Here is a 72089-nt window from a genome sequence, read left to right as displayed (position 1 = left end):
CCTTCTTAAGATGCAGAAGATTCTCTGGTTCATAGTCCAATAATGCTTTAGGTAGATTTTGGGATTTTGACCCAGCCACAAAGGAGAAGTGTCCAAGGTAAGTGTTCTGCAGTTGACAGCATGTAGTTGCTGTCCTTGCAAGTAGCAGTGGATGTGTGTTTGAGTGGTGATATGTCCTAGATGATATCTAGCTTGATCAATTCTACCAGCGCTGCATCGGCTAAGGTTACAAGAACTCATGTGGTTGACTGCAGAGGGTTAGATAGTATTAAATTCAATTATGTTGGAAAGATCAGATACGAACAAGATTTGAGTTGCATCTTACAAAATACAGAGCCTTGGAAGTATTCTGGCAGATATGGTGATTATATGTTTTACCAGGTAAGTGTCCGATCAGTGGTGAATACAGAATATTGATAAGAACAATTAGGTTGTTGCTTGTCAAAGTGGGAGATGCTTCCCTGTCTTCTTCTTCATTGTCTATCAAATGTTACTTATGCCATTAAACAACCTGAGCCTCGATGTTGCCCAGTCCTTGCAGCATGTCAATGTAGGCCTCCTTATTTTAGAATTTTATTGATGCTACTCAGGCAGCAATAAGAATGATTATCTGAGCAGCTGATAGCATATACAGAAGGGGCATCCCCATTATCTTCTACTTTCATCCTTCTCCTTTGCTGTGCAGCCATTATCTTCACATGCTTTATCTTTTGGTCCCTACCCCATAATTATTCCACAGAAATTGTTCCTAGACCCAATTTCAAATGAAGAGTCACTGATTGGAAGCATTGACTTTTTTTCTCCCTCCACAGATGTAATTTGAACTAGTGAGGATTTACGATATTTTCTGTATATGCTTCTGGCAAAGTCATTGACAGAGTTGATGACATCAACCACTCCTAGCATTTCAGAAACACTCTGCCAGAGCCCAGATTTGCAGTCTGATATTTCATGAGATCATTGTCAATGATTTATAGCACTTTAATCACCAGGCCTGGATGTACAGATGCATAAAATCAGTATTTTACGGTATTCTAGAGTATGGTTGCTCTCTCTCTCAAATGCAAGGGAGCATTATTGCTCACCAGTAAACCAACAGGCATTGTAGACAATAAGTAATGCAGATAACATCACCTTGTAGTAGAACAAACGGGTGAAAAAACTTAACAGGTAAGACATCATCTGCAGAGGTAAAGGGATAGTTGACATCTTAGGTCGAGACCCTACATCAGGACTGAGACTTTAATGGGAAGATAGCCTGTATAAAGAGGGGGTGGTTTAATGGTGGGGCAGGAGCTGGCAGGCAATAGGTGGAACCGGATGAGGAAGGATTGATTGGGCAATGAATATACAGTATGTGGGAGAGGCGGGGTGGAAATAGCAACAGACTGGGAGGTGATTAGTGGAGACAACAAAGGACTTCAGATTATGGAATCTGATATGTCTTCTCTTATTCACAACAATTCAACAAAAACAAATTCTTATTTTGACATAAAATATGAGTTCTATCATAAATGGAAGATTATATTTAATTCTAGATGACATACAGAAGAAATTTATTAAGGTTCTATGAGAAGGTACATAAATTGGTCAAATGGAGCAGCTGGTATTTTTTTTAACAGGGGAAATTGCAAGGGGAAAGAGGACTGTTATATCATTAAGGGTACAGATGAATGGATGAAGAGAAGCTGTTCCTCTTGATAGAAGGGACATGAAATGAAGTTGTGTGACAAAATAACCAAAAGTGACAGGAAGGATTCACTAAATGGTTGGAGCTTACAACGCAGGGCTGGCAGTGGAGGTATTCCTGGTTCAAAAGGATCTAGATGAATATCTGAAAGAAAAGAATATGTACTGCTTAGGGAGAGTATGGGGTGAATTGGACCGATTGGATTGTTTCCACGTGCAGCCAGTATCAGTTCAACAGGCCAAATGAATCTACAACTGCACCATAACCATACTGTGACTCTGTGCTTCTATAATATCTAACAAAAAAAATTTAATGTAACAGAATATACCTGGATCTGAATTGGGACACTTAAATCTGAAATGTGTGTGTGAAAATTCAAAGGAGTTAGCCAAGAAACTAGCATCATGGTTAACCTGTAGTGGAAGTTACCAGCTTCATTACCACTCACTTGAAAGATTTCTGTGACTTACAGGCAATCCACAAACCTTCTTATGCCCAAGTGATGTTGAAAATCTTCTCCATAAACTGGATAACAATGGGTGAATTTTATAATCATTTTTCATCCCTTACTTTGATTCTTTTCACTTTTTCTCTGTTGATGGTGAGAGAACAGTGTTATTTCTGCAACCTTACACATACTATACAGGATTGTCTGTGAATAGCAAATGATTTTCATATGAAAATTTTGAAAAGACCTGCACTACATTTATTTGTGCACTGTCATTGGATAGGTGTTTGCCCATTGGAATAAGGTCTCGGCAAATGTAGGGTACAGAAGAACATTATGGAAGCAAGTGAATTTTGCCAGTGGAAAATATCTCTCTGAAGCTTGAATGACTTTATACCCAGCAATGCAAATAGCCAAGACATTATCTCCAATATTAGGCTACAAGATTATGATAGATATCAGAACAAGTCAGGCCAAGCACCTGATTCTTTGCCTTGTTTTGCCCCTGACTCTTGCCTGTGTAAAATCGATATCTAGCATTGCAGGAGACATTTAAAAATTAAAAGGGCCAACCAGTGTGAATGCACAGTCCATTACTGGCTTGACCAAGTGCTTTTCCTTTCCAAGCAGAAGGAAGGCTCAGTAAACAGCTGCAGCCTGTAGAGTCCTATAACTCTGCTGTCCCTTCCATTCCAACAGCATGCCTGGCACATGTGGAAATCTATCAGCATCCCGTCACAAGTATTCTAGCAAATCTGATAACTCTTCTGCCAATCAACTTCATTCCACATCCCCGGTCCTTGACTCAGACAGTTGGTCGGGGTTATTGAATCAACTGTCAGGATAAAACTTTGAGCAGGGCAGGGCGGTAACTTGCAGAGATTATATCTAAAAGCCTAGAAGTTTGGGAAGTAACTCCAAAGAGTTCCGACTCTGTAATAAACTTTTAATGCTGTTTGTCAAACTCGCCACCCCAAAGACATAATGATTGATAAGCTTTGCTGGAGGTTGAGCTGCAGCTTCTGTCAACCAGCGTCATTCGTAAGCATGGGTTCAGTCCTAACTGTTGTTCTCAGGAGCAGTGTGACCCTCCAACAGACGGCCAATGCTGCAAAGCGCTGTGAGACCCAGCTAGGAAGAAGGCACATTTGGAACCAGGATCTGAAGCAAGGAACTTCAGGAATGGGAGGCATTTCTTTCTCCACAAGGTGTCCATATTTTTCGACCACCTACTGATTTGCTTAGAGCTGGGAAACCCATGATTAAACAGAGATTGCTAACCTCATTGAAGTAGTTCATTTAGCCAACCCACTGGGGCCAGGCAATAAAATGACTCCTAATCTTCATGCCCCACTTCCACTATACAGAGAAAAGGACGTATTGAAGGTGCTATATGGTTGGGTTTGAGATTTGTTTTTAAGCATTAACATTGGACATATTTGCCTCAAGGGTAAATTTCAGCCCTCGTTTGTCTGTTTGCCTTGATTGTTTTCAGTTCAGTGAGACATGACTTGGTGTTCTCTTTTTGGAAGGATAACTTGTATTTGTGAACCTTCCTTAGCAATTTTCTGTCTAAGTAACTTTCTACAGTGCTCTTCTGTTACACGCAATGCAAGAGAGAGGATATTTCATGGAAAGACAGACCCTGCCCAAATCTACACAATTAAAGAGACTCATTTTCTTATTCCAAAAGAAAATGGTGCTGCTGCTGAATGTCATATTTCTATGAAGAAGCACATCTGTATAGACAAAGGAACTTCCCTAAATTTGTAAACCTGTATCAGTAACCAATATTCCTTAATCATGTATAAAAGGATTGGGTACAGAGTCAAGTTCGCTTATTTCTGTCCAGTAAATCTGCCTGCACTCCAATCTCAGAAGAACGTGCTCAGCTGGATTTGTTTCCCACACCAGCGGTCCTGTGGTCTCCCTTGAGTGAAACTGCCAAATGGTGCCAAATTAGAACCTGTGTCACCAGGAGCTAGACTGAGGTTGTCTGAAATCATTTCACCTAAAGTTCCTCACAGGGAGCAGCTGGGGGATATTTTCATTCCATCGGGATTTATATGCAGATCCCACAGGTCAAAGGCTGGCATCTACCTCTCTATAACACCCAGAGCCTCCCACCTACCCTATGATTTATTGGTTGTTGCTTTAAATCCAAGGTTTCAGGAGCTGAGACCCACTAATACACATGCGGCCTGTTAATAATTTAAGTAGACGTAGACACCACAATTTGTTGGAGCTCTTATGCGCTTGTACTTACTTTAACATTTTATACCAAGGAAACATGTGGACCTCATTTTCTCTGCCATCCTATCAAATGCAACACGTAGCTCTAAACTCTGAATTGTTGGCTGGATTTCACAAAATCCCATTATAATGACGTTACTTTGTACTTTAACATCTAAGGAAATCTAACTTTCTGTTTGATTTGGAATGGAAACTTCGAGCTATTTATACAAGCTCTTGACTAAATATATCCGAGAATTATTCCAGCAAAGATGGCACCGAGTTTTTGCGCTTTATTGTCAAGGATTAGCCTGTGCCTGCAGGTCTCCTTTCATGGTTCTCTGACCTCTGTCAGGTTTGCTGCGTCACTTTGTTGTAATACAGGGGTCTTTTTGCACTCAGGTCTTCACTTGGCCAATACCCGATCTCAGCCAGACTGCCCAAGGGAAACATTTTATTGAAATAAATTCAGAGGGAAACCAATCTGATTACATGTTACCTACTTTGCTTATACACGAGGAAGGGGAAAGCTGCACAGCTAGAATCTTTGATGTGTCCATATCTTTAATCTCTGTCAATAATCAGTGGAGTGTTGAAGAGAACATAATGAATGGTAAAGCTACATACTAGCTTTATTAGCACAATAAGCACACACTTATTAGTATCCGTGCTAATAATTCTTACTTATAGTAAAGCAGGCATATAGAGCTTTCTTTTATCCTTAATTGATTACTCATAGTATGTTAAGGAGTTGTCCAGCAGAGAGGTTGGTCCTTTCACACACAATGGCTTTTAAGTATAGTGACTGTGTCTGACAGAGTCAGTGACAAATTTGGGAATGTGCTGATGTGCTTCCCTTCTGTCTGTGTTTTCCAGATATCAAGCACTTTTGTTTAAAAAGAATTTTCCTCTTACTCCCCCTGCAACACTCTTTCCTCTCACCTTAAACCTATGACCTCTTATTTCCAACATGCCTTCCACAGAATTCTGACCCTCGCTTCACATGTCCTTATATGTCTCTACAAGGTCACCTCTCAGCTTTCTTTGCTCTGTGGAAAATAAGCTCAGCAAATCCAGTCTCTGGCCATCACTAGGTCCCTCCAACCCTTGCAAGTCCTCCACCCAGCTGAATCTCTTCTGCAGTCACTGCAGCTCAACTATATCCTTCCAATAGGATAGTGACCAAAACTGCACACAATGCTCTGGGCAAACTAAGCAGTGATTTGTAAAGTTGCAGCATAATGTTCCACTTTTTATATTATATGCCCTGACCTATGAAAGCAAGCATGCCACACGCCTTCTTCATCCCCACCCCCTGTCTACCTCGGTGTCATTTTCCAGGAGCTGTGACTTGAACCCCGATGTTCCCGTGTTCACCAAACTCCTTAGCATTCTCTCCTTTACTGTAAATGTCCTACTTCTGTTTGGCTTCCTAATGTGCATTATCTTACATTTGTTGGGGTTAACTTTCATCTGCTAATGTTCTGCCGAGCTTTCAATCTGGTCTATGTCCTGCTGTAGTGTTAGTTAACCTTCCTTGCGTTCTATAATGACACCAAATTTTGGTTCATCCTCAAACTTAGTAACCTCACCTCCTGCATTCATGTCCAAGTTGTTAATAAAGATTGCAAATAACAGTGATCCCACCACCAATCCCTTTCAATCAAATGAGTGAGAAAGGGTATCCCTCACACAAAGCCACACTGACTCTCCCTAATCAGTTTCCAAATATACTTAATCCCACCCTTTAAAATTTTCACTGACCTTCAATTACTGGTTTATCCCTCTGTCCTTTCTGAATAAAGGAACAAGTATTAGCTATTCTCCATTCTTTTGTTTCTCACCTGTGGATAACAAAGATACAAAAAACTCCACCGGGCCCCAGTTATCCTGTCTTTTGTTCACATCCTGAGATAGATTTCATCCAGCCCTTGGAATTGATACATCCTTAGAAATTCCAAGATGTCTAGTAGCTGCATCTCCCCAATACTAACCTGCTTCAGGCTATCAGTATAGCCTCCCCACCCTCTGAACGCAATATATTTCATGTCCTTTTCCTTGTATTCATTTAGGTGCTCGCCTGCTTCCCCTATTTCCATACATAGATTACCCCTTACACTACTAAGGGATCCGCTCTTTCCATTTTGGCTGACCTCTTGCTCCTGATGTAGTTATAGAATTTTTGAGTTTTCCCTGCCAGTATACTGGGTAGTTTTATCATAATGTAGCTTCTCGCAAGATACAGATTTCCTTCAGCACTTAACTCTTCCAAAGTCAAAATAAATACAACTGTAACATTAAAATCGAGGCAGCTGATAATTCTTTTGCCCCATTCTAGGTCTCTCACCAGATGACTAATTCTAGCTGATAGTCTCTGCAGAGCTTAACACTCTATCCCAAAGTTCTTTTGTGATCATTATTGAGAGACACATAGACTCTTCTCAGTGTCACTTCAAAAGTTCAAAGTAAATTTATTTTCAAAGTATGTATATGTCATCTACCACCTCAAGATTAATTTTCTTGCAAGATTTACAATAGAACAAAGAAATACAATACAATCAATGAACACACAAAAACTGACAAAGAACCAATGTGCAAAAGAAGACAAACTGCAAATATAATAAAAATAATAACTAAATAAGTAAATAAGAAATGTTGAGAACCGAGTTGATCCACATGATGACACAATACTATCTATGAGTATTGCCAGGAAATTGGACTATTGTCGTTAAACTTATTCCTGGTGCGGCATCCTCTCTGGACAAATGTTACATTAGTCCTATATTCTGCCCAGATCCTAGTCTGCCACCTCTAAAAATGGCACTTGGATCAGAATGAGTCAGAGAGTTCTCACTAAGATGAAGGAGAAGAAAGTTTATGTTGAAGAAGGCCTGAAACTGAGATGAGCAACTCTGATACTCCTGAACCAAGCAGGAACATAAAGGTCATAAAAAATAACAATATTTCTTGCAAACATTCAAAACTATTTTTAGTAATGTACAACACACACAAAATGCTGGTGGAACACAGCAGGCCAGTCAGCATCTATAAGGAAAAGCACTGTCGACGTTTCGGGCCGAGACCCTTCGTCAGTAATGTATTTTATAAGTGCTGTAGTCTTCAGGGTATGTAAGTTCTCAAAGTAGTTATCTTATTTTAAAACACTGAGGCTAGTGTGCCAGCAAATGGAAGTGAGGAATCTAACATAAAACTAGTTAAAGTACCTTTTAATGCCTTTAACTACAGTAGGCAGAGGCTGGAGGAATGTGGTTTATAATCAGCTTCATTTGAAAACCTAGCTTGCTGTGCTTGTCACGACAGTTGTCTTCCCGGTTGAGTCTGTATTGCTAACAGATGGGAATCTGGCAGCATTTGTTTTAATTTATGCAGAAGTACTATAAAATGAACAACTGCATAAAGTGATTACAATGTTTGTCTGACATGACCTTCACACAACCGTGACAATAAATGTAACATGGTTACAACTGGCCATTTTCGTCAGAAGTGCATTCAAAGACAGTATTCAAAAATCTAACAAAATAGTTTGCTTCCTCTTCCTTTTATCTTCACACTTCAAATTAAAGTTGAAATTTTTTGCCTGACAAGGAATGGTCTAAGTCAGTGCTCAGCCTAAACCTGCAGAGACTGCAATGTCAGGTAAAAGTGGAGTATGACCTGCTCATGCTGAGTCTTCAGACCATGTGAGGAATGCTGGGAATTATTGGAGAGCTTGAGTTAGGTAGTACTTCATTCTTCACTAGGATCCATCAGATCCTTGATTTGCTGCCATCGGCTCCCTGCAGCTGGACAATGTCACAGTTTCTGTGCCTATTCCAGCCCATGGGCACCCCATTTGGGCATGGATATAGCCACTGTATAGTCACAAAATGATATACACTGCAAAATGTTACATATCATCGTGCATGCACAATATTTCTGGCATCAATAAGCCCAGGTAGAGAAATGAAAAATGGGGTCACCTTCTTCACATCCTTGAGTTCTTGCTCAAGGCAATGGAGGAAATTTTATCCCAGTGAGCCAACTGTATGGGTGATGTAATCAGGAGTAGCACTGAAGCCAATAAGAGCAGAGGAAGCCAGTCAGAGTTTAATGCTGACTCTGGAAATGTCCAAAGCTACCTTTTGATCCAGTTGCCAAAATTCTAGGGTAATATGGGAAAGGAATAGATCTGACCATGAGGAGTAAGTGTACTTCAAAAATTTATGGCACTGCAAGGTAAGCACAAAGAAGTAGAACTGTTTGAATATACTTGTCCACCGAAACATGCTTTCAGTGGGTAGGTCTTCTTCTATAATGTAAAGAGAACCAAGTCGAGAGGAAGAGGTCAGCAAGTGGAGGGGCTGAGGGGGAAATAAAGACCACATCAATTAAGGTTGAAAGGAAGAGCAGACCAGGTTGAGTTAATGAACATGGTGAGGCTGATGGAAGGAAGTGGATTTAATTCAATGCAAGCAGTATTAGAGGTAAGGCAGATAAACTTAGGACCTGGGCTGTTTCATGGAATCATGTTTCCTGGAATTATGATGTTGTAGCTATTAGTGAAACATGGTTGCAGGAAGGGTGTGATTGGCAACTAAATATTCCTGGATTTAGTTGCTTCAGGTGTGATAGAGTAGGAGGGGCCAGAGGAGGAGGTGTTGCATTGCTTGTCCGAGAAAATCTTATGGCGGTGCTTTGGAAGGATAGATTACAGAGCTCCTCTAGGGAGGCTATTTGGGTGGAATTGAGGAATGGGAAAGGTGTAGTAACACTGATAGGAGTGTATTATAGGCCACTTAATGGGGAGCGTGAGTTGGAAGAGCAAATGTGTAAGGAGATAGCAGATATTTGTAGTAAACACAAGGTGGTGATTGTGGGAGATTTTAATTTTCCACACATAGATTGGGAAGCTCATTCTGTAAAAGGGCTGGATGGTTTAGAGTTTGTGAAATGTGTGCAGGATAGTTTTTTGCAACAATACATAGAAGTACTGACTAGAGATGGGGCAGTGTTGGATCTCCTGTTAGGGAATGCGATAGGTCAGCTGACAGATGTATGTGTTGGGGAGCACTTCGGGTCCAGTGATCACAATAGCATTAGCTTCAATATAATTATGGAGAAGGACAGGACTGGACCTAGAGTTGAGATTTTTGATTGGAGAAAGGCTAACTTTGAGGAGATGCGCAGGGATTTAGAGAGAGTGGATTGGGTCAAGTTGTTTTATGGGAAGGATGTAATAGAGAAATGGAGGTCATTTAAGGGTGAAATTATGAGGGTACAGAATCTTTATGTTCCTGTTCGGTTGAAAGGAAAGGTTAAAGGTTTGAAAGCGCCATGGTTTTCAAGGGATATTAGAAACATTGGTTCGAAAAAAGAGGGATGTCAACAATAGATATAGGCAGCATGGAGTAAAGGAATTGCTCGAGGAATATAAAGAATGTAAAAGGAAACTTAAGAAAGAGATTAGAAAAGCTAAAAGAAGTTACGAGTTTGGTTTGGCAAATAAGGTGGAAGTAAATCCGAAAGGCTTCTACAGTTATATTAAAAGCAAGAGGATAGAGAGGGATAAAATTGGTCCCTTAGAGAATCAGGGTGGTCAGCTATGTGTGGAGCCGAGGGAGATGGGAGAGATTTTGAACAATTTCTTCTCTTCGGTATTCACTAAGGAGAAGGATATTGAATGGTGTAAGGTATGGGAAACAAGTAAGGAAGTTATGGAACCTATGACAATTAAAGAGGTGGAAGTACTGGCGCTTTTAAGAAATTTAAAAGTGGATAAATCTCCGGGTCCTGACAGGATATTCCCCAGGACCTTGAGGGAAGTTTGTGTAGAGATAGCAGGAGCTCTGACGGAGATCTTTCAGATGTCATTAGAAATGGGGATTGTGCTGGAGGATTGGCGTATTGCTCATGTGGTTCCATTGTTTAAATAGGGTTCTAGAAGTAAGCCTGGCAATTATAGACCTGTCAGTTTGACATCAGTGGTGGGTAAATTAATGGAAAGTATTCTTAGAGATAGTATTTATAATTATCTGGATAGACAGGATCTGATTAGGAGTAGCCAGCATGGATTTGTGCGTGGAAGTTCATGTTTGACAAACCTTATTGAATTTTTTGAAGTAGTTACGAGGAATGTTGACGAGGGTAAGGCAGTGGATGTAGTCTATATGGACTTCAGCAAGGCCTTTGACAAAGTTCCACATGGAAGGTTAGTTAAGAAGGTTCAGTCGTTAGGTATTAATGCTGGAGTAATAAAATGGATTCAACAGTGGCTAGATGGGAGATGCCAGAGAGTAGTGGTGGATAATTGTTTATCGGGATGGAGGCCGGTGACTAGCGGGGTGCCTCAGGGATCTGTTTTGGGCCCAATGTTGTTTGTAATATACATAAATGATCTGGATGATGGGGTGGTAAATTGAATTAGTAAGTATGCTGATGATACTAAGGTAGGAGGTGTTGTGGATAATGAGGTGGGTTTTCAAAGCTTGCAGGGAGATTTATGCCAGTTAGAAGAATGGGCTGAATGTTGGCAGATGGAGTTTAATGCTAAGAAGTGTGAGGTTCTACATTTTGGCAGGAATAATCCAAATAGAACATACAGGGTAAATGGTAGGGCATTGAGGAATGCAGTGGAACAGAGAGATCTAGGAATAACAGTGCATAGTTCCCTGAAGGTGGAGTCTCATGTAGATAGGGTGGTGAAGAAGGCTTTTGGAACGCTGGCCTTTATAAATCAGAGCATTGAGTACAGAAGTTGGGATGTAATGTTAAAATTGTACAAGGCATTGGTAAGGCCAAATTTGGAATATTGTGTACAGTTCTGGTCACCGAATTATAGGAAAGATATCAATAAATTAGAGAGAGTGCAGAGACGATTTACTAGGATGTTACCTGGGTTTCAGCACTTAAGTTACAGAGAAAGGTTGAACAAGTTAGGTCTCTATTCATTGGAGCGTAGAAGGTTGAGGGGGGATTTGATCGAGGTATTTAAAATGTTGAGAGGGTTAGATAGAGTTGACGTGAATAGGCTGTTTCCATTGAGAGTAGGGGAGATTCAAACAAGAGGACATGATTTGAGAGTTAGGGGGCAAAAGTTTAAGGGAAACACGAGGGGGTATTTCTTTACTCAGAGAGTGATAGCTGTGTGGAATGAGCTTCCTGTAGAAGTAGTAGAGGCCAGTTCAGTTGTGTCATTTAAGGTAAAATTGGATAGGTATATGGACAGGAAAGGAGTGGAGGGTTATGGGCTGAGTGCGGGTAGGTGGGACTAGGTGAGATTAAGAGTTCAGCACGGACTAGGAGGGCCGGAATGGCCTGTTTCCGTGCTGTGATTGTTATATGGTTATATGATTTTACAGCCTTTACAGAGACTCTGTTGAGAGAAGGGCAGCACTAGCAGCTCAAAGTTCCAGCGTGTTTCAATGGGTACTTCACATCAGTGAAGAACGTGGAGGATAGCCAGATCAGGGGGAGCTATGCTGATCCACTAGGCATGCTGATATCAAGAAGGAGGAGCTGTTCACTCTCTTGAAGAGCTTTAAGTTCTCTGGGATGTATCCCAGTTTATTGAGAAAGGCAAACATGGACCTTGGACAGGTGTGTAGAGAAGGCAAGTAGCATATTCACCTTCATGTTTAGCGGTGGTGAGCATGAAAGCCAGGAAATCATGTGCCTCTGTGTAAAACTTTGGTTAGGCCTCATTTGGGGGGGGGGGGGGGGAGGCATAACGTGCTGCTCTGGTCCCGTATTTCAGGAAGAATATGGAGATTTCTGAGAATCTGCAGAATAAGTTAACCAGCATATCGGCTGTCAAGAGAGGTTGGTCAAACTCAGGTTGTTTTTCTCTGGAGCGTCAGAGGTTATGCGTCTCTGTAATAAAAGTATATAAAATTATGAAAACACAGGGTAGGTTATCAGAGTATTTTCCCCACAATAAGAGAGTCAAATACTAGATGGCATAGCGCTCAGATGAGAGGGTGAAAGTTTAATTGAGATTTACAAGTTAAGATTTTTAGACAGAGAGTGGTAGATACCTATGATGCACTGTCAGGAGAAATGACAGGACCAGGTACAACAGTTATATTTTAGAGACATTTAGACAGGCACATCAACAGGCAGAAAATGGATGCATAGAGGGAGAAACGATTAGTCTCGATTGGCATCATGGTCAGCAAACGAGCCTGTTCATGTTCCATACCGTTTGATTTTGAGGTTCTAATCCCGTCAGGTGTATAAAAGTGAGCCCAGTTGCCAAGTAGAATTCTCTCTTTTCTTTGGCAGTAACCTTTGGACCTTTAGCACCCACCTACTAACCCCGAGTCAGAGAGACTGGATAAGCATCTTATCCAAAAGATGGTGCCTCTGGCAGTCCAGTGCCCCCTGGGTACACTGCTGAAAAGTCACTGTACTGTAGATTACGCATTCAAGTCCTGAACTTAGCTTCTATTTCAGGCAAAAGAAAATTGCTCAGAGCTGAATTGGCACACAGAACAAAATAGAAATCATGTAACAAGAGCTTATTATTGTACAATGACTTTAATCTCAAAGAACATCTCAAGGCACTTCCAAAAGATAATCCTGAGCCAACCTATTAGAGATTAGAGTCTTGACAAGAGTTCTGTTCAAATAGGTCCTTTTTAAAGAGCATCTGATAGGAAGGGAAATGAAGAGAAGTTTAGAAAAATGGAACCAGGAAGCTGGAGTATAGACACAAGCAGATAGGTGAAGGGAGAGAGAGGTCCACAAGCATATGTAGTAGATGGAATGAATCTAAACAGGACTGAAACAGATGGTGAAGTAAGAGATGGGGAGGGATCTCTGAAGAATATAAACAGGGGACTACAAACATAAGATTAAGATATGAGGATTTGGTGTGCCATTGTAGTCGGCAAGGGTATGTGAAATGACTGAAAAAACATTGCAGTTTTTTGTTTCGGCTACTTGAACATATTATTCCAACCTGAAATCTCCATTACCAAGATGCAAACACCTCCATCTGCAGCTTCCTATTCATATCACATAGCATCCTAACTTGAAATTATGTTGCCAATCCCTCATCATCACTGTGCCTAAATCCCATATTACCCTTCTCAAAGGCACAGTACGTTCAATAGAAGCAGCTCCATCCTTGAATGCCACCACCTTCTCGAGTAATTAGAACAGGGAAATAAATGGTGGCCAGTGATGGCCCCATCCAGTAAATGAATTACTTGACCAGATTCCAACCATCAGGTTGGGAATAGTAAACACAAGAAAGACTGCTAGAAATCCAAAGCAACATACACAAAATACTGGAGGAACTCAGCAGGTCAGGCAGCATCTAAGGAAATAGAATAAAGAGTTGATGTTTCAGGCTGAGACCCTTCTTCAGGACTAAAGGTTGGGAACAGTGCTAACAGGTAGCCCATTTACATTGAGGGGGAGTATGGTTCTATTGGTACCCCCATGGTAAATATTACCACTGGTCTTTAACAATACTGGATATATCTGATGCCAGTTCAAAATTGTTGGCACAGATTATCTATTGGTTGTTAACCAGGACCCTATATGGCAACAGTCCAGTTTATTTTGGTCCAACATGATAGAGCTTTATTGTCTGTAATGGCCCTACTTTATATGCCACTGCAATTATTTTTAAATCTAACTCTGAGCTCCTCTTTGGATGGACTATCTAAAAGCAACAGTCCTAATTATGACAGTGGACTTCATTTTGAATATTGAAATGCATTACTGTCTGAAAAAGAGCGTGACCTCCTCGCAAGCGGCAGAGTTTCATCATTAATGCAATAATAAACTGTTTTCAATCCAGTGATGTAAATTCAAGTCCCTTTGCAGTTGCTGTGAGAAATTTCAAAAAGTTAATTAATATATCCAGAGTTTAAAAGAGAAGTATCAATAATATAATGATGATGTGTTCAACAATTAAAAGGGCATAAAGTGATTTCCCTCCTGAATTTATGTATGGAAACTACCGATCGCGGCATTCTTAACTCATATTGATGACTGTCTTTAATAAACCTGGTTCAGTCAAATAAGCTTGGCTTAGTGATGTTTGAATAAAATACTGTACAATGCATCTTTTTATCTGTACTGGCCCTTTCGGGGGGGGGGGGTGCTTTTATGTATAGACCTTTTAAAATGCAGTAAAATTAGCCTCAGTTTAAAAAAAACTGTAATGTTCGAGAAATTAATGGGACTGTAAAGCATTGAATTCCCAAGACCTTCATATCAACATCTCAAGAAAGCTAGCAATAGTGATAGATGATGCAATAATCTTCTAAAATCGCATAAATTCAAGGACTGATACAAAGATTGGAAGGTAGCAAATCTAACTCCACCATTTCAGAAAAGACGGCAGCAGACAGTAAACCCTGTCACCAAAAGGAGGTAAAAGGAGGAAGAATATTGGAAATATGATTGGGACAACAGGCACTCAATAACGTAGATCTGGGAAGGGAAATCTGCAACTCAGCATATAGGAACAGGCAAACCAGCTGGTGTGCATCATTGAACTTCTCAGGCCTTCAATAAGGTGCTACACAAAAAGTTATTTAATTAGAGCACATGGTTTGGTGAGTGATATAATATGTTAGGAATTAAGACAATCTAAGAGTAATAGAAAATCACATTATAAGAGGTCAGCCATTCAAAACAGATATGAGAAGAAAGTTCTTCACCAACAGATGAGTGAATCATTGCAATTCTTTATGCAGCAATAGGGTTCCTGATTACATCGAGTCAAATCTGGTAAAAGTTTTAGTTAATAAAGGATTGAAGGTACATGGGGTTAGTGCAAGAGAGTAACAATGAGGTAAAAGATCAGCAATGATCTTATTTGATGGAGATAGCTGACCTGAGAAACAAAATTGTATATTTGTGCTTTGTTTCTTTTGCAACAGACATTTGCAACAAAAAAAAAGAAATTTATTCTGAGGAAATTGGGTGATGTTTTATTCTTTGGAACATGTCTCCAGGAAATATTTTAAGTTTTGCATGGTATAGCAAAAACTTCTTTCATCATTTTGATTGTTCTTTAAAATAAATATGCCTTTCTGGATGAATTTATTTGTTCATAAAGATGAGTAACGGAGTGGATGGACCTCAGCTCCACATTTGTCCAGCCACTGTTTGCAGAAAACACTGACAAGTCATAAGGAGGTCAAAGCCTTCCTCTACCTCAGTGTACCTCCACACATACTCACTATGTCTACTTTAATACTCTGCAGCAATGTACGTAAATGCTTCCAGTCCCATTCCAATTATCCTTGTGACCATACTCTAGCGTGCTGACAATTTCATGCAGATTTATGTTAAATGATGTTTTCATACTGTTCACTGCTTCAAAAAGGAAACAGACTTAAGCCACCCAAAAATCACTTCATGTACAGTCAGACATGTACATCCATCATAGAAAAAAAGGCTAGTATGACAGCGCATTCAAGTCTGAAGTAGAGAAAGGTTTACGAATGTCCCTAGCAGTCCAGTGCTTTGTACAAGAATCTCGAGTGGTTCAAGGAAAAACAGAAACACTTGTTTAATTAAGTTATTGAATTAATTAAATAGATCTTTAAAACTTTTTTTAAATCTAAACTATTTGTAAAACCCAAGATGTATTGAAGCAGGGCGCTGCTAAAAGTCACAGACACTACACATATTACTTTTCAATAAACAAATCCATTGTAACTCTAGTCATGTCTTGCCATTTGCATTCAAGTCCTTACCATTAAACTTCTACCTGCGTGTAAGCTCTCAACATTCCTTATTTGCTCATCATGTTAGAAAAGTCAAATAAATAATATTCTTTAGAAAAATAAACCCTGGGCTATATTACAAAGAACGGAATAACATAAGCCATGTTGAGGTTCATGAAGTAATTCTATCTCTGAATTCTGTTGACAATGATAAACTGCTTCAGCTTCCTTTTCATGGTTTGTAATATTAACAGAGCTGTTCAGTGCCAACCACCTATTCTCTTTTACTTGTTGTTCACTTTATTCGAGTCATTTAATACTTTAAAGTCAAAATGGCGATTTTGTAAAGACAATTCAAATTTTGTTTTCCAAATGTCAAATAACAGACAAAACAAAAGTTCACTCAAGAAAGGTTCTCCAGTGCTAACTTTCTGAAATAATTTGTTAACCTAACTCATAGAATAGAGTGCTCATGCTGCCAATATAATCTTGATTTGCACCCCCCTCCCCAATACTACCTACTCTCATCACCATAAACCCTGCTTGCCTGCTCATTCTACTCTCCAGACAGACATCCAGTAAATTCAGCAAGTTCTTAGTGGTGAGTAAGTTTCAGGTAGGATACCAGTGTGATCTAAACCTTTGAAAACACTGACAGCTTTAAACAGGAGGTAAAACTGGAACTGAAACATTGTCCCCTGACAAAAGCTGGAAGACTTTTGTGATAATCTTTATATGTTTTGACATTCAGAGACATAGAAAACTATTTAAACTGCTGTGAATAATTTTTAAATATTTTATAGAATAAGAAATATATTGAAATAATAAGAAACAACTAAAAATAATTAAAACAAAATAATTTAAAAATACACAGTTTATCTTTATTTTCCTAGTAAACATGTTGCTAATTCAATTCAAATAAATAGGTATTCTTGTTTTATAGCAAGTCCAATTCCACAACAGGTAATAAGGTGGATTCAGTGTAATGCTGGAAAATCCAAGGATTTTTGGACTCCACCACTGGATTCCATGGAGGGTGGCACTGACAGCTCCTTCTGTACGTGCATCATGTCTACAGATATCCTGGACATACATAACTAGGAACACCGAGTGCTGGAAGAACAAACATCATAGCCAATGTGTTTTGGCCTAAAAAGTCACTTTTCAAGCATAGAAGTTGATTACTCTAAGAGCTGTGTAATAAGCAGAGCCTCTGACGGGATGGAAGAATATGCATGCAATTCTTAGGCTTGATATTCTCAGTTTACTTCATCTTATTGTAATGTCTGGCCAACATTCCTCATTTAACCAGGAATGGCACATTACAAACTACAATATTAACTAAATGGTACCAATGTTGCAGAATCACCACTCCTCCCCATCTCACCTGGAAAATAATGCCTCGTATGCGAGGATGCTATTTATCGATTTCAGCTCGGCATTTAATATGATCGTCCCTCAGAAGATGGTGGCTAAACTGTCCTTGTTGGGTCTCAACACCTCTCACTGTAACTGGATTCTGGACTTCTTGACAGAAAGGCAACAGTCGGTCCATATTTGTAGCAACATCTGGAGTTCCACCACACTGAACTTTGGTTTCCCCCAGGGCTGTGTGCTCAACCCGCTGTTGTTCTTACTGCCGACTTGTGACTGCACTGCTAGATCCAGTTCCGAATGAATCATAAAGTTCACTGATGAGACAACAGTAACGATGAGACGGAGTGCAGAGAGGAGGTAGAGCGGCTGGTAGAATGGTGCAAGCACAATAATTTGAATCTCAACGTGACATGAACAAGACCAAAGAGATCATTGCGGGCTTTAAGAAGCTGCCTGATAACCACTCCTCACAGCCGTACACATTCATCCATGGAGAGTTAGGAGCAGCAAGTTTCTGGGAATGCACATAATGAATGATCTCACCTGGTCCCTCAACACCACCTCTTTAGTCAGGAAAGCACAGCAGTGTCTCCACTTCCTAAACTGATTGAAGAGAGTGAGGCTCCCTCCTCCATTTTAACCAATTTTTACAGGAACAGCCATCGTGAGTATCCTGACCAGCTGCATCACCATCTAGTGTGGGAATGGTAAGGCATCCAACTGCAAGTCCCTACAAAGGATTGCGAGGACTGCGGTAAGAATCATCAGGGTCCCTCTTCCATCCATCAGAGATACTTATCAGGAGTGCCCAACACACAGGACCCTTAGCATTGTCAATGATCGTTCCCATCCATACAGCAATCTCTTTGAGCCCCTACCATCAGGTAGTATTTACCATTGCTTTAGGACAAGAAGTGTTATGATGGGAAACAGCTTCTTTCTTCAGTCTATATGATTACTGAACTCTTTGCCACAACCCAGGTCTCATCACACATGAAGCACAAGTAGTATTATACTGTTTACTTCTTAATTTGTGTCACAAATGCAACTTATTATTTGTTAATTTACTAGTAGTAATATTATTTTGTGTGTTATATGTGTGAGGTGTGTACTGTGTTGTGCACCTTGGTCCAGAGAAACATTGTTTCATTTGGCGGTATACATGTGTATGGTTGAAAGACAATAAACTTGAACTTGATTTTTTTTAAAAAGATAAGGTTACATTCATTTTAGGATGTCCTGCAGATGCTGGAAATCTTGAGCAGTGCATACAAAATGCTGGAGGAGTACAGCAGATCAGGTAGCATCCACAGAAGTAAATAAGCAGTTGACGCTTTGGGCCAAGATCCAAGCTGTGTAACAATCCCTAAACAGTTTTAAACCATAAATAAATAAGTAAATATTTAACACAAATAATAGTTCTTGGGCTTTTCTAGTACTGACAAGGCATATAATTAATATTAATATCAAAAATTCCAGTAATTCAGATACGATGGAAATGTGTAACTAGAGGAATAGCAAACCCTAAACTTTGGTAATCACTGCAATCATCTAGATGACAACCAGCACCAGCCATGCAACGAAAGCTGACAGAAGGCACCATTATCTCTGAAGGGGTTTGACAGGAAATCCAGAACATCTAGCAAAAGGTGCAAAGGCTACAAAGCAAGTACACAGAAGGAAAAAACTCAATATTGTTACTAAACTTAAGCAGAAAACCAGTAAGCTGTCCAAGAATAGTAGATTTCATGAAAGGTAACATTAAAGCTATTATATGGACATTAAAATGTTAGTAGGGATATAGAAAAATTGAAATTAAAGGGAGTATATGCATAATATTATAGATCATGATCATAGTCAATAAAAGACAATTTAACTTTCAATCAAAACATAGAACATGGAATAGTACAGCACAGTACTGCCCACAATGTTGTGCCGACCCTTAAACCCTGCCTCCCATATAACCCCCCAGCTTAAATTCCCCCATATAATTCCTCCATATCACGCACTTCTTTCTAATGGCAAAACCAACACATAAGGCTTACGTTCCTCCCTACTCCAGAATGATCCTAACCAAACTCATTTAGCACCAATACCTTTTTCTAAAGTTGTGGGAGTATCAGTGATCATTATCAGGAACCTGTGCAATATCAGCACATATTTAAACATAAAATATTAAAGAAAGAAGACCCTTTTTAAATGATGGTGTGTACTTTCATATGACATTTCCAAGTGTCTCTTTGTCAACAACTTATTCTGCAATTCATTGCATTATGTAATTTGTGAAAGACTTCAACCAATTTTCTCCTTACAAATGCTTGGATGCAGCAATAAAATTCAAGGTTGACTACCTGGTTTAATGGTATCAACAGTGGAATTTGCATGAATTCCAAGAGAGCTTCTGCTTCTTCAAATTTCAAAATAAATTTATTATCAAATTACATATATGTCACCATATACAACTCTGAGATTCATTTTTGCGGGCATACACAGTAATTAGAAGAACCATGATGGAATCAATGAAAGAAGGCACCCAACAGGGCATACAAACAACCAATGAGCAAAAGGCAATAAACTGCAAATACAAAAGAAAAATAATAATAATAATAAGCAAAGAAAATAGATCAGAGTGTGTTAAAGAGAATATCTACAACTGATAACATCCCAAAGGCACTACACTGGCACTTTAAACAATTAGGTCTACACAGCAATACATATGTAAATCTTCAGAAAGCCACAATGCTAAACACCATTAGAATAGTCTGTTAGTTCCCAGCAATTGAGAAATTAGCATGCTTGGCTATGCCCATACCTCAGGTTTTACCAGCCTGAACTAAGAAAAACAAACTGTAATAATATTATGGACTAGATAAGTGCAGAACATTAAACATAAAGAAAGATTCACTGGAGCTTGTAGAAAATAAAACAAAGCGGCAGGATACAATGCAACCAATGGATGACGATAAAACATAAAAATATCTGTTAAACAAACAAGCACAGAAAATAGATCAGATTGTGATAAAGAGAAAACTTTCGACAGAATTTACTGCAGGGCTTAAGACAATCTGCCAAACAGAGCTCAATGGGAAAAATACAGCAAAGACAATAAACACATTTGCTATACACAAATTAACATATTCTTTTGGCACAATATCTTGGTCTGAAACTGATCTGCAACATTTACAAAGAAAAATAAGAACTGAAATGACAAATTTTAGAAAACACTAAGTACACTCAATTGTACCTGAAGGAACACTACCTAGGACAGAAGGAGGAAGAGAAAGAACAGACACAACTGTCAGATAAAACTTCTAAGGATATATTTTCATCAACAGAAACTGGATGCAGCTCTCCATGTGAGCATATGCAATTCTGTTAAGACGTACACACCACTAAACTTCAGTGAAAGCTCAACCCAAAAAACAACCCACAACCCAGATCACTACAGAAGAAAAAGTTAACCTATGGAAGAGCATGACCCTCCATGGAAGACACCCTCACATCTGAGAAGACCAGATTTGACAAGGAAGTGTTGAACACCTGGCTCAGAGTTGGAGACCTCTTCCCAGAAACAGAGGGGTTCCTTGTGGCATTACAGAGTCAATGGTATCAACAGGACCAGGTGGTTAACTCAAAAAAAAATGTAAAACAAATAGTAAAAGACTAACAAATTCAACATGATAATGCAGAAAATGCCAAGAGAACCCAGAAACAATCCAACACATTACAGAATCCTGTTAAACTAAACATGATTCAGTTTAACTCAATCTGATTACATACACAGGTACAATCAAGTGGCAAACATCATTCACCAAATTCTTGGTTTAAAATACAAACTCTTAAAAAAAAACATACCGGTACTTTATTATAAATACTAGCCTGATCCAGTTTTGGAGTCAGAATCCCACAGGTTATATTACAACTGATGCATTATTACAGATAGGACAATCCATAATAACTATCTGGGTATTATATTATAGGATAACAAGCAAGAACAACTTACTTAATAGATATAGCCATTCCAAACACACAACACACAGAAATCAATAAGTGAAAAACACCAGAAATATTCTGAGTTAAGAGGAAATTGAAAGACTATGAAACATGAAAAGGGTATATATTGTCCCAATAGTTATATCCACAACTGGTATCATTCCAAAGTCATTACACAATAAATAGTATTAAATTTATTATTAAATAATAAACAAAAAATATGGAGAAGGTGAGATGAAGACTCCTTGAAAGTGAATCCATAGGGTGTGGGAACAGTTCAGTGATGGAGCAAGTGAAGTTGAGTGAGATTACCCTCACTGGTTCAGGAGCCTGAAGTTTGAGGGGTAATAACAGAACCTGGTAGTGAATTCACTATCAAGAATGAGGGGAGAGGATGAAATCTCATTGAAACATACAGAAGTATTGAAAGGCCTAGACAGAGTGGATGTGAAGAGGCTGTTTCCAGTGGTGGGAGTGTCTAGGACCAGAAGGCAGAGCCTCAAAATACAAGGTCATCCCCTGAGAACAGAAATGAGGAGGAATTTCTTTAGCCAGAGGGAGGTGAACCTGTGGAATTCATTGCCACAGACAGCTGTGGCAGCCAACAAATTAGGTGTATTGAAAGCAGAGGCTGGTTGGTTCTTGATTAATAAGAGCGTCAAAAATTACGGGGAGAAGGTAAGAGTATGGGGTTGAGAAGGAAAATAAATTAGCCATGATAATTATTAGTTTGTCTAGAAATGAATTCCAAAGCTTCAAACACGGTAGAAAAAATCATTTAGTGGTGTTATCTTAATGCTTTGTTTATGTGCTTTTCCAGATAAAACAGTTTCTCTGTCCTACTTCTAAGGAGCAGGTGCTCTCCTACTGAACCACTTTGCATGCTTCTATATTGAATTTCAATTTGCCAATTATCCACCCAATCTTCAAGCCTCTTTAACTCCTTGTGTGTGTTATTTTTTGTTAGTGCAGTTTTCTACCTGTGTGGTTATGCTGTCAATTGTGGTGTCACTTAAAAATTTTGAAGCTAATCTTCCAATGTCTGACGCCAAAGCAAATGCATGAAGACAGATCCACAATGATCTAAGAAGCATGCACAAAAATGCCAGAGGAACTCAGCAGGTCAAGAAGCATCCATGGAAATTGATAAATAGTCAACATTTCAGGCTGTCCCTTCACCAGGACTGAAAAAAGGGGGCTGGGGAGAGACGCAGGAACAAGAAGGTGGGGAGGGGGGGAGGAACATAAGCTAGAAGGGGATAGGTGATACCTACAGATCCTGTCTCAGTCTCTGTCACACCTCTGGGCCTCTTTCTCCACTGCCTGCCTTGGACCTCTCTGATTCTTCATCCTCCACAGATCCATGCCTTTAACCGGCAGATGACTGCGACTTTTTCTTCCATTAATTTTTCCCATCACAGCAAGATGTTCGAGCTTCTCGTTCCTCAGTACATATCCCAGAAATTCCAGCTGTCATGGCCTGATTGATGATATCAGCTCTCTTTTTATTCTGTCTATGCAGTACCAGCTCAATAAACAGTGGTGCAACCAATTTACCTTTGGTGATGGATATTAAAGTCCCCCATTCAGAAAATATATTCTTCCTTCCCTCAATGCTTCATCCAAATGATCTCCAAAGTGGAACAGTATAATCAGAGATGATCTGCAATAGCTTAGTTTACTCACTTTTAACTTAATGTCATGCGATCTTGTGGCAACTGGAGCTACTATGTTTCCCAGGAACAGCGTCTGCTGACTCTTAAATGTGTATTCCAATATGACTCCACCTTTGGTGGGTCTAACCAGTCTGTGGAGCAGACCATGTCTAGAGATACTGATGGTTGAATGATTTGATTCTGCATGAGACTGCTGTGCTAATCATGCATACCTCCAGATGTTACTGAGGAGGAATTTGTAAGGTTGGTTGGCAGGATGTTTCTTTGTTATGTCCCAGTCTATTACACTCGTCAAAGGATTGTTTGGTTTGAGTATTGCGGTTCTTGTAACAGTTTTAATGCAGCCAACTGATCCCCTCTTCTCAATACATGTTCTTCTACAAAACTAGCACAAACTGACCAAATATTCTATAAATGACCAACTGAAACTTTCTAAAGGTTCAGCATAAAGAGTCAATTACTCTAAATGTTAACATTGCTTCTCTCAACATAGTTGCAACTGGACCAAACGTGTTTATCTTGCATTTTGTTTTTATTTCAGGTTCCAGCATCTGTTATTTCTGCTTTTGATTCAGCGTAACTTTCCTGCTCAATATTCAAAATATCTATATCAGAAGCCAAAGATACCACACATGTTTTGCTAGCCACTCTGCTTGTTTGTTAATGTATCCATGAAACCTAACCCCGCCCCCACTCCAGTTTTCTGCTTGCAAACAGCAACACCCCCCCCCCCCCCACCTTGGAACGGAGCTACCAAGTCCATGCAGCCGGTCCTCTGTGAAAATGCATCACATTGCTGTTAAACACCTTCTGCCCAATGTCATAAGGTCCACCTGATCATAACCCCTGTGTATTCCTTTCAACACTGCTTAATTTCAAGCCTGGTACACTAAAGCCCTTCCAGGTCTACTTGTGCTCAAACTTTATATATTTCTTTCAGGTCTCACTGTGGTCCGCCAGCTCTTTGACATATATGGTGCACTCTCACATCCCTTTCTCAGCTTGTTCATACTTTAATCTACCTGGGACGTTTATCTGCCCCTCCAGTCAGCTAGACCATCACCCTTCCACTCCCTGTCTGCCCCAAATGTTCACTCTTGCTTCACCTTTCTCGGCTTGTCCTTGATTCACCCTAATTGGTAGTAAGGATTTAATGAGGATTTTTGTCACTACAATATTACTAAGCAGAACTTTTCATTCTGATGATTATTCAAAATTTTACATATGTATCCATTGAAAATTTGGACACTACAGCACTAGCTGGTACACTTTGCAATTCAGTAAATCTGTTGCTCCTGCGCCAATTTAAATTCCACCCTTTTTATCTATTACCTCAGTCATTGCACTGAACTGCAAACATTTTAACCACTTTTTATCATGCTATTTACATGGTATTTTATGAAACGCATACAAAAAGCTGGATGAACTCAGCAGGTCAGGCAGCATCTATGGAAGTCAGTAAATAGTCGATGTCTTCGGCCGAGACCCTTCTTCAGGACTGAGAAGGAAGGAGGAAGATGCCAGAATAAAAATGTGAGGAGAAGGGAGAGAGTTTAGCTGGAAGGAGATAGGTGAAGCCAAGTGACAGGTCAAGGGCTGGAGAAGAAGTAACCTGGTAGGAGGGGAGAGCGGGCCATAAGAAAAAGGGAAGGAGGAAGAGGCCCAGGGGGAAATAATGGGCAGGTGTAAAGAAGACCATGTGTGGAATAGATGGGGTTGGGGGGTGGGGGGGGGGGGTTAGGTATATGTCTACCGGAAGGAGGTCAATATTAATGCTATAGGTTGGAGGGTATCCAGATGGAATATAAAGTGTTGCTCCTCCACCCTGAGGGTGGCCCCATCTCAGCACAAGAGGAGGCTATGGACTGACATACTGGCACAGGAATGGCAATTGAAATTAAAATATTTGGCCACCGGGGAAGTCATGCTTTTGGCGGATGGTGTGGAGATGCACTATTTGTTTGTGTAGTTCAGCACATTTATTCCATATCTGTACTTTAACCCCTAATTTCATTTTTATATAATTCTTTATAATTGTTGAATGTTTTTTGTTGTTAGTCATGCCAGCACACCATAGCAAATTCCAAATGGATGTAAATGTATATGGTGAATAAAGATGATCCTTGATCGGTTTGTATTGAGCTGCTGATTGCTTGCTTAGATGCTCGTTAAATTGTAAAAGTTTAAGGTGATTTAGGAAGAGTGTAACCTGAGGATGGATTTGACTAGGTAATTGAAGTTGTTATTGTATACTGACAATATGTAACTCAATGACTACAGCAGCAGTTTGTGCTCTTTAATAGATTGGACATGTATACAAAATAACTGAAGCGCACATTATTGAGGTGCTCATCTCAGTTACACATTCCACAAATACTTTTCAAAGTGTTAAAGTTTGCCTTTGTTTCTGTGAAAGTCAAAGCAAGCAGCTAAAGTTCATGTACAATGACAAACAAAAGGAAAGCTGTCAAAATGACAACTGGCCACCTAATGCAAATGTAAGTGCTGACCCACCAGCAAGTAAATGTTTTTTCTCAGTACAGTTAATCTGTGTGTGAAAGGAAATGCTAACCTTCCTTAGATTTTCATTTTCTCTTTTGTAGGCTTCATTTTGTCAATTGGACAGCTGACAATCTTCAGCCATGCAAAACTCTAACAAAAATGTTCCCACATTCCAAGGGAATCTTGATAATTACTTTCTTGGGCTTTGCACTATACCTGCACCCTAAAAGACAAGATGGAAGAAAAGTTTACGAATGTGTGTGAGGATTCCACATCCTCAGTAGCTGTTTGTTTTGCTAAAGAGGTAAATAATTTGCTACTGCATCTGAAAGCAAAAATTGGGGTTTTATAAATTGTACCAATAATTGACAATACCATTATTGTTCCACTTTTACTGTTCAACCCTATCAAATTGCTTAATACTGTGTATTAGGCATTTGTAAATTTGACTCCAAAAGACCTTTGCCATGCTGTTGAAATGGGATTAAATCAGAGCAGAACAATTTTGCACAATTTGTGCATGCCTCATGTTTCAGCAGGCCCTTCTTTCTCTCTTCCCACCATAAATCTTCCCAAATGATTTCAACACTGGTGCAAAACACACAATTTTTATAGTGAGATTTGCAAGCTCCTTAGAACAACAAATGACAGTTTCTGCTTTCTCACAGAACAGCCAGCTTTTGTCTTCGTTTTACACACAAAACCATGATTTAGTTATATAGGTTCCTGAGTATCATTATTTCACAGGACCTCGTGGGAGAACCATATCCACTTCATTAACTAGAAAGCTTGGCAGAGGATGTACAGTCATCACCACCACGAGAAATTTTGGCACTTCCCAACTTCCCCAGAACATACTGGTGCAATTCTACACTGCCATTAGTTTTTGTGGCTTTCTACACTTTCATTGTAGTTGGGGGTTGTTGTGATGGTTCCTTTCCGGTTTTGGAGAATCCTGAAGATTTGTAACACATCAATAGGTAATATGGCGCTGAAACTGTATTCTGAAACAGGCAAACAGACTACAACACTGTCGTAAGACTTACTGTTTTGAAGTTCAGCCTACAAAGTAAGTCCTTCCTTTCTCATTTAATGCCGAATTTGAGTGCAGAGGCACTTAGTTCATTCTGATCTTCAGCTCTCTATCTCATGACAGGTCTTGGATGAGGGTTGGACTTTTATATAATCACCTACTTACATGGACTTTTTGGTGAATTTTCCAGCAATTATGGTACAGCAATTATGCTTCAACTTTAGTATTTTTCTAGAAACATCTTAGTTTTCAGTAGCAGGTGTCATACCACTTGAACGTTGCTATTTTGTAGGTTAATCACCACCACTGGAATTTTTGGTTATCTCTAGTCTGAATGTGAGATGGCGACAACTATATTTTCCTTTGTCTGTCTTTTCTTTGTTTTCTTGGTGGTCTTTTTTTCTTAACCTTTGCTCTTGTAACACTTATTAAAACAACCACACATTTTATGCCTCATTCTTGATTTCTAAAGAACCATTGGATCGGAAGAGAATCAGGATCCAACATTGATTAATTTCTATTAACTGATACTCCATTTGCTCAAATGCATAATTTTTTTTGAGTTTTTAGAAAGTTGCTGAGGACAGAGGAAACTGTGTTGCAGGTGCTAACGCAACTTCTCCTGAATTCAGAACTTCCAGCTTCCAAATAAGTCATCGGTAAACATTCAGTTTGGAGCACTGCCTGGGAGAAGGAGCAGAAGTAAGCACAGACCAGAGCGGAAGAGAGAGATGGAAGTAGGAGGTTTCTCAGCAGAGGATATAGTCAGTCAAGCGGTTCAAGCAGTTTTTCTGTTACCTGTAATTTAGTGAGAAGCAATATTTTAGATATCTGTGTTTCAGCAAGGGCATCCATGGTAAATTCAGCCATGTGCCAAAGCCAAATCCTGAAGCAGATGAAGCATCACAGTGTCACTAGCTGGCAGGGTCACACTGCAAGCAATTTGATGTGTCAGGTTTGTTCCAGGCTGGAATTGGAGATAGTTGCTGCATTCTGCTGTTCAGTGTTTACTGTTGCATTATTGACATCACTGGCAATTTTAACCATACTTATTTCTTTGTCATGCGGTGTTATTGATTTTGCTTTGTGGGTACTGTGTACTATCTCTGAGATAAATGTAACTAGAAAACGTTCTAGTCCTTCAACCTGCAAGTCATTTGAGGTGAACAGAACAAAATAAAACGCCAGCAAGCCATGAGCACTGACGCATGGTAATAGCTCAAAGAGAATTAATATTCTTTACTCCCATCTCATGTAAAAGCATTCATCCATATTTTACAGCCACATGCAACAAACCTCTGATACTTCAGCTTTAATTCTAGTCAAGAAGCTCCCAGTTGGTCGTACGGACTGGCTTGTAGAATGAAAGATGCTTGCACTTCTTGACTAACATCTTGGCAAGGTTAAAACATTTTGATCTGGAGCTGCTGATCTCCCTATTTATGTCATTATATGAATATTATTGTGAAGCTTGGCAAACAACACAGTGGATAAGATATACTGTAGGATTAGCAGGATTTTTGGCAAGATTCTGAGGATTTGCATTGGCACGAATAGAGACATGTCTTCTAATCCGGCCCTGTGCTTTCACAATTCTGCCAACCCAGACAGGGAGCCCAAAAGAGGCTCATCTTTAAATACAATGGAATATTAAGAGAGATTAAGTCCAGAGTTGATGTCTGAAGTCTTCCATTCCATGCATTATGGATCATTACTGTTGTGCACACAAAATACATTCCAGGGTAAAGCAGCAGTAACTGTGTATTGATTGGCAAATATCAGAAAAAAAACAAAGGAAGATTGAGCCCTCAAGCTTATTCTGCCATTCAGTTTGATCATTTGGCATATGAATGTCAACATTTTCTCTGGCAGTGCTCCATGGCCATTAACACCCTTGATTAACAAAATCTTTTTACCACAGTATTGGAAATTTCACAGCCCCACAGCTTTCATTGCCCTTTATGAGAAGAAAATGTTTCTTGAATTCATTTCTAAATGTGAACTCTTTGATGGCATAAAGGTGGATCACTTCAAAAAAGGATGCGATTCAATCTCCAATTCTTTCCATCTCTATTGTATCTGTTCTTGATGATGATTTCCATACTCATGTATAAAAACATCCACTGCATGTCCTTCTCTTTTCTTAACCATGACTTTCCAAAGTTCTGCTCTATCTAAACTGTCTGTTTGAAGTCACTCTCCTTCCAGCCAAGACAAGGATATTGTATCTCTTTCTTTGTGTTTACTTTATCAGCTTCCATTCACTCTCTTTTTACATTCACTTCAAAAGCAATTTATATTGATTACACAAGCATAACCCATATTTTAAAACTTAATGTAAAACATTATTTAACTTTAGAGAAATAAGAGACAAGAGAGTATATAAAGCAATTGGTGTTATTCATTTGCATATATCTGAATAGTGAGATACTTTAAAACTGGTGAGCACAAAAAGAGAAAGGACACATACTGTACTAAACACCACAGACAACAGAGCAACTGAAGGTTCAGAATAACTGGTTGGAGAACAAAGATTGTGGATGAGAGCTGTGTTTAAATAGGCCAGAGGTGAATTGGAAATGAGTGGCAGATGAATCTGGTGGAGATGGGGGGTGCCTGCATGTGCAGGCCTGGTAGTGGGAAGGTGCTTGGGGGCTGAAAGGTCTGAAGGTAGATGACTTATCTTGACCAAATGGACTTTATCCCAGTGTTCTTGAAGAGTTCACTGAAGATATTGTGGCGGCATTAGGAGTGATATTTCAATAATCAGAATCAGGTTTATTATCACCGGCGTGTGATGTGAAATTTGTTAACTTAGCAGCAGCAGTTCAATGCAATACATAATCTAGCAGAGAGAGAGAGAGAGAGATAAATAAAATAAAACATAATAAATAAACGAGTATATCAATTGCATATATTGAATAGATTAATTTATAAAAATGTGCGAAAACAGAAATGCTGTATATTAAAAAAGTGAGGTGGTGTCCAAAGCTACAAAGTCCACCTAGGAATCGGATGGCAGAGGGGAAGAAGCTGCTCCTGAACTATTGAGTGTTTCCCCCCCAGGCACTGGATAATCACGAGATTCTGGAATGGTTCCGGAGGACTGGAAAATTGCAACTGTCACGCCACTCTTTAGGAAGGGAGGGAAGCAGAAGAAAGGAAATTATAAGCAAGTTAACCAGACTTCTGCAGTTGGGAAGATGTCGGAGTCCATTATTAACGATGAGGTGATGTTTTGGGTACTTGGAGACACATGATAAAATAGGCCAAAATCAGCAAGGTTTCCTTAAAGTCTGTTGGAATTCTTCGAGCAAATAACAGGCAGGTTGACAAAGGATTTGGATTTTGAACTTGGATTTTCAAAAGGTCTTTGACAAGGTGCCACACACGAGGCTGCTAAGCAATTTAAGAACCCATGGTATTACAGGAAAGATCCTTGCATGGATAGAGCACCGGCTGATTGGCAGAAGGCAAAGTGCAGGTGACTAGCGGTTTTCCACTGGGGTCGGTATTTGGACTGCATCTTTTCCCATTATATGTCAGTGGTTTGGATGACAGAATTGATGGCTTTATGACAAGTTTGCAGACAATAGCTAGATAGGTGGAGGGGCAGGTAGTGTTAAGGGAGCAGGGAGTCTGCAGAAGGACTTAGGCAACTTGGGAAAGTGGGCAAAGAAGTGGCAGGTGAAATATAATATAGGGAAATGTATGGTCATGCACTTTGGTAGAAGAAATAAAAGGCATGGACTATTTTCTAAATGGGGGAAAATTAAGAATTCAGAGGTGCAAGGGGACTTGGGAGACCTCATGCAGGTTTCTCTAAAGGTAAACCTCCAGGTTGAGTGGGTGGTTAGGAAGGCAAGAGCAACGTCGCATTCACTTCAAAAGGACTCGAATATGAAAGCAAGAACGTAATGCTGAGGCTTCATAAGGCATTGGTCAGACCGCACTTGGAGTATTGTGAGCAGTTTTGTTCCTTATCTAAGAAAAGACGCGCTGGCATTGGAGAGGGTACAGAAGTGGTTGATGGGAATGATTCCGGAAATAAACGGGTGTGTGTACAGTATGTGGAGCGTTTGATGGCTCTGGGCCTGTTCTCACTAGAGTTTAGAAGAGTTTAGAAGAAACTTATCAAATATTGAAAGGCCTAGGCAGAGTGGATATGGAAAGGATGTTTCCTATAGTGGGGAAGTCTAGAACTAGAGGGCACAGCTTCAGAAAGATGGTCATCCACTTACTCTGATGGCTGTGAGGCCAAATCGTTGGGTGTATTTAAAGTGGAGGTTAGCGGCCTACTGAGTTCCTCCAGCATTTTGTTGCTTGAATTTCCAGCATCTGCAGATTTTCTGTTGTTTTTTTAAAGTGGAGGTTAATGGTTCATAATTAGTCAGGGTGTCAAAGATTACAGTGAGCAGGCAGGAGAATGGGATTGAGGAGGATAATAATGGAATAGTGGAGCAGACTGAATGGGCGAAATAGCCTAATGTTGCACTATGTCTTATGGTTTTATTGTCAAGAAATCAATCTTCAATTAAATTTCAGCCAAAGGCTTTGTGTTATGAGGGCAGCATGAGTTCAAATGGGGAGATACAATGAGGAAAATAAAGTTGTTATTTCAGATTTATGTTTGGTTATATTAGTGTAGTATTAAAGTTTCATTTCCAGTTTTAGTACTAGGTATGGATCATAGAGAATATTATTTGGGGTGTTGACTATAAAAGTTATTCCCTACATCAAAAAGGAACGAATTACATAAAAGCTGTTTGAACTTCTGTTGATCTAATGCCAAACGCTCTGCTCTTTCTAACCTACATTTATTTAAGAAAATTAAAGAGGAATGATGGAACAGAGATAACTTTGCAGTAATTAGTAACTTAATTAAAAAATAACTCTGATCTATTAAAAGATTATGGTTAAAATGTAAAGTACTGTAAATAAAATGGATAGTAACTTCTCAGTTCTCTTATTTCCTCGGTTGAGAAGCTAGGTCTTTCAGGTACGTTCCAAGTAGATTTCTTGCTGTACCTACGTGGAGGAAATGCTGAATGCTTCAAGCACAATACACTTAGAGGGACTGGCAAATGTATGATATGACTATCAATCAAGGCTGCAAACTGTTACTGGCACAGTTTGGAGAAGAGCTCGGAGTTCTTCTGATTTGCTTGAGGTAGAAAGAGCATTTGCAGCATTATTATAAACACAAAGATTCTGCAGATGCTGAAAATCTTCAGCAAAATAGAAAATGCTGTGTTCCAGGAACTCAGCAGATCAGGCAGCATCTAATGAAAGGACTAAACATGCAACATTTCAGTCCGAGGCCCTTCCTTAGGGATGGGAAAAGGAGGCGGAAGAAGCCAGAGTAAGAAAGTAAGGGGAGAGTAAGCAGGGCAGGCTGGTAAGTGATAAGCATTATGCTTTGTTAATTACTGTATTCTTAACTATTTAATGCATGGTATTTGAAAAACGGTGCAATGAAATGTGTAATGTATAATTATATATTATAAATGCTAATTGGAAGACTGAAGTTTGATTCAGTCTGAAAACTATTCATCAGAGAGTGCAACAAATATTGAAACATGACACAAAATGCTGTATTCATATCTTCAGTCTTAGATAAAATGTTTCACTGATCTTTGATTTGCTGTCTTGGCTTTCAGCATCATATGAATCACAACATTAGATTAATCACTCCTTTTGTGTAGCACGGATACATCTTATACTTTAATGAAGAAGAGAAAGTCATTACAATTTTTGAGCACTGTATTATCATTCCTGAACAATTAATTAATCAACAAGTTACTTTTGATAGTATTAATTATGGAAATAGCTACAAGAATAATTGGAAACTAAGATAATTAAGAAACTAACACTGAGCCGGCCATAATGATAATGTGTTAAAACCATTAAACTCAATGTTAAACTCCATTCAGGTGAGGTCAAGGTGCAAGGTCAAGTGGATGACTGTCCTATGATAGAAAAGGTACCAAAACAAAGCAAGCAATTGCATTGTAAGTGACATAAACTGTAAATGGATTTAAACTAATTTTAGGAGGAAGGAACATTTCTCATAGTCTTCAGTGGGCTGGAGAAACTTGACTCAAGGTAGCCCCATTAAACAGAGTTTGGAGCTTGTGTTAATTATAACATTTTTAAGTTTGAAACATTATCTCTTAGTTTAGTCCATTAGAACCATAGAACCATAGGACATTACAGCACAAGAACAGGCCTTGCCGAACCATTTTTCTGCCTAGTCCCACTGACCTGCACCTGGACCATATCCCTCCATACACCTCTCATCCATGTACCTGTCCAAGTTTTTCTTAAGTGTTAAAAGTGAGCCTGCATTTACCACTTCATCTGGCAGCTCATTCCACACTCCCATGACTCTCTGTGTGAAGAAGTCCCCCCTAATGTTCCCTTTAAACATTTCCCCCCTTCACCCTTAAACCATGTCCTCTTTTTTTTCTCCCCTAGCCTCAGAGGAAAAAGCCTGCTTGCATTCACTCTATCTATACCCATTATAATTTTATATACCTCTATCAAATCTCCCCTCATTCTTCTACATTCCAGGAAATAAAGTCCTAACCTATTCAACCTTTCTCTGTAACTCAGTTTCTCAAGTCCCGGCAACATTTAGAGGTAACAAAGCAACTTTGATATTTGGAAGCATTCCAAGGTAAAGCAATCCCAGTTTTCAGTATCAGTGGCCTCTTCTTCAAACCTACCACTTTCTTTCAAAACTACAAATGACTCCTGGTGCACATGCCAAGTCAAATAAGGTTGAAGTTTTTCAAAGACACTGATCAAGAAATACTAAAAATATGAAGGTTACTCATTAAAATATTTTTTGATGCCTGTAACAGTAATCAGTTTGACATACACTCAGTGGCTATATTATTAGGTACACCTGTACATCTGGTATTTTTGCAAATATCTAATCAGCCAATCAGGTGGCAGCAAGTCAATGCATAAAAGCATGCAGACATGGTAAAGCAGTTCAATTGTTGTTCAGACCAAACATCACAATGGAGTAGAAATGTGATCTAAATGGCTTTGACAATGGAATAAATGTTGGTGTCAGACAGGATAGTTTGAGTATCTCAGAAACTGCTGATTTCCTGGGATCTCCATGCAGAACAGTCTCTGGAATTTACAGAGAATGGCACAAAAAAACAAACAAAAAAAACACATCTAGTGAGCAGCAGATGTGGGTGAAAATACCTTGTTAATTAAAGAAGTCAGAGGAGAATGGCCAGACTGGTTAAAGCTGACAGGAAGGAGACAGTAACTCAAATAATCCCATGTTACAACAGTGGTGTGCAGAAGAGCATCTCTGAATGCACAACATGTCGAACCTTGAAGTGTATGGGCTACCACAGCAGAAGGCTAGCGCAGGTTCGGTGTGTAGATTGTGTTGTAAATAACATACAGACAGTTTCTTCTTCACACTATGTCATTTATTACAACTCATCTGAAAGCTTAACATGGAAATGATGGGCCTGCTGCCAAAAAGAATGACCTTTGTGCAGATTATTTTTAGCAGAGGTTACTTAATTTTTAATGCTTCAGCTCATCCTCTAGGCTGTTGGGACATATTGTTCTAATTATACACTTGATTTTAATTTTCTGCAGGCAGGCATAGTTTGATGGAAGATCAGCGCTGGGAGCTTATTCTTCTGGGATATAGAAGTTTCAGGAATGAAAGAGTGAAATGTAAAAGGGAAAGGGGAGCCATCTTACTGATTAGGGGGAACAGAATGACTGTACATAGAAGGATACCTTGGAGTAATTGGCCAAGGAGGAGATCTTTTTGTACAAATTATTCAATAGGCCTCCAAAAAGTTAGCAGGAATTAGAGAAACAGATTTGTAAGCACACTGCAGAAAGGCTTAAGATTAATAGGGTTATTGAAATTGGAATTTCAACTTCCCCAATATCTCCCAATTAATTCTCTCTCAATATTCTCAATTACCTTAATGCAAGGGGATTAGGTGGGATGAAATGTGATGAGTTCTTCCAAGAAGGTTACTTGAATCAAGTACTGCCCCATTCCTACTAAAATAGGGACGGATTTAATCTTGGGAAATGAAACTGGGCATCATATGGAAAAGGTGGCGGTGAAAGGCTGATTTTAATAGCATAACGGAGCACTTGATGATAGTAGACTGAGAGCAGATTGGTTCTGGGACCATTGTTGTTGGTGATACTATTAATAACTTGGATCTGAATGTAAGAGGTATGATCTGTGAGTCTGTAGAAGGCACAAAGGCTGGGGGTGCTGTACATAGTGAGAAAGGATGCCCGTGACTAAGCAGGATATGGATCAGGCAGAAAGTGAGTGGAACATTGGCAGATGGAATTAAATCCCTATAAGTAAGAGGCAATGCATTTTATGAAGTCATATAAGGGCAGTACATATGCAGTAAATGATAGGTTGCTAAGGAATGTTGTTGAACAGAGGAACCTTGGATTTCAAGTCCACATGTCCCTGAAAATGGCAACGCAGGTAAGTATGGCGATGAAGAAAGCTTATGGCATGCTTGCCTTCATAGTTTAAGGAACAGAATTTAAAACTTGGGGCATCGTGTTGCAACATTGCAACCAATGGCATATACTGCACTTGGAGAACTTGTGCAGTTGTTGTTGGCATGCTGTAAGAAGGAATACAAAGGGGATTCACCCACATGTAGGGGAGGCCTGCACTGGAAGACTTGCCTGTTTTGCAGGAATTGTCTGGTTTGGAGGACTTTAGCTAAGGGGAAATCTTGTGGTTCATCAAGTTCATTGTTGTCTTGGGTATACATATATATAGGGGATAAATACCATGAAAATTAGCTTCTGCTAGCAGGGCTTCTATCCATGGAGCCGAAAGGGATATGAGAGATCATAAACGATATTTTTGCATCTTTATTTACTCGATAGATGGACATAGGGCCAGTAGAACAGAGACAAGATAGTCCATATCCAGAGGTGTTTGCTGTCTTAAGTTGTCCCCTTGGACCTTGTTGGAAGCTAGTACAGAAATTGCAGGGGCCCTGGCAGAGTATTTAAAATATCCTTAGCTACAGGTGAGCTAAGGACTGGAGGATAGCTAATGTTGTTCTGTTGTTCAAGGAAGGCTCGACAAATATGACAGGAAATTATAGGCTGGTGAGCCTGACGTTAGTTGTGGATGGCATCCTAAGGGAGGCGATATGTAAGTATTTGGATGGATAGGGCCTAAGAATGGTCAACATGGGTTTGTGTGTGGCAGGCCATGTCTAACCAATCTTATAGAACTTTTTGAGGAGGTTAGCAGGCACGTTGATGAGGGAAATATGTGGGCATTGTCTACATTGACTTTACTAAGGTTTTTGACAAAATCTCACATGGGAGACTGGTCCACTTGGTGTTCAGAATGAAGTAGATTGGACTCAGTTTAGCGGAAGAAGCCAGAGTGTGGTAGTAGAGGCTTGCCTCTCTGACTGGAGGCCTGTGGTTAGTGGTGTGCCACAAGGATTGGTGCTGGGTTTGTTGGTGTTTACCATCTATATTAATGATATAGGTGATAATGTGGTAAACTGGATCAGAAAAGTTGCAGATGAAACCAAGGCTGGTTTGACCGGAAGCATAAAGGACAATGAGGAAGGCTATCACAGCTTGCATTGTGATCTGAACCAGCTAGAAGAATGAACTGAAAATTAGCAGATGGAATTTAAATCAGACAAGTGAAAGGTGTTGCCCTTTGGGAGGACAAACGAGGGTAGTACTTACATAGTGAGTGGTAGGGCCATGAGGTCTGTGGTAGGGCAAAGGGATCTTGAAATACAGATCGATAATTCCTTGAAAGTGGCATCACAGGACGAGACAGCAGGGTCCATTGGCCTTCATAAGTCAAAGCATTGAGTACAGGAGTTGGGATGTTATGTTGAAGTTGTATAAGACAGTGGTGAGGCCAAATTCAGAGTATTGTATGCAGTTCTGGGCACTTACCTAGAGGAAAGATGTCAGTAAGCTTGAAAGAGAAAAATTACAATGGTGCCAGAACCTGAGTTGTAGGAAAAATTTAAATACGTTAGGACTTTATTCTGTGGAGTGTAGGAGAATGAAGGGAGACTGCACAGTAGTGTAGTAATTAGCACAATGGCTTACAGCACCAGCAACCCAGGTTCAATTCTCACCACTGCCTGTAAGGAGTTTGTACGTTCTCCCCGTGACCACATTGGTTTCCTCCAGGTGCTCCAGTTTTCTCCCACAGTCCAAGGATGTACTGATTTTGAAAATTGTCCTGTGATTAGGCTCGGGGGATTAAATCAGGGGATTGCTGAGGAACACAGCTCAAAGAGCCAAAGGGCCTATTCTGCACTGTATTTTAATAAATAAATAAGTAAATCTTATAGAAATATACAAAAGTATGAGAGGTATAGATAGGATAAGTACATGCAGGAATTTTCCCCTTAGGTTGGTAGGACTACAACTAGAAGTCTTAGGTTGAGGGTGAAAAGTGGAATATAAAAGAGGAATCTGAGTGGAAACATTTTTACTCAAAAGTGTGGAATGAGTTGCCAGTGAAAGTGGAGGATGTCGGTTTATTTGCAACATTTAAGAGATGTTTAGGTAGATATATGGATGAGAGGGACTTGGAGGATATGATCCAGTGTGGGACGATGAGACTTGGCAGTAAAACAAGTCAGCATGAAAATGACGAGCTGAAGGGCTATAGTGTTTAGTGTTGTAGTGCTGAAGTGTTCTATGACTCTATGACTCTAACATTTCAAGATGAGGACAAACACAAGCAAGTCTTGTTTTGGAATGAAGGAGGCTGAGGTACTCTGATAGAGATATATAAAATTATAAGAGGCATAGAAAAGGTAGATGGCCCAAGTATTTTTACCGTAGTAGGGGCATTAAAAAATGGACATAGATTTAAAGTGACAGAAAGAGATTTTACACAGGATCTGAGAAATATTGTTTTACACAGGGATGGCTGATACCTGAAACTCAAAAGAGGTGGTGGAATCAGATATAATCAACAAGTTTAAGAGACAATTCAAAAGGCAGTTGAATAGATAAGACATAGAAGAGTATAGACCCAATACAAGCAAATGGGATTAATGTAGTGGGGCTTGAAGGCTGGCATGGACAATGTGAGCTGAAGTTTCTGTGCTGTGCAACTCTATGAATCAGCTCTTAGGTAATGAACCAAGAAAAAAACCACAGGGAGTGCATTAACTATGCTGGTTTTACATGATAAACTATGTAAAGAAAAGCATATGATCATGTGTATAAACGATAGGGATAGATTCTCAGTTAAACTTTATTTTTTTTTAATGGTTTGACTTTATTACTACTTACAATCATTTTACAATTTCTCGGCAAGATAATTCCAATTTAAATGGCATATTTATTTTGAATTAATCAACAGACAATGATAAGCAGATGTTCTTTAGAAGCAGTATAAGTGAAATAAATCCTGCTTCCTTTGTTTTGCTTGTCGGTTTCTGCTGTTGAACAGTTGGCAGGTAGTACATGTAAAGTGTTGTGAAAAGAGGAATAGCTTTGCAGTTGTGCAGACTTCATATTAATATAACATACTTAGAAATGTAAAACAAATATAGAGAATTGTAGACACCTGACATTGATTACTACATAATAATATGATTGAGGAGCCCTTGCAATAGTATAAATCACCAGGGCAAAACGTGAGTTTTCTGGACCCCCAAAATGAGATTATTGGTTTGAAATCACTTCAGGGTATTTTTTTTCACAATAGCAACAAGATTTTATTTTCTGGCACTGAACAGAGAATAAGGGAAGAATTGTTGCCATTGTTTCTATCAACAATTGTACTACATTTATGAATTCTATTTGCCATTTTTGTGCCCACCTAACCAATCCATTGTTACCTTCCTGCAATCTAGAATTTTCTTTTATGATCAACTGCATTGGTAACTTTCATATCATTGCTAAGCTCCTTAACTGAAACTCATACATCTAGATCCAAATTATTTACATAGGAGCAAAGTACTGATTCTTTTGGAACCCCACTTCCTCTTAGCTCTTCCATCACTAAAGCTCCAGCTGGCCACTATCTTTTTATTTCTTTCCTCTGAGGTAGTTTTTTTACCCAACTTGCCATTTTCACTTCAACCCAATGGAGATTTACTTTCTTGAAAAATCTGGAATGGGGACGTTTGCCAAATACATCACTAAAATCCTACATCACCAACACCCATTGTTATTTCCTCAAGGTGTGGATACAACCTGGCCTTAACAAGTCCATGGTATTGAGATGGAGATACAAAATTACATAATTCAAGAAATTTTTGTATTGATTGTATTACATGATGGAAGTAAAGACAGTAAGATATTTACAAGAAAATTCAATGTTCCTGCAGATGCCCCAGCTGTGACAATTGCAGCTCTGCTGTAGTAGTTTACCTTGTCATTGCCCCAACTTGTTGTGGAAATAGTAGAAAGGATTTCAGAGCTGGGCAGGACCATCTGCACCATGATAACCCAGCCACAGGTTATGGATTCAGTATGATGGAAATCCCAGCTCAGCAATCTTCAAATATCTTTACAATTTACAAGAACAACTGCCTGGCGTATCTCAGGAGAGATTACTACACTTTAAAGCTTTGTCTGGTAGAATGGAATAGAAACAAAAATATTTTCAATGTATATTTATAACTATTTAACAATACCTGACTGTCCATCTTATTTGCTTAATTAATTCCTTGCTTTTTTCAACATTGCTGGATTTGATGTCCTTTCTCTGGACTTGGTTTCAAATTCAAATTAATGACTAATATATTATCGACTGATTACTTTATGAATTATTTACTAGTGTCAATTCTAATGCTTAACAGTGTCGAGCTTGGGCCAAATATTTCTGCTGACTACGTGGAAGAAAACATTCTTGACGGGCAGCAGGGAATGACTGGAGCTTGTCTAAGAAGGGACAGTGGATGAACTGTAGCTTTCTGTTTGATAGGAAGTGTGCAGCAGAGTTATGGGCTGCCTGAAGTTTGTGGAGAGAGACAATCAAGGAGGACATTCAGGAAAGCTATAAGATGTAGAAGGCCTGGCTGTGAATTTTTACAAGTTTCAGCAACTTATTTCAATCTTATGCAATGGCACGCGGCCCCCACCCCTGCATGCAAGATGGTGAATACCCTCTGCGGTACATTTGTAGAAGTTTTCTTTCTTTTTGTAATTTATTTTTTATTGAAGTTTATCATCAAACAAACATTTCCATAAGATGTATTTCAGATACTGTACACACATATCATATAATCATATATGTCACAAATCTCCACATAATAATTATCTGAGGTATACACTTATAGAAAGGAGAGGAGAGAAAGAACAATTGAAAACTATGTACAAGGTAGGGAGTGATTTTTTTTTTACAACATACTCATTGACTTGTGCAAATAAAATCAGGCCTATGAGGTGTTATGTAGTTAAACCATTTTTCCCAGTATGAATCAAATTGTTCCAACTTACGTACATATGTACAAAATTAAGGGAGGGAAGTTTAGGGGAGACATCAGGGGTAAGTTTTTTACACAGAGGGTTGTGAGTGCCTGGAATGACTTGCCAGGGATGGTGGTGGAGGCTAAAACATTAGGGGTATTTAAGAGCCTCTTGGACAGGCACATGGATGAAAAAAAAATGGAGGGTTACGGGGTAGTGTGGGTTTAGTACTTTTTTTTAAGGATTATATGGGTCGGCACAACATGGAGGCCTGAAGGGCCTGTACTGTACTGTAGTGTTCTATGGTTCTATGGTTCTGATTAACAGATGCTGTAATCTTCTCCATTTTCAAGTGTTTTAGTTGACAAGCCAAATCTCCTCAAACTCCAAATGAAATATAGCTGCTGACTTTCCTTCTGTATAGCTGCATCATTATGTTGTGTCCAGGATTAGGTTTTCAGAGATATTAACACTCCACTTCTGATCCCCCTGTGAGGATTGGTTTGTGTTCCCTTGTCTTACCCTTCCTGAAGTCCACAAAGCTCTATGAGTGTACGGTTGTTGATTGCGACATCACTCAACTAGTTGGTACATCTCATTCCTGTATGCCATTTTGTTGCCATCTGAAATTCAGGCCCAGCAATGGTTGTATCATCAGCAAATTTATAGATAGCATTTGAGCTGTGCCTAGCCACACAGTCCTGGGTGTAGAGTGAGCAGAGCAGAGGGCTAAGCACACATCCATGTGGTGTGCCATTGTTGACTGTCAGCAAGGTGGAGATGTTATTTCCAATCGGCACAGATTGTGGTCTGTCGGATATGAAGTTGAGGATCCAGGTGCAGAGGGAGGTACTGGGGCCTAAGTCCTGTAGCTTTTCGATCGGGTCTGTAGGAATGACATTGTTAAATGCTGAACTATAGTCAATAGACAACATCCTGAGTACAATTGCATTGTCCAGGTGATCCAAGGCTGCGTGGAGAGCCATTGAGATTGCATCCACCATAGACCTATTGTGGCAATAGGCAAACTGCAATGGGTCTGGGTCATGACAGGAGTTGACTCTAACCACGACCAACTTCTCAAAGCATTTCTTCACCATTGATGAGAGTGCAGAAAATGTAACGAAGTAGGACACTTCCAAGGAGCATGTCAGGCAATGGGAGGAGAAAACACTAAAAGTTTCAAAAGAGCACTAATCTGCATACATTTGATGAAAAACCTAATAATAAGAGTGACACAGGACGCGTAGCCTTGAGATTTACAAAGTAAAAACTAACCAGAGGCAAGTAATTTGGCTTGTACCAGAAATAAACAGCAAATTAATTCAATGGAATTGGACAATGGCTCAGCTCTTTCAGTCATTTCACAAAATGAGTTTGAACGGCATTTCAAACTGAAGCCTGCAGATATTTAACTAAGACCTTATACTGAAGAAAAGATAACTCCCATAGGCAAGACAATTGTAACAACCAACAAGTCACATTGCACCTGTATCTGGTAAAAACAGGAGGGTCAGCATTGTGGGATTGTAAGTCACTGCAACTTGACTGGAGATTCATCCACCATTTGCATGCCACATCCCCTACAATGGAGTCAATTGAAAGCAAATTAAGAAAGATACTGGATGAGGCCACAGCAGTATTCAAGGATGGCATTGGGAAACTCAAAACATATCAAGGATAAAATAGTGTTAATTCAAAATTCCACATCCAAGTTTTGCAAATCTCGTCCAGTTCCTTATACCATCCATGATAAAGTAGACAGTGAGCTAGATCACATGAAGGCTGAAGGAAATTCTTTCCAAGGTTAAGTGGAGCCCATGGACCACATTAGTGGTCCCAGTAGCCAAGAAGAATGAGTCTGTCAGGATCTGTTGTGATTTTAAGATCACCATCAACCCAGTTCTGAACATAGATTATTATCCTCTGCACAGGAAAAAGAATATCTTTGCAAACCTATCTGCAGGAAAACACTTCAGCAAAGTTGACTTCAGCTGAGGCCCACCTGCAGATGGAGAAGGAAGAGGAGTCCAGTGTTTCTCACTATAAGCACACACAAAGGTCTTTATTGCTATAATAGGCTTATTTTTAGAGTAGCATCTGCACCCTGGCAGAAAGCTATGGACCAGGTTCTGCAAGGCTGCCCATGCATGTAGTGTTACCTGGGTGCCATCACTGTACCAGTAAGGATGACAATATTTAAGTAATTTTCCTTGCATATTAGAGGCCGAACTGTTAGATACTATTATGAGTATGAACCTTTTGATGAAGGGTTCCATTGGAAGAATTTATAATTTATTATTACAATGGGATAAGCACCCTTTTTTTAAGATTAAACAAGATTGGGAAAAGGAACTTAATTTGACTTTTATAACGGAGAACTGGATGCGGATCTTGAAGTTGGTTAACTCCTCCGCAATTTGTGCTAGCCATTCATTGATTCAATTTTAAATTGTACATCGTTACTACTTGATGAAGGAGAGATCGTCTAAAATCTTTCCTAATGTTGATAGTTATTGTGATAGATGTAAAACTGAGACAGCTACACTGACACAAGTTTTGGTCTTGCTCTACACGTCTCATGACTTCTGGCTGCTCACTCTCCCTCTTTGACCAAGATTGAGACATCCCTGACCCTGGCACCTGGGAGGCAACATACCATCCAGGTGTCTCTTTCACATCAGCGGAATCTCCTGTATGCTCTTTTCATTATGGAATCCCTTAGACTACTGCGTTTCTCTTCTCCCCAATCCCCTTCTCAGCAACAGACAGACAGACATACTTTATTGATCCCAAGGGAAATTGGGTTTTGTTACAGTCGCACCAACCAAGAATAGTGTAGAAATATATCAATATAAAACCATAAATAATTAAATAATAATAATAAGTAAATCATGCCAAGTAGAAATAAGTCCAGGACCAGCCTATTGGCTCAGGGTGTCTGACACGCTGAGGGAGGAGTTGTAAAGTTTGATGGCCACAGGCAGGAATGACTTCCTATGACACTCAGTGTTGCATCTCGGTGGAATGAGTCTCTGGCTGAGTGTACTCCTGTGCCTAACCAGTACATTATGGAGTGGATGGGAGTCATTGTCCAAAATGGCATGCAACTTGGACAACATCCTCTTTTCAGACACCATCGTCAGAGAGTCCAGTTCCACTCCCACAACACCACTGGCCTTATGAATGAGTTTGTTGATTCTGCTGGTATCTGCTACCCTCAGCCTGCTGCCCCAGCACACAACAGCAAACATGATAGCACTGGCCACCACAGACTCGTAGAACATCCTCAGCATCATCCGGCAGATGTTAGAGGACCTCAGTCCCCTCAGGAAGTAGAGACGGCTCTGATCCTTCTTGTAGACAGCCTCAGAGTTCTTTGACCAGTCCAGTTTATTGTCCATTCGTATCCCCAGGTATTTATAATCCTCCACCATGTCCACACTGACCCCTTGGATGGAAACAGGGGTCACTGGTGCCTTAGCCCTCCTCAGGTCCATCACCAGCTCCTTAGTCTTTTTCACATTAAGCTGCAGATGATTCTGCTCGCACCATGTGACAAAGTTTCCCACCGTAGCCCTGTACTCCGCCTCATCTCCCTTGCTGATCATCCAACTATGGCAGAGTCATTAGAAAACTTCTGAAGATGGCAAGACTCTGTGCAGTGGTTAAAGTCCGAGGTGTAGATGGTGAAGAGAAAGGGAGACAGGACAGTCCCCTGTGGAGCCCCAGTGCTGCTGACCACTCTGTCTGACACACAGTGTTGCAAGCGCATGTACTGTGGTCTGCCAGTCAGGTAATCAATAATCTATGACACCAGAGCCAGATTCTGTGCCAGAGACCAGCCACTGTGGCTTTCTTCTGCTAGGTCACCACCACCACATCACCCCCCAAACAATCATGGGATACTTGTCATTGAGGGAAACTGCCACAGGGTTCTCTGCACTGGCTGCCTATCCCCTTTCCCCCTCCTGAAGGTCACCTGTGTCCTGCACCTTGGGTGTAACTACCTGCCTTCATGGAGAAGCTAAAGTAGGATGTATCAATATTACAGAGGAGTATAGGGAATTACAGAGGCAGGGGAGAGGAGCTGGCCAGGATTGGTTGGAAAAGAACACTACCAGGGATGACGGCAGAGAAGCAATGGCCAGAATTTTGGAAGCAATTCGGAAGGCACGGGATATATACATCCCAAAGAGGAAGTAGCATTCTAAAGCCAGGGTGACACAACTGTGGGTGACAAGGGAAGTCAAAGCCAACATAAAAGCCAAACAGAGTTCATATAATAGAACAAAAATTAGTGGTAGGTTAGAGGATTGGGAAGCTTTCAAATACCAACAGAAGGTGACTAAAAAAGTCATTAAGAAGGCAAAGATGGAATACAAAAGTAAGCTAGCCAATAATAGCCAGAAAGTGTAAAAGAGAGGCGGAAGTAGACATTGAACTACTGGAAAATGATGCTGGCTAGGTAAAAATGGCGGTAAGGAAATGGCGAACTAACCGAATAAGTATTTTGTATCACTCTTCACTGTGGAAGACACTAGCTGTATGGTTGAAGTTTGAGGTGTCAGGGGACACAAAGTGTGAGAAGTTACTATTACTAGGGAAAAGGTTCTTGGGAAACTGAAAGGTCTGAAGTTAAATAAGTCACCTGGACCAGATGGTGTAAACCCTTGATTTTGAAAGAGGTGACTGAAGAGATCATGGAGGCATTAGCAATGATCTTTAAAGAATTAGTAGATTCTGGAATGGTTCCAGAAGACTGGAACATTGCAAATGTCACTTTACTCTTCAAGAAAAGAGAAAGGCAGAAGAAAAGAAATTATAGGCCATTTGGTCTGACCTCAGTGATGCTGGAGTTGATTGTTAAGTACATGGTTTTGGAGTACTCGGAGGCACATGATAAAATAGTCAGCATGGTCTCCTCAAGAGAAAATCTTGCCTGATAAGCTTGTCGGAATTTTTTGAAGCAATAACAAACAGGACAGACAAGGGAGAGTCAGTTGATGTTGTGTATTTGGATTTTCACAAGGCCACACTTGAGGCTGCCTCACAAGCTATGAGCCCATGGTCTTACAGGGTAGATACTAGCATTGATAAAGCAGTGGTTGACTGGCCGGAGGCAAAGAGAGGGAATAAAGTGAGGCACAAAGGGACTTGGGAGTGCTTGTGTAGGATTCCCTAAAAGTTAATTTGCAGGTCAAGCCTGTGATGAGGAACACAAATGCAATGTTAGCATTCATTTCAAAAGGACTAGAATATAAAAGCAAGGATGTAATGTTAAGACTTTATAAAGCACCGGTGAGATCTCACTTGGAGTATTGTGAGCAGTTTTGGGTCCCTTTTTTAGAAAGGGTATGCTGAAACTGGAGAGGGTTCAAAGGAGGTTTGTGAAAATGATTCCAGGTTTGAATGGCTTGTCATATGAAGAGCGTTCGATAGCTCTGGGCTTGTATTCACTTGAGTTCAGAAGAATGACGGATGAACTCATTGAAACCTATTGCATGGTGAAAGGCCGTGATAGACTGGATGTGGAGAGGATGTTTCCTATGCTGAGTGAATCTAAGACCAGAGGTCACAGCTTCAGAATAGAGGGGTGTCCTTTTAGAATGGAGATGAGGAGGAATTTCTTTAACCAGAGAGTGGTGAATCTATGGAATTTGTTGCTACCAGCAGCTGTGGGGACTAAATCCGTAGATATATTTAAGGCAGAGTTTGATAGATTCTTGATTGGTCAGGTCACAAAGGGATATGGGGAATTGGGAAGAGGTTGGGCCTGAGAAGAAAATTGGATCAACCATGATGAAATAGTGGAGCAGACTTGATGGCCCAAATGGCCTCAATGCACTAATTATGCAATTAGAAAGAAAGATTAAACAAAAAAATCTACCCACGGCCTTCAGCTCTCCTTGCTGAAGCCTTTATGAGCCCAAGGCTGAGCTCCCCACTCTAACACTGGCCCACTCACAGTACGGTCGCTCCCACTATAGCCATTCTATTGAAACCTAACCTTGCCAAGTGACTAATTATGCACAATCCAACATCTCCTCGGGAACTATGAAGCGCAGAATGTCCTGATTCCGTCCACCTGCTTCATATGATTCAATTAATGCTCTCTCTGCCTCTAGAGACCTCACACTGGATCATCTGTGCTGTTCCTGATATATGCCATGTTTTACTGTGTGACATTAATTATTAAAATTAATGCACATAATCTGTAAAAATAGAAACAACAATTTGCAATACTTCCTCATAAAAACCTCATAAGAAAGGTAAGAGGATATTTTATTACTATAATGTGTATTTATACTAGAGAATTGTAAACGATTCTCTAAGTATGTCAGAAAATCTTAGTAGAAAATATTTTCCATTCGGAAAATATAAGCTGTGTATTAATACCAAGTGAGACAAATGCAATCATATTGTTTAATGTGTGCTGTTAATCCTAGTTTGGTATAATTTGCATTCTGATTCATGATTGGTGCAGTAAGACTCCAATAATCTGCTATCCAATAGGTCAAAAAACCTGGTGTCTGGCATCTAGCTCAGAAGGTTCTGATTCCCACAGTTCAACAATGAGGTGCTGGTTTGCTGGTTCCCATGTTCCCTTTAACACAACTGGGCCTTTGTTTCCACAGAGTCATAGAAAAGTACAGCACAGAAACAGGCTCTTTGGCCCAGCTAGTCCATGCTGAACCATTTAAGCTGCCTAGTCCCATCGATCTTCACCTGAACCATAGCCCTCCATAACCTTGCTATCAATGTATATATCCAAGCATCTCTTAAACTTTGAAATAGAATTCTTGCACTGACAGCTCATTTCACACTCTCATGACCCTCTGGGTGAAGATGTTTCCCCTCATATTCCCCTTAAATTTTTCACCTTTCACGTCTAACTCATGACCCCTAGTTATAGTCCCACTATAACTTCAGTGGACAAAGTATGCTTGCATTTACCCTATCAATACCCCTCATAAATTTGTTTATCTCTATCAAATCTCCCATCAATCTTCTATGTTCCAATGAATAAAGTCCTAACCTATTCAATCTTTCCTTATAACTAAGTCCTCCAGACCTGCCAACTTCCTTGTAAATTTTCTCTATACACTTTCAACTTTATTTACATCCTTCCTTTAGGTAGGTGATCACAACTGCACACAAAACTCCAACTTCGGCCTCTCCAATGTTTCATACAACTTCAATATAACATCCCAGCTCCTGTACTCAATACATTGATTTACGAAGGCCAATGTGCCAAAAGCCTACTTTACAACCCAATCTAATTGTGCAACCACGTTCAATGAATTAAAAAGCTGTATTCCCAGATCCCTTTGATTTGCCTCACTCCTCAGTGCCTGTTCACTGTTTAAGGCCTACCCTGGTTGGTCTAACCAAAGTGTAACAGCTCTCATTTTTCTGCCCATTTTTCCAGCTGGTCCAGATCCCACTGCAAGCTCTGACAGTCTTCCTCACTGTCCACTATACCCCAATCCTGGCGTCATCCGCAAATTTGCTGATCCAATTAACCACATTGTCATCGAGTTCGTTGATATAGATGACAAACAACAAAGGACCTAGCACCGATCCCTGTGGCACACCGCTAGTCACAGGCCTCCAGTCAGAGAGGCAACCTCTCCTACCACTCTCTGGCTTCTCCCACAAAGCCAATGTCTAATCCAATTTACTACCTCATCTTGAGTGTCAAGCAACTGAACCTTTCTAACCAACCTTCCATGTGGGACCTTGTCAAAGGCCTTGCTAAAGTCCATGTACACAACATCCACTGCCTTGCCTTCATCAACTTTCCTAGTAAGTTCCTTGAAAAGCTATAAGATTGGTTAGACACGACCTACCATGCGCAAAGCCATGCTGACTATTCCTAATCAGTCCCTGTCTATCCAAATATCCTGTCCCTTAGAATATCTTCCAATACCTTTCCCATTATTGATGTCAGGCTCACTGGCCTATAATTTCCTGGTTTATTTTTAGAGCCTTTCTTAAACAGTGGAACCACATTGGCTATCCTCCTATCCTCCAGGACCTCACCTGTCACTAAGGATGATTCAAATATCTTTGCTCAGGCCCCTGTACTTGCCTCCCACAGGATCCAAGGGACCACCTTGTCAGACCCTGGGGATTTATCCACCCTAATTTGCCTAAAGACAGCAAAAACTTCCTACTCTCTATTTTATGTAGGGTCCATGAAGTTGGTGCTGCTTTGCCTCACTTCTGTAGACTCTGTGTCCATCTCCTGAAGAAATACGGATGCAAAAAAAATCCATTTACAATCTCCCCATCTCATTTGGCTCCATGCATAGATTAGCATTCTGATCCATTCAGAGGACCAATTTTGTCCTGTACAATCCTTTTGCTCTTAATATATCAGTAGAATCCCTTAGGATTGTCCTCCACCTTGTCCGCTAGGAACACCTCTGCCTTCTTTTAGCCCTTCTGATTTATTTCTTTAGTGTTCTCTTACATTTGTTATACTCCCTAAGCATCTCATTTGTTCCTACCTGCCTATACCTGCTATGAACCTCCTTTTATTTTCTTAACTAGGGCCTCAATATCTCTTGAAAACTCTAGGTTCCCTAAACCTATTATTTTTATCTTTTATTCTGACAGGCATATGCAAGCTTTGTAGTCTCAAAATTTCACTTTTGAAGACCTCCCACTTACCAAGTACATCTTTGCCAGAAAACAGCCTGACCCGATCCACATTTGCCAGATCCTTTCTGAAATGATCAAAATTGGCTTTTCTCCACTTTAGCTTCTCAACCCGTAGACCAGACCTATCTTTTTGCATATTTACTTTAAAAGTAATGACATTATGATCACCAGATACAAAATATTCACCTACACAAACTTCTGTCACGTGCTCTGTCTCATTCCTTAATAGTAGATGAAGTTTCATGCAATCTCTTGTTGGGACATCTATGTACTGATTAAGGAAACTTTCCTAAATACATCTATCAAATTATATCCCATCTAGTCCTTTTACAGTATGGGAGTCCCAGTCATTATGTAGGAAGTTAAAATCACCTACTATAACAACTTCATGTTTCTTGCAACATGTTTTTGATTGCTCTACAAATTTGTTCCTCTAAAACCCACGGACTGTTGAGTGGGTTAGCCCCATTAACATGGTCTTGCTTTCTTATTCCTCAGTTTCACTATAACACCTCACTAGATGAGTCCTGCTGTCTGTCCTGACAGAGCATTGCCATGACATTTTCCCTGACTCCTTCCCCTTTTATCCCTTCCACTCTGTCACGGAAAACAATGGAACTCAGGAATATTCAGCTGCCAGTCCTGTCCTCCTGCAAACAAGTCTCACTAATGGCTACAGTATCATAACTGCATGTGTTGATCTGTGCCCTGAGCTTATCTGCCTTTCCTGAGATACTTCATGCATTGAAATATATGCAACTTAGAAGACTGGTCGCATCAAGCTTAACCTTTTGATTCCTGACTTTTTCTGAGGTCCTAACAACATTTGTCTCCGCAACCTCTCCCTTACCTGTTCTGGCATTTTGGTTCCCATCTCTCTACAACTCTAGTTAAAAATCCCCAAGCAGGACCAGCAAACCTTTGTGCTAGGATATTAGTGCCCCTCCAGTTTAGTTGCAAACCATCTCTTCGGTAAGTTCTTATCTTCCCTGGAAGACAGCCCAATGATCCAAAAATCATTGATGTGACCTCCTACACAGACTCCTTGGCCATGTGTTAAACTGTATGATCTTTCTGTTTTTGGCCTCAGTAGCACATAGCACAGGTGGCAATCCTGAGATCACAACCCTGGAGGTCCTGCACTTTAACTTAGCACCTAACTCCCTGAACTCACTTTGATGAACTCATCTGTCTTCCTACCTATGTCTATGGCACCTGTATGGACCACGACCTCCAGTTGCTCACCCTCCCTCTTAGGAATGCCAAGGCCACAATCCAAGATTTCCCAGACACTGGCACCCAGGAGGCAACATGCCATCTGGAAATCTCATTTTTGTCCATTGAATCTTCTTTCTGTTCCCATAATTAAGAAATCCCCTATCACCACAGCTCACCTCTTCTTCCCTCTTCCCTGCTGAGTCACAGAGTCAGACTCAGTGCTAGAGACCATAACCATTGTGACTTTCCTCTGCTAGGCCATCCCCCCAACAGTATCCAAAGTGTTATATCTGTTGTTGAGGGGGGTGGCCACAGGGGTATTCTGCACTGGATGTTTAAGCCCTTTCCTCTTCCTGACTGTCATCTAGTTCCTTATGTCCTGCACCTTGCATGTAACTACCTCTCTCTATGTCCAACCTATCACCTTCTCAGCTTCCCAGATCATTTGGGGTTCATCCAGTTCCAGCTTCAATGTGGATGGTTAGAAGCTGCAGCTGGATGCACTTCTTTCAGGTGAAGTCGTCAGGGGCACTGGAGCCTTCCCACATCCCTCAAGAGGAACATTCAACTATTCTGCCTAGCATCCCTCCTGTTTGAACTGTGCAAATATAAAGAAGGAAAAACATCAAATAAACTGGGGGGGGGGAAAAAACTACCCGCAGCTTTTTGCCTTCTCTCATGCACCAGCGTCTTGGAAACTGCATTCCCTCATCCAGGTCCACCCCAGGTTATGGCAGGGTTCCGTTCTATGAACTGTTCAAAACCTAGACAGTTCGCAAGTCAGAAGTATGGCCATGACAAGTTCCCAGAATGACGGAAGATGCATACAGCCACAGAGCAGCAAGCAAATCACCCTTACCCTCTCCCATATTGTTGCTCATTTATATGGGCCATACATACCTAGGTTGGGTGTGCAGAAACTGGGAAGGATCTGTGTTCACTGGAATCTGCATTCCTGTGTTCCCTTTTATGAAGAGGGATCCTGGCATTTGCATTCCCTTATCCAGAACCTAGGTTCTCGTGTTTGCTTGTACAATCCAAAGTCCTGGTCCTCACGTTCATATTCTATATTCAGGGGCCCCCATTCTCACATTCAATTATACTCTATCAGGTTCTAGCTCATGCATTCCCTTATGGATACAACGCCCTGGTTATCATGTTCCCTGTGTGCATAAGGGAACACGCATGCCTTTCTTCATGCACACATGGGCCCTGGTTCATGTGTTCCATTATTGATACCAAGGCCTTGGTTCTCACATTGCTTTTTAATGCACTAGGTGTCTCACTGGGGCTTGTTTCTCACTGAGCTTGTTGGAAAATAGTGGAACATCTTTAAAAAGTGAACAAAAAAAGTATTTCCTTATAAGTTGGAATATTGTTCAATAATCTGGAAATTCTGTCAGTCTGGTACTGTGCAAGTCCCAGGCATTCTGATGATGTCATTTGCCCTCAGGAACATTTCCATATTTCCACTCATTTCATATACAGGGCAAATAGCTAAGGCAATGAATATCTCAAGGGTAGACTCATATTTATATGTAAAATGTGTCAAATCTCTTGCATTTTTACAGCTAAAACCAGTGTGAGCCATTTACAGAAAATTAGATCTGACTTTAAATTTAGCCACATCTCATCAATATACATATATACTACATCCAAAGCCTGGATTTATCATTGATCTACCCTAGAGCTCTATTCTCAGTTGAACCTTGCACTTAATTGCTATTCCCTTGCTACTCCCTCAAATAGCAACATCCCACCCTTGTTACCAATGCTGCAGGTCTGACGGTTTCTACTTACCAAGACAAATAACAGAGATGGAATTATACTGAAGACATGACTCTCAGCTAACAGGAAGACTGGTACAATCAAACAGGATAGACTCAAAATCATATATAACGTGTGTATCAAACTGGGTATATTTTCACAGCCAATGCCAGGTGTGCACCAGACAACATAAAGTTTCTTTACTCAGCGGGAGGGCGGGTTACTTTCTTCTCATTTACCCTTCAGTAGAATGTACAATGCAGTAGGCTATCTGTTATTTTGCCTGGAAGCATCCTGTAAGGAAGTGTAATTCAGAGGAATTACTTTTACAGAGTGTAGTGTGGCATCAACCACCCTGAATATTTATTTCTGTCCATACAATGCCTGCAGATCGCACATTCTTGGCCAAAATACAGACATCGACCAGTTAGAGGAACAAAGGCAGCCATTGCTTGAGAACTCTTAAAAACTGCAAGATGATGAAGTAACACTTCACCATAATGACTCGAATCTCCACTTAAAGTAAAAGTGGCCAAGTAGTATTTTCTGGTCAATTTTTTGCAAATGATCCAGCAGAATTTTCTTTAGGTGTCACATAGTATAAGCACAGATTTCAACTGTGTTGAGATATGAGGTTCCAGGCCTCAGTTATATAAAATAGTGCAACAAAAGGGATCGAGGTTCTCAGCACATTCCCTCCCTGAGCATGAAGCACAATCATGTCTTTTATGGATAAAGAACAAAAGTGTGCTAGAGGGTGGAATTCCTCAGTCCTGATGAAAGGTCTTGGCCCAAAATGTCGACTGTTTACTCTTTTCCATAGATGCTGCCTGACTTGCCATGTTCCTCCAGCATTTTGCATGTGTTGTGTGGAATTCCTTGATGCATTTCCATTAATGGAACCCTGTTTCTTATGTTGTCTTCGCTTGAATGATCTCTGCATGTACTGTCTTTATAATCCACTTTTCACACCATACAACACAGCCATCCTCTCTACAAAGTCACTCTTTCCTTTGCCACATTTTCTGCACTGAGGCATTATGTGATGGAGATAGTTTTGTCCATATTGCTGATACAGCAAGCTGAGTGCTGATAAAGCCACAAGTTGCTTCCTTTTGAAAATCCACATCAACAATTTAAGAACTATTTGCTCACCAGATGTTGCAACTGTTATCTCCTTAACTCTTTGTCCAGGGAATCTACTGCTAAATTCACCAAAGCAAACTAGACACAGACATGTATGCATTGCAGTCAACTGCAGTCTCAGTGTCGTTGATCTATGAAAATGAAGGGTCAAGTTTCCAAGATAATCTATCTACCCTTTCCTGTATTGAATTTAAAAACCACATTCTTGTAGCTAGACCAGCTTTCGAAATGTTATATATTTATCAGTGGTTGTATATCTTTATGGCTTTATGATGTATTTAAATCAATCCTTTTCACATATGGTTGAAATTTTTTTTTTCACCCACTCAAATGAAAACAGTCTTTTTGTCAAGCAGAAATGATTTGTGAATTAGTGTAAGTCTTTGGGACCTTTGACTCAGCGACATTTGAATTTTTTATGAATTTATCTTTTCTTTCCCCTTTCCCCTTTGCTGTCATTGCATATTTGTGTGTTGCTGGATAGGATTGAAGGTGGGCCCATTCATTCCTGCTACACCTCACTTATTTTATTTTTCAATCTTCTTGTCAGAAGAATCTGCTCCAGCAAATATCTTGCATTATATTCTTAAATATATTTTCATTTAAATGCTGTTGAGCGGTCTGAATAAGATTGCTAGATATTTTTCTAGGTATGATTGTTACATATTTTCTGAATTAGCATGGTTGGCAGAGCAGACTGCTAGGAAGCAAAATGTTTTCTCTGGTACCACTTTATTTATGTTAAATTTGAATATGAGAAACAGCCAAAGTTGCAATGAATGGATAACAGATCCCCAGGAATGATTGGAGCATTATTTGTATTTCTTTACCAATGGATGTTCTGAAGTTCAAAACTCAAAAGTTATTTCCTGGATTTTGGTTTCACTTTCAAGACCAGCATTCCTGCTGCTGCCTGTAAGGAGTTTGTTCGTTCTCCCTGTGACCCCATGGGTTTCCTCCGGGTGCTCCAGTTTCCTTCTACGGTCCAAAGACGTACCAGTTGGAAGGTTAATTGGTCATTGTAAATTATCCCGTGATTACACTGGGGTTAAGTTGTGGGATTGCTGGGTGGCATGGCTTAAAGGACCAGAAAGGTCTTTTCTGTGCTGTATCTTAATTGTCCTTGAGAAGATCTGTCTTCTGGAGAAGGTTGGGGCGGGAATTCCATGAGTCAGACCCAACAATGAAGATGTGATGATATGTTTCAGAATAAAGACAGTGTGGTGATTTAGAGGGAATCATATCGATGAAGATGTTTTCATGTGTAGTCCTTGTTCTTCTTGGCACTGTGATAAAGGGTTTACAAGGTGTTGTCGGAGAGGCTTAAGGGCACAATTTTACGATGAACAATTAACTTACCCAGTACGTCTTTGGACTATGAGAGGAACTGGAACACCTGGGAAAACCCATGCAGACCAGGGGAAGGACACACAGAGACTCCCTACAGAACCCTGAGCTGTAATAGTGTCACACCAACCAATACGCTACATGGCGTGGCATGACATTAAGAGTCATGGGTTGGTGGTTTTCCATATAACAGGAAATAGACTGCCAGTTGAGCGTCACAGTTACACCGGGAGTAATTTCTACCTCCTCAGTAATCCCATATCAAGCCAACCTTTTGTTTTATTCAGCACACCAAAAGGAGTAATATAAAGCTTTTTATTTTATTTATATTTCTTTTTATATCTATAAACTGAGAGATTGGAGACATCTCTCCATCTAACCATTTACATTTAGAGATACAGCACGACAACAGGCCAATGAGCCTTTACCACCCAATTACAGCCACGTGACCAATTAACCCACAAGCCCGTACTTGTTTGGACTATGGGGGGAAGCTGGAGAACCTGGAGCAATCCCATGTGGTCACAGGGAGAATGTACAAACTCCTTACAGATACAGTAGTGGGGAAATCGAACCTGGGTTGCTGGCACTGTAATAGCATTACGCTGACCACTACACTGCCCTATCTTGTCAGTTTGTAATGGCTTCAAAAAATAAAACTCAGAGTGCAAACCTGGAGAGCGATCCACTCATTCATGAGGATTAATTCACTTTGACGTGACTATGGTAGTTTATGACTGTAGTCAGAAAGTTAGTTATGTAAAGCCACATGCACCTAATTGTGCTAAAGATACATTTCATATAGAATGAATTGCAAGACCCAGATTACTATCCTTATGTTTAATTTGCATATGGATTTGTAGGAAAAACATAAAATCAAGTGAAACTCTTTTACATTATCAAAATGTTATCCTCAGCAAGGGCACATTGACTTCACTTTTAATTAATATTTAATAATGTTGCTTTCAGTGGAGCATTCCGTCGCAGTATCCATTTACCAGGTTTCAAATTGAATCCTCTTAGCTAACCTGACTTTTAAGAAAAGATTATCTTAAAACCTGCTTCTCTAGGTGTGCTCACTGTTGCAGATTTTATAGCTCCAGGCTTTGTAGGATATGTATTAACAGGGTTGATTTTCTGATCTTACCGACAGGCTGATCTCATGGGATTTTCCAGGATCAGCCTCATTATTTATGCAGAGCAAGCCCCCAGCCTGTTTTACTGGAGTTCACTGTCAGCAGAGGGTAAAATATATCAAGCAGCTAAAGCTCTTAAAAATTTAAACTTCAATAATGTGGATGATAGATCCTGTGGATTTGGGGGTTAGCACAGGATCCAGAAGCTCTGAGAGTTCAGTGTGGGAGATAGAGACAGCTTCGAGCTGTGCATTGAACCAAATTGTAAGTGCATAGTGAAGTTCCACCTGTCCTCATTGCTGTGAAAGATGGGCCTGGCTTGTTTCACTGAGGTGGACTATCCTGTCTTTCATAGATGCGTTTCTGTGGAAAACACATTTGACCACAAGTCCATCATGCAGTGACCAGCACAAACCTCCTGAGGCTCCTGTGGGTGCAAGACGTGATGGCTCCTATTGGATGGTATCCCAAGCAAACAGCCTGGCAGAACTTGCCCACCAGCACCGAGAGGGGACCTGTCCTGTACGTCAGAATCTCTGTTCTAGTGCACACTGCCCTTGAGACCGCTGCTCTGGGGATCCAATGACCAATCCACCTCTGTGGACTCTCTGTTTGTGAAGAAGGACTGAAAAGGGATGCAGGGGTCTTTGTCATGGTTTGTCCTGTAACAGAGTCATCTCTGATCTATAGGATGTTCACAGGACACATACTGAGGCAAACTTCAACTCTGTGAAAGATGCACTTTGGTTTGCCAGAAGACTGAGATGCAGGTAAATGAATGGATGCTACCAACTGGTGCGTTCCTGGCCGCAGAAGTACGTTCTGAGCAATGCATTGATTCTTGATGCAGCCAGCACAAAGGTTCGTTTGGGACGGACTGCAGACTAAGGTGCTGTTGCACTAGGTTCTGAGGGGCTGAGTCCAGCGTACCAACCCCTCGAACACTTGAAGGGTTTATCATTTAAAGAGGTCACGCAAATGGCATTGATGCTTTGTGACCAAATATATTGACTTGATGATGCTGTAAATGTAAAGAAAGCCATGTACTGTTTTTGTATTTCCTGTGGATACTGAATTATCAATAAAGTTTATCTTTGAAATAAAGTCAGGAGCTGTGAATTTAAAGGCCGTGAGGGAGACAGAGGGACTGTGAACTGAAAGGCTGTATGGGAGACAGATACCTATGAGTGTGCATATACATGTATTTATGTATACATGTGTGTGCAAGGACCGTGCAGTAGAGCCTGTCTTTAGGTAGACAAGAACTTCACTGTGATGGTTTGTGCAACGGCTCCCTGTGTTACATGGAGGCATCTTCTACCCCTTCGACGTAGAGTCCAAGGAAGCCATTTTGAACACCTAGAGGCTGCTGAAGAAGAGGAAGGATTGCACTTTCTGGAGCATCATAAGGAGCAATGCAAATGACTTCGCAGTTTAGAGATGTTACAGATGCGATAACAAGATGGTTATAAAGGTCACTAAATGTGGTTTGATATCGGATATTATTAACTTTTACTTTGCCTCTCTGCACCAGCACAGGATCTCTTCGTCTCAAATTCTGCTTCATGGTCCTCAATTCTACTTCATTTTCTGTCGATGTAGATTCGAGATATTGACTGTTCCTTATTTCATAGATATTCAGATTTTCCAGCAAGGTTGGCTTTTATTACAGCTTCTGCTGTTTATTGGATTTCTGTTAGCTATGGTAGTCATTAAATGGTATAAGATAGAATGGAGTTGTGGGACAGAGTGGTCTGAGCTTGTAGGAGCACGGGCTTTTAAGGATAGTAGCATAGCCAGATACGGTGATTTAAATGAAAAGAGTAATTTAAGTTCACTGTTTTGCACCACAGGTATATGTTTGGGCATTTCCTGACATTCAGGTCAATCACTCGGATTCATATTCAGACGTAAGTTAAACATGTACATCAGAACATGCAGTACAGTGAAACGTGTCACTGGCGTTAACAACCAACATGCCACATGCCCAAGGATGTGCTGCGGGCAGCCCACAAGTGCTGCCACATATTCCTCCACGCGCAGCACAACACAAGAAAACGGAGCACAATGAGCAACAACAGCAAAACAAGCCTCGTTGCTCTCCCCAGTGGAGTTGTGGATTCACAGACATTGGGCCTTGGACATCTCCAGCAGTCACAGTGGCAGTAGTGACAATTCTCTGGAATGTCATTGGCCTAGGACCAACCTAAGTGCATGTCCAGGTGCGCTTAGCTCACATCTGTAAATGCTGATTACTAGTAAGGCCCTCAGGTAAGTTGTGAGCAGGAAAGAAACTGAGAAGGGGACTGAGACGGGTGGATTGAGGGTCAGTGTCACAGCAGGAGACCCGCGTGTCATCGGAGGAGTCGGAAAATCTACTGCTGTGTGCCCAGAGACCCGGGATCTTTGCGATCTTTGGGAACAGAGCTCGGAAAAAGCAATGTAACGGAATTTTGGTAAGAATAATCAAAATAGGACATAAATGGTAAATGGTAGGGCATTGAGGAATGCAGTAGAACAGAGCGATCTAGGAATAATGGTGCATAGTTCCCTGAAGGCGGAATCTCATGTGGATAGGGTGGTGAAGAAAGCCTTTGGTATGCTGGCCTTTATAAATCAGAGCATTAAGTATAGGAGTTGGGATGTAATGTTAAAATTGTACAAGGCATTAGTGAGACCAAATTTGGAGTATTGTGTACAGTTCTGATCACTGAATTATAGGAAAGATGTCAACAAATTAGAGAGAGTACAGGGGAGATTTACTAGAATGTTATCTGGGTTTCAGCACCTAAGTTACAGGGAAAGGTTGAACAAGTTAGGTCTTTATTCTTTGGAGCGTAGAAGGTTGAGGGGGGACTTGATAGAGGTATTTAAAATTATGAGGGGATAGATAGAGTTGACATGGATAGGCTTTTTCCATTGAGAGTAGGGGAGATTCAAACAAGAGGACATGAGTTGAGAGTTAAGGGGCAAAAGTTTAGGGGTAACATGAGGGGGAACTTCTTTACTCAGAGAGTGGTAGCTGTGTGGAATGAGCTTCCAGTAGAAGTGATAGAGGCAGGTTCGATTTTGTCATTAAAAAAAAATTGGACAGGTATATGCACAGGAAAGGAATGGAGGGTTATGGGCTGAGTGCAGGTAGGTGGGACTAGGTGAGAGTAAGCGTTCGACGTGGGCTAGAAGGGCCGAAATGTCCTGTTTCCGTTTTGTAATTGTTATATGGTTATATGTTATATAATGAAAACACAGCAAGGAGAATAATGGAGTCTAGAAAAAGGATTTTTAGGAAGTCACCTTCTGGGGTACCTCTGTGATTTAATTAAGAGGCAATTTTATATCCCACTTAATTGGGCGGAGTCAAGATGGCGCTAAACGGTGACTCATTTGCTTGCCTCTTCGGAAACAGCTCTATTTCCAGCTTTAATATCTTTATTTTTCCCTTTCAGGGTTCTTTTGAAGACCCTGCTCTGGAGTTACACGCTGACTTCAGTTCCTTGCGGGAATGGGGCCTGTTCTCGGGGTTTCATGACTGGCCGTTGTTCGGCATGCCAAGGGTTCGGCCTGAGAGTCTGGCTCGGATTTGAAACCCTAAGATCTCAGGGCACTGGAGACGGGTGGATTGAGGGTTGATGTCACAGCAGGAGACCCATGTGTCATCGGAGGAGTCGGAAAATCTACTGCTGTGTGCTCAGAGACCCGGGATGTTTGCAATCTTTGGGAACAGAGCTCGGAAAAAGCGATGTAACGGACTTTTAACATCGTAAATCAGCGAGTTGTTTGTTATGTCTCCTCACTCGCTGGGAAAACAGAGGCACCTCCTTCTCCCTTATTAGCAAGAGAGAGAACCTGTGATATGTCGTATGCCAGGTGAAACGTGAAGTTATTGGAGTAACTGCAAGTCTGTGTCTTTGCTATTGCTTTGCTCATGCTTGAGTGCTCATTGGAGGAGCCAATGCTTGCTTCTTACTTGCCAGTGGGGGGAGGGGGATCGTTGCTCACTGCCGCTTACGCACGGGGGGGGGGGGGGACTTGGGTGTTCTTACGTTCAGCTGTCGTTCATTCTTTGGGGCACTTCTCTGTTTACATGGATGTTTGCGAAGAAAAAGCATATTGTATACATTTCTCTGACATTTAATTGGACCTTTGAACCTTTGATTTGTTGGTATTCCTTAAGTCAAGTTTCAGCCAGTAAGCTTGGGAAACGTGGACAAGGCTTCTTTCTCGATTCAATATTCGTGGGTCTAAAGGGCTGTGGGAGAGTAAGTAAGTATATTCTTCCTCTTTGAAAAGTGATACCAAAAGGCCACAAAGTTAATATAGTTATTGTAAAATAATTTAAAGGGAAGGACAGAAGAAAATTCTTTACGCGAATAACAATTGGAATGCAATCATGCATGTCTGCCAGAAAACATTGCTGAAGGAATAACTTCACTGTGTGGTGCGACTTTCTGTGTTTCTAAGGAAAGCTGTGAAGGCTCTGACAGAAGAAGAAGGTTATCTCTTCAGAGGTCTCTCAAGATCAGGGATGACTTGTATCCATTTGATGACATTGGAAGAAAACTGTCTGAACTTTATTATGTTATGGGACTACAGTTGCACACCAGCTGCTACACAAACTTGAAAAGACAATGATAAATCATAATTTGCTGTTGCATATATCCCTTGGAGTTCAACCCGGATAAGTGTGAGGTGGTTCATTTTGATAGGTCAAATATGATGGCAGAATATAGTATTAATGGTAAGACTCTTGGCAGTGTGGAGGATCAGAGGGATCTTGGGATCTGAGTCCATAGGACACTCAAAGCTGCTGCACAGGTTGACTCTGTGGTTAAGAAGGCATAGGGTGCATTGGCCTTCATCAACCGTGGGATTGAGTTTAAGAGCCGAGAGGTAATGTTGCAGCTATATTGGACCCTGGTCAGACCCCACTTGGAGTACTGTGCTCAGTTCTGGTTGCCTCACTATAGGAAGGATGTGGAAACCATAGAAGGGGTGCAGAGGAGATTTACAAGGATGTTGCCTGGATTGGGGAGCATGCCTTATGAGAATAGGTTGAGTGAACTCGGCCTTTTCTCCTTGGAGCAACGGAGGATGAGATGTGACCTGATCAAGGTGTATAAGATGATGAGAGGCATTGATCATGTGGATAGTCAGAGGCTTTTTCCCAGGGCTGAAATGGCTATCACGGGAGGGCACAGTTTTAAGGTGCCTGGAAGTAGGTACAGAGGATATGTCAGGGGTAAGTTTTTTACACAGAGTGTGGTGAGTTCGTGGAATGGGCTGCCAGCGACAGTGGTGGAGGCGGATATGACAGGGTCTTTTAAGAGACTCCTGGGTAGGTATATTGTGCTTAAAAAAATAGAGGGTTATGGGTAACCCTAGGTAATTTCTAAAGTAAAGACATGTTCAGCACAGCATTGTAGGCTGAAGGGCCTGTATTGCGCTGTAGGTTTTCTATGTTTCCACCCACCACTATATGATCTGCTACCGTTAATTGGTGACATGTTGCCTAGATCTCTAAAAGGTCTTCACCGCTGCTGAGGTGAGCTTAGTCATAGACCTCACAACGACAGTATATCCTGACAGGTCATTCCTTACACATATACTGTATCAATTGCCCAAATTGCATGCTATGGAATATAAAAGCAAATAAGGAATAGCTGAAAGTCCATGGTGGAGTTCAGCAGCAGCAGCTATTGCTGAATGGCCCTGGCTAAGGTCTTAGCAGGGTCAGAGGTCAGATGGTAGGTGGTGACCTGTTCTAGCTCTACAGAGGATGGGTGAGGTAGATCTAAGCCCCAGTCTCATCCTGTTACAGTTATCAAATGGAGTGTAAATGTCAGTGCAGAGCTTAAGGGTAGATGGCTACAAAGAACACTTTGAAAATCAACCCATCCTTAATCTGAACATATATTAAAGAGAGATTCTCCCCTCCCAATCAGCTTAAATAGAGACGGGGAGGGGAGAGTACTCTGCTTTTACATGTACAATGCATGTACAGGACAATTCATGTTTCAGCCAGACAGGAACCAAGAAATGGAAAGTGGGTCCTGCCTGGCTGCGAGCCAAACCACAGCTCCTGACTCAGAACCAGTGCACACAGGACATGAAACAAAAGCCACAGACTGAAAGACAGTCTAGAGCAGCCCGATTCTCCTCAGAATTTCCATTTTCAAATGATTTCCCACCACCCTCATTTACTGAAGTACACTATTAAGTCTGAATTACCAATATTTTGGATGTTGGACACAGGATGGATTGTTGTTACACTGATCCTGGCAGGTTGGTCGAGGCTGTGACACACTGAAGGAAAGTGCTGTCCTCTAATTTGAGTGTTAAGCCAGGAGGTTCAGCCTCTTGCGTGAGGTTGCGTGAAGGTTCCTATAGCACCATTTTGGAAATGCATACTCTTCAATCAACACTTACTCCAAGAAAAGAAATACTTGGTCACAGTTCTCATTTCCATCTCTGGGAGCTTGCTATGTACAAATTGACAGCAGCATTTCCTACTTCAGCAAAGGTAAATATACCAGCAAAGGCTTCATTGGCTGTGAGGTACTGTGGGACACCCTGAGCCTGCGAAAGGTGCTCTATGAAAGTGAACTGTTTCTTTTATTAGCTGTGAGCTTTTAAAATGACTGGGGACTTATTTTACCTACTAATTCTTTTTCATGTTCTAATTAGTTTCAACTGGAAGGACCTACTGGCACAATGCAGGTCCAGTGCAGAGCCGTACACTAATGAAGTAGATTATTGCGATGAATGCTTTGCCAGCTCACCCTAAATTATCTTACAGCTGCTTAAAGCTTACTTTGTGTATTGCAGCCCTGCTCCATAAAACTCCAAGTACCACAAGAGTAACACATTATCCTACATACAGCTCTGTTCACTGGTGTGTGCCTGAGGAGAATGCGTGCATACTTGTGGACAATGTGCACACAGATGATCTCTAACTAGGCCCAATATCTAATTGTATAATTCCAATAATCTTTAAAATAAATCATTAAAACAAGCAAGCCTTTTACCACATCCATTAGGAACATTTAAGGAAAGCTAACAATGAATAGTTCTATTATTGTAGAAATCAGAAGAGATGTCTGTTCATGTGCTTCCCATCTAAGCCAAACATTTCTTTTTATGAGAAAGTTGATGAAATATCATGTTACTGTTTAATAATAAAACTGGGAATCAAATCCTGATCAAAATATTAATTTGAGCACTTAACAGACATAATGATTCATGAACACAATGAAGAATATATAGGTCCTGACACATCAAAGCAAGCCTGTAGCTGACAATTGGATGTTACAGAACACAGGTGTTCCTTCCTGTGCAAGCTTTGAAGCCAGAAAATGAAGGAGTGTTTCTGGCATGTACTAATCACCACTAATAAAGGAATAGATTGTGCATTTCCGTTTAAAGTTTAGAAAAATGCTTTCAGATTTTCTCACTCTCAAGGAATGTGGTTAACAAACCAAAACCTTATTAGTTGCACTAAAAAAATGTCAGAAAAGGCTGCAGCCCTGTCATTAGCAGGCAAATAATCATGTCAGGTGAAAGGTTCAACCTAAGTTGGTGAGGAAGGGAGGGGGCTGATAATAATGTACACAATTAACAGGTCTCCAATTTGTAAAGAAAGTTTGAAAATATACAGGTAGCTAAGCTTGATCGCTCTTGAAAGCTGGTGCAAGGTTTGCTGAGCCTGCTTATTTCTAAGAACGAGACTGATTTTTTAAAGATTATTTTTATTTGTCATATGTACATCATAGCATAAAGTGAAATGCATCATTTGTGTCAATGACCAACACAGTCTGAGCATTGTGCTGGGGACAGTCCCCAGATGCCACCCCACTTCCAGCGCAGATATCGCATACCCACAACTCACTAGCCTTAACCCTAATCCATAGGTCTATGGATCTAACCATCTAACCATCATGAGCTTTGTTGTTCATGAGCAGGAAGCATGAAGTTTTATAAGAGTTTATCACTTGTATGAAACTTGTATGTCGTTGTTAAAGAAGAGGTGCAGTGTATCAGATGTTCCATAACTAAAGATGAGTTGGCAAAAAGCAAGAAAAGAAGCAGTGGGCAGCATGGTTTTCAAAGGCTGCAGTGGATGCTTCAGTGAAGAGGTGGAAAGATGTTGAAATGTCTTTCTGTAAAAGTCACAGCATCTTCAAAAAGCAGTGGAATTATATAGTATTGGTTATTAATGTCAGGAATAAATTCCTGAAGACTTGGAAAGAATTGAGGAGAAACATTGAGGGAAATTCATTAGCCACTTGGAATGAGCATTGGGGTCAGGGTATGTGATAAATTGTTCCTGTTTTTGCATTGCAAGTAGCCCTGTGGGCTTCTCTGTTTGAATCCAGTGCTCCCGTGCTGTCAATAGACTGCACTTCCCAGCAAAGATCTGTTATCACAAGTGATTGTAATCATAGAATTGGATGAGCACTATGGCAAGTAGTCACCTTGAAATGGGTCTCGTGCTGTGACAGTATGAGCAGTGACTGCTCAGGAGAGAGACTGCACCCTGGAATTTTTCCAATACTGCACAGAGACCTTGAGGAAGGGGCATAGTGGGGAGATACGTTCTCCAACTGCAGACTGCAGGGGACCAGTACACCTTCTAGGCACTGCAGCAGAAGCAGTGGATACAAATAGTAGTTGATGTCACAACTGGTGCTTCGAGAACATGACTACTCTGCATGAAAATAGTTACTGCTCTCGCTTGAGTTACCAGGTTCCTCTTCAAGTGGCACAGTTTAACATTTTTTAAGCTATTTCTTAATTTTTAGATTAAGTGTAATATATTGTTCATTCTTACCTGTCCTTGAAAAGATGGTGGGAGATAATCTTCTTGAACCACAGCATACTTTCTGATAGAAGTCCTCCCACAGGGGTGTCAGGAAGGATGTTTCAAGATATAGATCCAGCAACAATTGTACCACTAGTCTTACCCACTCCTCCATTCCTTGTACACCCATGACCCCACCAGCAAGAAATTCTATTACACAACTCCACAGTGCCAATGCATTACCTCATTCTTACACAATCAGCACTGTTGTAAACCCCATGGATGGGTTTAAACTAGATTGGTAGGAGATGGGACTCTGAGCAGGAGTAAACGATGGGATAAAGTAGCCATCAAGAGAAAGTTTAGGAACCAGTACAGCCAGGGACACAGTAACGACAGGGAAAATAATACTCAGTAAATGCATGAGGGTCAACAGGTAAGACAGGTGAGCTCAGATTGGCTCTGATGACTAGGATGTTATAGCCATACAAGAAATATGGCTGAGCGGAGGGCACGACGACAGCTCAATATTTCAGGATACAGATGCCAAAGGCGTGACCAGGTACAGGAGGCCAGGACATATTTGATAAGAGGGAGCATAACAGCAATACTTAGAGATGACATTATTGGGGAATTGTCCACTGAGGGCACCTAGGTAGAACTTAGAAACAAGAAGGCAAGGGTCTCTCTGATGCAGCTGAATCCCCAATAGTCAGCGTGAATTTGAGGAGCAGATGTACATATAGATAAATTGTCCATCGTTGTAAGAACAATGGCATTATATTAGTGGGACATCTTAATTTTCCCGGTATTGACTGGGCCACCCAGGGTGTTGAGTGTCAGGAATTTGTGAAATGTGACCCAGAAAGTTTACTGAGTCAATATATAAAGAGATCTACTTGGGACAATACAATACTGGACCTTCTCAGGGCAAGTAACTGATGTGGCAATGAGGGAGCACCTTGACTCTAGTGATCTATAATTCTACCTGGTTGAAGGTGGTTTGAATGACGTGGCCACTGTGGTTGAGTAGCTGCCATAAGCAGTAGGATTACAGAATTATTGAACAGTATATTACAGATACAAGCCCTTCAGCCCAACGAGTCCAGCCATAATCAGCAGCCATACGTTAAAGGATTAATGATTAGGGTGATTAGATGATTTGTCTATTTGGCCAGGGCTAAATTTATATATTTTGGACAGAATGTGGCATTTTTGTTTGCTTTATATCCAGGTGAATGGTGCATTGGCCAGTGACAGAGTAAAGGTCAGATAAGAGTCTGTTGCTGAAAGTAGAATTAGCACAGAGCTTATAAAATTTGAACTCCTATCAATCCTTCACTGAAAGTTCAGGCAGAAAAGATGTTAGGCTGTATTCTCCATTTCCTTTTCTCCACTTTCTTCACATCCTTCTCCCACTCTTGCTCCAGCTCTCCAACTGTGTCTGATACATCTCTGTCATGATGGAAAGACGTACTTAACACCTTGCACAAACCTGTTCTACCTAGTCTGTCAGGGATTGTCCAGAGCAGCTTTGGCAAAAAAGCTATTTTTTGCATATGCATATGAATGAGGTTTATTTGGTACTCTGTTTTATGCTGTTAGTAAGAGTAGTGTTTGTCATACAACTTACAGTTATATTATATTTCGTCCTGCAGTATCAATAGCTCTCGTCTAATCTTAAGAAGAGTTCCTTAGGAGGAGAAATGGGAGATTTACAATGCAAAGAGGGGTGAGATCATGTTAAGTTTGACCATAATGTATTTGCTTAACAAGTTCAAAGAGATGTGAATGTGGAAAGAATAACAATGTATGAAGAATACTTGTTAAATGGTGGCATCATGTTTCAACATTGTTAGGAGTTTTGTTTTCTCACAGCTTCTTAGCTGAAGAAGGAAAATGCTGCAGTTAAGTTTTGGTGTAGCAAATTTTGCAAGTGCCTTTCCCTAGTGTTTGATTTGTAAGAGAAACTTATCAGGAAGATAATGTACACTTTTGAGAATGAAAATGCAGAAACTGTCACAAAATATGAGGGGCAATTCCATTAATATATAGTGCAGAACTGAATCACAGGCTTAGCAAGATAATAAGCAGAGTTTTCAGTCCTCGTGCTCTACATCTTTCCTGACCAACATTGGAACGTGTGGATACTTGCTGAGAAAACAGCAATGTTCTTGACTCAAAATGTCAAGCCTCTCTGAGCAGAAGTTGGAGAGGAAATCCTTGCCTGATCCACAAGGGAATTAATCACTATGGTTGACACTTCACTTTCCTCATTCAAGCTTGTTATCCTCTCATATTCCTCATAAGGCTTTTGACTTTCATTTTAGGTGCAGGCTGAGCCTCAGCTTATGCTCCTGCGTGTCCTTCTCTGACATTCTGACCTTCAGTTACCTGCTGGAAAAGCAAGATGTCCACCCTAGCACTTAGATTACATCAACTGACTTACCTCCGTTACTTGAAGGGGAGTTCCTGCTGAGAAGGTTAGGAACCCCATTTGGTGGGAGATTGCACTGGTATTATTAAGCGTTGCACACACATTGATATTGTGCATAACTTCGTTGAAGGTCAAAATTTATACTACATATGCACTTATCTTCTTGCATCTAAAAACCCTTTACCTAGAGCACTGGGGGGAAAGGAAGTGGAGTGACCTGAGCCCTCTGCTAATGGTTAGGGTTAGGAATATCAAGCTCACTAACTTCTGTAGCTTCTGCTAACTTCTCCCTCCTCCGCCATCCCTCTTTTTTCCATTTTTCCATTACTCATCCTAGCTAACTCTTTTATTCTCCTCACCTGCCCTTCACCTTCCTCTGGTCCCTTTTCTCCTTTCCTTTCTCCCATAGCCACTCTTCTCTCCTATTAGATTCTTCTTCAGCCTTTTACCTCTTCCACCTAACACTTCCCAGCTTCTCATTTCATTCCCACTCCCCCACCCACCCACCTTCCCCCTCACATGGATTCATCTATCATCTTCCAGCTTGTACTCCTTCCCCTTCCCCATCTTTTCCTGGCTTCTTCCCCCTTCCTTTCCAGTTCTGATGAAGGGTCTGCTCCCGAATGTCAGCTGCTCATTCCTCTCCGTGGACCTGCCGAGTTCCTCCAGCACTTTGTGTGTGTTACTCTGGATTTCCAGAGGCTGCAGAATCTCTTGTGTTTATGACCTCTGCAGAGTGCTACTTTAATGCATATCTCTAGAGGCTGAACAATTTCCAGCCCATGGACTTAGGTCTGCACTTTCAATTGATAAATAGCAAATGCAAATTGAAAGCCAGGCAGACATTAACCTCTATTTGCACACATCTGTTGAACTATTTCGACCATCTCTTCTGCCTTTGCTCTCCCAGGTATGTGATCTTCCCTTTGGAGCCTCCCTTTGCTGGACTTTCTCGAAGGTGCAGTATATGCTGGGCACTTCCGCACTAATGTCATCGCAAGCACGTTGATGGTGATAACCTGCTTGCAATCGATTGTCCTCCCCATTTCTTCTTTCAGGATGTTACAGCCCTTTAATGAATTGCCCATTGCCTGAAATCTCTAATAGGCAGACATATGCTTTCTGTTTACAGGTGGCTTGCTGAATTTAAAGAGAGGGACCTGAATCAGAAGATTAATCCAATCCTCCCTCCCCTGCTTTTACTGTCTCACTGGAATTAGAAAAGCAAATCTGTTATGGAGTCTGTAAAATCTTTGTGTGAAGTACAGAATGTTTCCTCTGATATAGTGCCTGGTTGGATTCATCTATTGTACGATTGCTTCTCCTTACAGCACTTTAAATTGTTTGAGGGGATTCCATTTGGCACTCAGTGGGTGTAATGCTAACAATATCCGTGTTGGCAAGGATCTAATAACTAAGTGAGAACATTCTGCCTTGCTAGCATCTGGTAGCTGAGTGAATGTTGCCAGTGAAGCATGACAACACAACATGGTCCTGATGTCAAGTTGAACAGAACCACTGTCATTATGGAAAAGGCCGTTTTGTAAGTTTCATAACACATTAATTTCACTTTGATTATAGCTTTCTGGAGACTTGGGTCCCATTTCAATCAGGATAACATGTGATGCATCTCATTATTATTAATTTTTTTGGTCAGTGAGCTGGTCCATTCACTTTGATGTGAGTGCATGAAGGTAACATCAAATTTAAAAGAAAATCGGGTTCAGTTAAGGACCACACACAAAGAATAGGCCAACAATATTCAAAGCAATAGTTGAGGCTATAAAAATAACATACAAATTCAAGAAGTGTTAAATGAAAGCACAAGTACCTAGATAATCCTGGTAGGTAGTTATAAATATATTAGCAATACAGGCAGGGAATCAGAAATTGTTTGATTGACTTCAGTCAAATTGAACTGTGAAGTCAGAGTGAAATGTGCTCTGCCATTGGTGATGAACTTCCAGCTGAAGTGCTTGAGGTTCCAAGTATTTGGATCAACAAAGTGTACGTGCAGCTCCTAAATTGCAATAGGCAGCTTGGGGGAACTGCATCAATAGAACGGACACAGATACACACATGACACACCTAAGTAAAACAAAAGGAGCTTGAGATAATCAGAGCCGTTGTTTGCGGCGAGTAAGTGCCAGGTTTAAAAGCAACCAAGGCCTGTTGGGACTTCCTGTATGATTGAGATCGTGGGGCAGTTGCTTGTGCAGAGTAGTGTGACAGATGTCAAAAACAGGCGGGACTTTCTGGGACTCCCTGCGCAGCTCAAGATCAATTGGACTATGAGGTACTTGGTAAGGGCCAATAAAAGGAAGTTAGGTTTAAACAGGGTAGCCAATGTGGGAGTGACCATTGTGTGAATGGGGCACGGTTAGAATGGGAAGCTGAGGCTTTGACTCAAGAGGTTTCGTCCTTGTTCTGTTGCTAATTATTGAGTCTGTTCATATAGTCATATTTATTTAAGTTTGATTATTGATGTTTGCGCATGTGACTGTTCTGTTCTTTGTTGATTGCTCATGCCTATGTCAGAGTATTGTCCTGTGACTTGTTGGTTGCTATTGTGCTGTCTGTTATGGTTTTGTCCTGTGCTTTACGCTTGGCACCAAACTCAATCAATTCTGGTATGTTTCACATACTGGCAATAAAATGATTCTGATTCTGAGTTTCTGCAAAGTTTCTTTATTTCTTATTGCACTGTTAGAGCAGTGGGAATGACAGCAAGGACAGTGAAGTGTTCCTCTTGTGGGATGTGGGAAGACCGGGAGACCCCCAGTACTCTTGACAACTACATCTGCATGAAGTGCATCCAGATGCAGCTTCTTATAAACCATGTCAGGGTTATAACCCACCTTCTTATAAACTTATACACCGCTTTCGGGTCATTCAGGAGATGGCAGGTTGGTTGACAGTGAGGTTGTTACACTCTATGGTGATCGTCAGGAGAGGAACAGGGATAGGCACCCAGTGCAGAACATCCTTGTTGCTGTTCCCCTCACTAACAAGTATATTCTATTGGAGGGGTTGACCTCGCAGAGGAATGCTACAGCAGTCAGATCTCTGGCATCGTGTCTGGCTCTGTGATTCAGAAGGGAAGGGTGGTGGAGTGGGGAAAGAAGAGGCAAGCAGTAGTGAGAGGGGATTCATTGGTTATGGGAACAGGCAGAAGGTTCTGTGGAGGAGAACAAGATTCATATTGCCTCCCACGTGCCAGAGCCAGAGATATCTCAATTGAGTCCATAGCTTTCTTAAGGGGAAGGGTGAGTAGCCAGAGGTCATGGATCCACGTCAGTAACAATGAAATAGGCTGAAAATGTGATGGGGACCTACAAAGTGAGTTCAGGGATATAGGAGTTAAGTTAAAGGACAAGATCTCCAGTGTGGTGATCTCAGGATTGCTACTTGTGCTATATTCTAGTGAGGCTAGAAATAGGAAGATAATAACAGTTTAACACATAGCTGCCGGTGCAGGAGTAAGGATTTAAGGGTTTGGGATCATTGTATTCTCTTCTAGGGAAGGTGGGTCCTGCAGATACGAGACAGTTTATATCTGAACTGAAGGAGAACCGATACTCTCTGGGAAAGTTTGCTGGAAAATAATGTTTACAAGCAGTGTATGAAGACAACATCGAATGTTCATGGAAGGAATGAGTACTGCAGGATCAGATTCCAGTCAATGGTGCAATAGTACATCAGAAATCAGAGATTAGCAATTAGCTTTATTTGTCACTTGTACATTGAAACATCAAACCTTACAATGAAACGTGTCTCTAATACACAGAGGTTAAAAGTATTCTGAAATTGCTAACTTAAGATTTTCATTATCAAAAGAAAGATATTTCTGAGGGGGAGCAGCGCAGAAGTGTCACCAAGCTTCCGACGCCAGCCTAGTCTGCTCACAGCTTACCGACACTAACCTGTATGTCTTTGAAATGTGGGAGGAAACCCTTGCAATTACAGGGGGATCATACAAAATCCTTACAAACAGTGGTGGAATTGAACCCGTTTCGTGAGCACTGTAATAGTGTCAATGCCTTAGTTGACATTTTTAAATGTCAGCTCAAAACATATTTATTTAGTCTTGCTTTTACCTAGCATCATTTTTTTCTTTTATTTTTTACATTTGCACTTTATCCCATTGTAAAGCTCTTTGAACTACATTATCTGCATGGAAAGTGCTCTATATATAAATTGTTATTATCAATATTACACTAACCACCATGCAATCCTGCAGCCCAGTTCATTGACAGCCTCCCTCATTCAACCTCGGTTCCTTTGATGCACTGTTCTGCCATGACATCATTTGTTCTGGTCTGTTGGATGTGGTGAGTCACCATTGCCTTTCAATGTGTGCATTGGGTTTCATCTTCACTCTTAGTCGGTGGTGCAGGAGGCAAATGCCATGTGAGCTTTCATTTCAAGAGGTCTAGAATACAAGAGCAAGGATGTGATGCTGAGACTTTATAAGCAACTGGTGAGGCCTCATCTTGAGTAATGTGAACAGTTTTGGGCCCCTCATCTTAGAAAAGATGTGCTAGCATTGGAGAGGGTCCAGAGGAGGTTCACAAGGATGATGCCAGGAATGAAAGGGTTATCATATGAGGAACGTTTGATGGCTCTGGGTCTGTGCTCACTGGAATTCAGAAGGATGAGGGGAGATCTCATTGAAACCTTTCGAATGTTGAAAGGCCTAGACAGAGTAGATGTGGAAAGGATGTTTCCCATGGTGGGAGAGTCTAGGACAAGAGGGCACAGCCTCAGGATAGAGGGGTGCCCTTTCAAAACAGAATGAGGAGAAATTTCTCTAGCCAAAGGGTGGTGAATTTGTGGAATTTGTTGCCACATGCAGCTGCAGATGCCAGGTTGTTGGGTGTATTTAAGGCAGAGATTGATATGTTCTTGATTGGACATGGCATCAAAGGTTATATGAAGAAGGCCAGGAAGTGGGGTTGAGGAGGAGGAAAAGAAGGGTCAGCCATGATTGAATGGCAGAGCAGACTCGATTGGCCAGATGACCTAATTCTGCTCCTATATCTTATGGTCTTACAGTCTTAGTGATAGCAGGTGTTTGGCACCATTGTGAGTAGTGTGCTTGTGCCTGTCCTCTTCCTTACCATCTCCAGTTGCTTTTCTATACTATCATACACTTCTGTTTTCCATGCCCCTACCTCATCTGGGTGTTACTCAGCTATAGGACCTCATGATCCTGTAATGGTGTAGCTTTATCAATCACATCACCTGATCGTTAACACTTCCAAACTGAATTTTTGTATGAATTCCAGTAGAAATTCAGCAGAACATTGAATTTTCAGTCAACTGGGATGAAACCTGCAGCAAATCTCTTTAGATTCTTTGTGTTTACTACCTTCCGAGATCATATTCCATAAGGCCCGGATATGGCCTGGTGAAGCCTTACTGTGTATCAGTCATTGTTTTTAACCTCATTTCCTCAAAATTAAT

This window comes from Hemitrygon akajei, chromosome 4 (genome assembly GCF_048418815.1).
Source record: "Hemitrygon akajei chromosome 4, sHemAka1.3, whole genome shotgun sequence".
NCBI lineage: Eukaryota > Metazoa > Chordata > Chondrichthyes > Myliobatiformes > Dasyatidae > Hemitrygon > Hemitrygon akajei.
This window is presented reverse-complemented; position numbering follows the sequence as displayed.